This window comes from Musa acuminata, chromosome BXJ3-9 (genome assembly GCF_036884655.1).
Source record: "Musa acuminata AAA Group cultivar baxijiao chromosome BXJ3-9, Cavendish_Baxijiao_AAA, whole genome shotgun sequence".
Lineage (NCBI taxonomy): Eukaryota > Viridiplantae > Streptophyta > Magnoliopsida > Zingiberales > Musaceae > Musa > Musa acuminata.
This window is the reverse complement of record NC_088357.1, coordinates 10,545,636-10,606,583: the sequence shown is the minus strand read 5'-3', so window position 1 is coordinate 10,606,583 and position 60,948 is coordinate 10,545,636. Positions and strand designations below refer to the sequence as shown.

At 37.4% G+C, this 60,948-nt stretch overlaps 3 protein-coding genes across 8 annotated transcripts; 2 read left to right on the top strand and 1 right to left on the bottom strand.

The window, feature by feature from the left end:
* Positions 1-328: 328 nt before the first annotated feature.
* Positions 329-23,555, bottom strand: LOC135649866 (tRNA threonylcarbamoyladenosine dehydratase 2-like). 4 transcript variants are annotated; one of them, XM_065168778.1, is made up of 12 exons: positions 23,398-23,555; positions 23,183-23,247; positions 21,329-21,434; positions 18,658-18,805; positions 11,393-11,605; positions 9,112-9,246; positions 6,335-6,469; positions 5,812-6,027; positions 5,100-5,221; positions 2,056-2,113; positions 831-946; positions 329-731 (listed from the first exon to the last, which is right to left on the bottom strand). In XM_065168778.1, the coding sequence occupies exons 1-11, from the start codon at positions 23,487-23,489 to the stop codon at positions 836-838; spliced, it is 1,401 nt and encodes a 466-aa protein (XP_065024850.1). In that variant the 5' UTR covers positions 23,490-23,555; the 3' UTR covers positions 329-731; positions 831-835. The 4 variants fall into 4 exon arrangements, 2 of the variants coding, with proteins under 2 accessions (XP_065024850.1, XP_065024851.1); XM_065168779.1 differs by having other exon boundaries at positions 835-946; XR_010501411.1 differs by lacking the exon at positions 2,056-2,113.
* Positions 23,556-28,805: 5,250 nt separating this feature from the next.
* Positions 28,806-42,910, top strand: LOC103998034 (potassium channel KOR1-like). 3 transcript variants are annotated; one of them, XM_065168319.1, is made up of 14 exons: positions 28,814-29,280; positions 30,471-30,695; positions 30,797-30,860; positions 31,964-32,303; positions 33,432-33,727; positions 34,029-34,109; positions 36,634-36,732; positions 37,090-37,311; positions 37,431-37,619; positions 38,375-38,450; positions 38,542-38,836; positions 39,203-39,324; positions 39,805-40,072; positions 42,776-42,910. In XM_065168319.1, exons 1-13 carry the CDS (start codon positions 29,015-29,017, stop codon positions 40,065-40,067), a joined length of 2,538 nt encoding a protein of 845 aa, XP_065024391.1. In that variant the 5' UTR covers positions 28,814-29,014; the 3' UTR covers positions 40,068-40,072; positions 42,776-42,910. The 3 variants fall into 3 exon arrangements, with proteins under 3 accessions (XP_009417677.2, XP_018686582.2, XP_065024391.1); XM_009419402.3 differs by lacking the exon at positions 42,776-42,910 and having other exon boundaries at positions 28,806-29,280; positions 39,805-40,252; XM_018831037.2 differs by lacking the exons at positions 39,805-40,072; positions 42,776-42,910 and adding an exon at positions 38,995-39,079 and having other exon boundaries at positions 28,810-29,280.
* Positions 42,911-43,063: 153 nt separating this feature from the next.
* Positions 43,064-45,772, top strand: LOC103998033 (probable xyloglucan endotransglucosylase/hydrolase protein 28). Its single transcript, XM_009419401.3, has 4 exons — positions 43,064-43,512; positions 43,606-43,706; positions 44,283-44,491; positions 45,071-45,772. Exons 1-4 carry the CDS (start codon positions 43,299-43,301, stop codon positions 45,570-45,572), a joined length of 1,026 nt encoding a protein of 341 aa, XP_009417676.1. The 5' UTR covers positions 43,064-43,298; the 3' UTR covers positions 45,573-45,772.
* The last annotated feature ends 15,176 nt before the right edge of the window (positions 45,773-60,948 follow it).

The following is a 60,948-nucleotide window of genomic DNA, read 5'->3' as shown; positions in this document are numbered from 1 at the left end:
TTTGTGAACTTTTATGTATAAATTAGATAAAGATCGAAGGAGGTCTTACCTATTAACATTCCCAACTAAAACCCCCTCGGCATGGCAGAGTGTTCGGTTAGCAAGTTGACAATGTTCCTAAACAAAAACGGTCTCTTATTTGGGGCCTCCTTCCTCACAAGAGAGGATTAATGCCACTAACCTGGCAAAAAAAAGGAATTTAAGGCTGCAATTGTTGGCAAATACAGTACTTAATTAGGTGCCAGTTTGACAAAATAAATGAAGAAAATAAAAGTTTCCCATCAATAAAAAGAAAAAGTACTGTGATTCTTTGAGAAAAGTAACTCTGTGACAAGAAAACGATCTATAGCTCATCTAAATTTAAGCAGAACTAAAGATGGTCATGGTCTTGCACATATGCACCCCCAAAATAAAAAAAATATTGAAGCACATAGGCAAGTAAATGACATCGACAGGAACCCATCTGAATCTTCCCTTCTAACATTACATTCACTTAAATTGGACTGTTAGTTTTGGCAAGATCCAATGGATCATGATATTGTGCAGGTGGATCACTGTAGCTGACTGCTGATTTGCTACATGCCAAAATTTGCAATGCTCGTTTAGGACCTCGATATCTCAAGCTTCTGACTAGATTCTTGACTGACCAAACAGGATAGACTTGCATCTAGGATAAGGTGCACCAAGTTGCAGTTCGGTCTCTTTTGTTGGCACTGTCACCGCATGTGTTTCTATGAGCAGAACCAATAGTATCATAACCAATTTATTCCTAGCTATAAATATATGGAAAACAAAGCACTAAAAGCGCTATTTTGCTTGCAAAAATATACCAACATCATAGACCAAAATCCATTGCAGTCCGATTCAGCACGCTGGTCACCATGGAATAGAATTCAGGTTCTTCCCCCTTTATATGGTCTATAGTTGTAGATTCATGTGCATCTACCTGCGCAAACCAGAAAGCTGCTTATTGGTCTGAATGGTTGGGAAACATGGGAAGCAAATACATCTTAAAGAAAACAAAATTGAACACTAGCCAAAGGTGGATAAGAATGAAAGTTCTCTAATAGGTTACTTGCTTTACCATAGCAGCAGAGCAGCACATCAAAATTATTAAGTATTGGCCGGTTTACCAGCTAGATCTGTACCAACTTTTGTGCATATAGTAACCCAAAGGATAATCCCATAATCAAGTAGAGAGGAGATATATTTTGAACAAAATTAACATAAATAAAGAACCATTTTGGCATGCCTCACCACAAACAATAGATGGAAATAGGGCCATGTTGCTTTACCCAAAAAAAATGGCCTCTAAATAATGCACTTATACATTCTGCTTTCTTCATGAACATATTTGTGACAAAAAGACATGGTTGTATATGCCCGGTCATCAACTACTGCAGTATTAATTAGCAAAAAATAATTACCTTCAATAAGCAAATCTGCATCTAGATTTCTACTTGATATCTTATCAATTTCGGTCCAAGTATCCTGTGGATCTTCATGAAGTTATAGTCCATGCATCTTACTTATATTATTTTCCTTAGCATGAAGCCCTACTTATTCATGTACATTTTTCATTGGTCTGTAACAAATTATCACAGCAGCATCATCAATTTGACCTTTCTTCGAATCTTCAAAACTAATAAAGAATTTATTTTTTCATGTCCTCCAAAGTATAGTTTAGAGCAGATCAAAAGCAACATATCCATCCATTGCCATCAAATTTCTTAACATAGCAATTATCCGTTATAATATATGGAAGCAATTATTCACATAATTGTGATTTAAATTGTACTTGAGCAAAATTGCATAAATTTTTTAATCTAAAAATTGGTGTTTAAGGATTTTCCAAGCTTGTTCAGTGAATCTATTTTTATATTATTGGGATATATCAGGTACCTCCATGTTATTACCATAGCTCCTTATGCACATTAATGAGAATAAAACATCAAAAAGATGCATAAAGCTTCAAGTTCTATTGGATGTGGAGATTGCACCTTAAAGAAAACCACTTGGATTTTACATCTCACATATATCATACAAAAATATTACCTCGTTAAGTTTCAGAAGTATCAAGTTTGAAATTGTAGCTGGTTTTGATTTGTCCCACCTGGAAAATTTACTTATTTACTACATGATCATCAATAAAAATCAAATTTCCAACAGCTTACATGTCAAAAATTGAGATTTGGAGGAGCCTTGTATTAAATTTGCAGTCCAAGATGCAATTTCTATTTACTAGGAAACAGCTGTGCAGTCAAAAATGAAAGCAGAATAGCGAAACATTTGTTTAACTATTGTTATCGAAAGCAACAAAATGTCATGCTATGGCTGAAAATATAGATGCCAAGAACAGTAACATGCAACAAAGATATGTCAGGCTCCATCGAGAATTCTAACTACTGTAGTTTCAGAAAGAGAGAATCCTCATGAAAATCACTAAAATTTTTAAAAATGTTGCTTATAGATTTTCTGTGAATTTATTGAAAAATCTACCTCATTTTCCATTTTATGCAAGCACATTCATACAAAAGGTATATACAACATTTAGGAATATTTTCAGCATAATTTCAAAGACCATTATCTGTATCAACATCAACTAGGGACTATACATATGGGATAGACAGGACCAATTGGATTTGAATCAATGGATGAGAATCAGCCAAGAAAATAATTTAGCATTGATCATATTGTACGAACATATTAACGTAGTAAAGAATTTTTAGATAGATATCATACACAACTCAAGATTTATCCACTTGATGAACCTCATTGTAGCCAGAAACTTCTCTAATCATGAAGTCCATGAATTGTTAGAAATATATTTCGGATAAAGAAAAACCATATTTGAAAAAGAGTATTATAAAATTCCAGATTCATTGTGAGATCTAATTCTGTTATCATGGATCTGTTTCCAAAGATAAGGGTTGCACTTTGCCCTCCTCTTTTTTCTCTGGACATCATTCTCTCTTTTTTACTGGCTACGGATGAGAATTGCAACAATGGTGATTGATAACGATCAAAATGGTTCCAGAAATTATTGTGGCAAATATCAAATAATACAATAGCAGTGTCAGCTTCATCTCACAGACAAAGTCATAGATTTCTTTTTTGCCTTTCTTCCACTTCAGCTCTTATACGCTTTACTTTTCTTCTATTGTATTATTATTTTGAGGGTGTCAAAATTGTTAAACAATCAGCCAACTCTGGTCAATTTTAATGGATTCTGGTCAATTCTGATCAAACTTATTCCTATAAAACCAAAAAATGACCCAATATCATATCAGTCCTAGATAATACCATAAAGGCAGGGAATATCATATTAAAACCAGACAATAATGTGAACTATGCTTTTCAACAAAGCCTTTATGCCTGGCCAAGAACCTGATTCTAAGAGTTATAAAAGTCCAAAATGTAACACTAAAAGTCACATACCTTAAACATTTGATAAATTTCCAACTTAGTAACACAAATACAGCAGTCAGGTGGAGAAAACAAATTGAGAAACTAAATGAGTGGAGTTTACCGATCAAGTTGCTAAATAGTAAATACAGTTTCTTCAAAAAGTCAGTTAAGTTTTTGTTTGACTTCAGTCTACATACAGTAGAAACAGAAGACAACCAAACCAAATTGAATTGGACAAACTATGTCATATAACTTAAGTAACAGGTGTCAATTGCCTTAGGAGGAAGATTTTACCAATGGATCAATGGGATCCTACAACTTTGTATGCACCTGTTATCCTAATACCTAGAAATTACAACTTGATTATGTCATGGTCTCCCGACCTCAAAGTCTTTATCTTTCAGTGGCCACCACTTGCAAATCTCTCTGACCGCTGCTGGACCCAGTAGCCACAACTCCATAATTATTCAACTTCCTTGGTAGGTGGTTGTACAATTTGCTCCAATAGCAGCAATGTGGATAATACACGAATAATGCCAACAAGCTAGATATGCTCCCTCTACCTCCCTCCCTACACAAGGCCTTCCTATGAAATGTCATATATCTAGAGATGCTCCAGACACTCTACATAAGGATGAATCCAACAAATTGAGAAAATGAATCACTCCAAACCAAAATTTCTATATGTCCCATTCAACCCTTTTCTTTCATGAATTGGTTACCAAAACTGTGCAGTGAGGTGTACTGTCAACAAAAAAAGGTAAAGCCTTTTTTCATCAAGTGGGATTATAATTATGTCCACGGAGATTACATGTCATATATCACATGTGCTAAAAGAACAATGGTCGAGCTTTGTGGTTAAGGAAATACTCAATGGTATTTCAAGCATCACTTCCAGTTGGCTATACTTGGTGATTATAAATTTATAAGTACAAAGTACAAACATTATGTAAAGAACAGCTTAAGTGTGTTTTTGTTCTTCCACTTCTTTCTTAAGCAATAATGAAGACTTGATAAATGCTCCTTAACTATATTACGCCTCCATCCACACAATTTGGTGCTCTTGAGAGAAAAAGATATGGACTGCTCCCAACACTTATGCATTTCAGATAAACTATGTTCGGATGATGCAAGTTGCACACATATTTGAAGGATTAGCTCACAATCCACATTTCCAGAAATGAAAATTTACCTATGTGGGTTGGATCTTGTACTAGGAGAATCTCCAAGAATCAGTTTCAAACTAAAAGACGTTAATATCTACGTCATACACATTATAATTTGTTTGAAATAATTTTAATGATCCAATTGATTGAAGAAATTGTATGAGTAACTCCAGCAACATATCCATCAAAATAACTAAAAAGTTTGCTTTCCGCAAAGTTGGCATATATTTTTTACAATGAGTGGTGACAACAGCACAACAAACAGTATCGTTGACTGACATATGAAACAACTTTTGATCTTTAACAAAAATAGTGATAAATTTATCATAAAGTTTCTTAATTAAAGCATTATTCATAACATTGAAAAATCAATTGGTAAAAGAAAATTAACTCATGTAAAATAAATTAATATGACAGAGTCTAGCTTACTCAAATATTTGGAGATCAAAGACAAAGCAAAGAAACACAAGTTGAATCTCAAATACTTAGAACTCAAGTAAAAAGATATCAAGCAATCATACATACCTTACAAGCATTAACTCATTAACAGACCGCCACATTTTGCGACCAACATCTTTAGATTGATCTCTTGCACTTCTTCCATGCCACAACTCTTTGACGACATACATTACTTCTTCAACATCAACCTTAAATGTCATTAATAAAAATTGAGGTATGCTAGAAGGACTCAGGATAATTCATAGACTATTTAGAGAAAAGATGGGATATTTAACCTTACATCCTAAGAGAAAGAAGAAAGACTGGAGCTTTCTATAGTTTGCAGCCATGTTTAAACAAAAGAAAACCCAAGTATTTAGGGAACGAGTGATCATTGTAGGCCTTACTCATAAAACCCAAGTATTTAAGGAACGAGTTCATAAAGACTGTCTAGAGAGATGGCCACTCATACTAAATTTAGCAGAGAATAATGAATTGTAAACAAGGGACGAGTACACAAGGGAATATCACTGTGTCCTTTTTCATCACCATTCCAACGTGATCGACACCTCTTTGTGTCCCCTCTTCCATTTTTTCCTCTCTAATATATTCATATTTAATTCTTTATATACTTGATTGATACGAATCAAAAGTTTCTGGATTGTTCCAAATAGCAAGCAGAGATTGCACCAAATCCTAGATTTTGAATAATCTACCATATATTACCACATTTATGAAAATTGGATTACTAACTACAGAACAGATAAAATATAAAAACATTTCCTCATGGCTATCATACCATAACTTGAGTGGCTGAGCCATAAATTATCTCCTCATGCTCAAGAAGGCGGTTATGAAGAATCCGATAATGATCTATATCCAAATTAACCACTGGTTCAGTTTGAACATACAATCCTGAGAGCTGAGTCACAACATACGACGCCATCACTTGCCCAAAAATTGCAGGAATTGTACCCAGAACAGGAATGATACGGACCCTGAAACCTGGAACTATCTGGAATCAAAGTTCAATTGAAGTTAGAGAATCAAGAGTGTAAACTTTGCCTACAACAATAAACTGCAGCTACCGTAACTGCCTAGGAGAAATATTCAAATCATTTATAACTGATAAAAGTGAGCATCTATTGTTGGCTATGAGCTGAATAGTGTGATATTATACATTATCACATCTTCCAACTTCTAAGTTCTAAATAAATGATTTCCTTTGTAGTTCTTGGTAAACATAACAACATGTATCATGCACTATCAGAATCAAATATACAATCAAAAAAAGAAATAAAGACATATATGAATTTCCTAACCTGATAATCTGATGGGTTTTCTTCTTCTCCACTTACACTTTTAAAAGGAAGCAGCTTCACTTTTGGCTTCTCCAAAGAAAATACTACAGGTATTCCACCCTCTATCCCATGGTCTTTTCTCAAACGGTATCTCACCTTTAAACAACAATGGATAAAATTATTTCAGAATGGTCAAATCCTGGCAGGATTTTCTGCCTGTCTCAAGAAATATAGAAAAAAGAATGGGGAGAACTGGTTAACTACAAAAGTATGATAAAAACTTCTATTGTCAAACTAGTTGTGGATAATATAAGCTGTCTATCATAAACAAAATATAAAATATGGTCAAAACAAGGAATAAGTACTTAAGATCTCTTAGGTTAATGCATCAAAATCATTATCCTAGTAGCAAACATTAGTGGAGATAGTTAAAATTTGCATTTCACAAAAACAAACATTGGTTAGAATATTCCAATATACTTGTTGATGCCGTCCTAATGCTAGAACCATCGCAGTTCATCTAAAATAGATTCCCTTATTACAAGCAATGTTACCAGAATGGAACCAAGCTAGTTTAGACATACATCAATGTGAAAAGCACTTAATTGATGCATGTCGTATAAAGCACAAATCATATATATTGTTCCATACCAGGAAATGGTCTCGAACACAAGGAAAAGAATAACTTCCATTACTTCATAGTTTCTGAAAAAAGAGAAAAAACATAGATCAGCACTAGGGGTCAACTGTGACTGCCCCCTCCCTCCCTCCCTCCCACGCTCCTTCATTCCCTTCCCTCATCTAGTTTCTCTCCAAACTTCCCAAATCTCTTCCAAATTCAAGATTTAGTTGAAGGAGAAACTCATCTTAAGGAGAACGTTGGAATTGAAGTTCTGAATCTTCTGATAGAATCTTTCCTCAAAATTAGGAAAATCTGAACCTCACATTTAGCTCAATAATCCCAACCCACCCACCATAGAATCATGCCGATAGTTTAGGTGAAAAGGAAGAGGTACATGATATTATTATAACTTATTTGTGTATTACAGTATATGATTGTGCTCTTTACTTCCCCTACCTATATTTCTTTTTTGTTACATGCTTCAATTTAATATATGTTATTTTGAGCAAGGTTTGAAATTTTGTACCGTACCGGTGTATTGAGCTTTGCTTGGTACAGTACGTTGTACCGAGCAGTACAACTATATATATATATATATATATATATAGAAAAACGGCGTATGCAGCCTCGACGATGTCGCCTCCTCCTCTTCTCCTCGTCACGTCATCTGCGGCATTCGGAGAAGAAGACATCGAAGGCCGTAGAGGTCTCCGGCCTTCAGCGAAGAGCGCAGCGAAGAAGAAGGTCGTAGAGTTGTAGACGAGGCGATGAAGACCGCCTCTTCCGCTGCTCTAGTCGTCGCCTCCCCTGATCCCTATGCCTCCAGATCCTCCTCTTTACTACTCTCCTCGTCGTTACCTCATGGATCGGGATCATCAAGGGAGGACGGCGCCGGGTCGGGATCAAGAACAGGCGTGGAAACAAGTTCGCGCCAAGGTTCTCCCGATTCTCCCTCTTCTTTAAACGCCCTCTCCTTCTTCTTCCTTCTTCGATGCTTCTCCCTCAACCTCACCATAGCTAAGCCGCTCTATCGAGTGGACCGCCCAGTACAAGCAGTACGATTCGAAATCGCAAACCTTGATTTTGATACTTCAACCACTTGAATTATATGAATCATCTATATTAATCTCTAATAAGGCAGGAAACACCTTCAAATTTGAGGTTTTCTAGGGTTTCAGACATGCCACAGCGTGTGTCAGCATACTATCTCAGTTCTTTTACTAGAGATATGCCAGTCTGGTCGAGGACCAACATAAGTCTGATATAAAACTAAAATAAAATAAATGTACAATGAGATAAATGTCAACATGTATTAGATAAATATATAAGAATAAATTAATAATTTTCAAGTTATATAACATCAACAGTAGTAAAATAAAAAAGTTGTACCAAAAAAAAATATTATCAAAATATAAATAAACTACAATATAATATAACAAGAAAAAGAGTACAATGTAATTGTAAAAAGAATATTATGAAAAAAGGGAAAGGAGTAAAAGTTCATCAACCAAGGAGAGCCCCACTAACATGATCTTCCAAAATACGGATCTCTTTTAGTGCAGTTTGACTTATACCATTGTGTATTAAAACTAAGCATACATTGCTAACAAGCAGGACCATTCTGTGAATCATATTAGAGACCAATAAATATAACATGATACAAAACATACAAAATCAAAAAAATAATAAAAATTATATTAAAATATAACATAATAATATATATATTATATATTGATTTTTATATACTTAACAATATAAACTCATAATATATAAACCAAACATGATGAAAGGATTCAAATACCAGCCCTTGTGTTTATGAATGTTGCCAGATTTGATCACTCCCATTCCAAGTCCAGCTGAATCTGAGTCCAATCCCAAGCACAACCAAATGCTACCTAAAGTATTCCGAGGTGGGAAATTATTCGGATTTAAAATCTCGTTCACCAGCCAAACACTAGGATGTGAATAATGTGAAATTTTGGAAAAAATATCTGAGTACTGCCTAACAAAGGTTCATGAAACACAAAGAACTCCAAAAAACAGCTCAACAAGATACAATGTGCTTCGCCATCCAACTTGCATTTATAATTTTATATAATGCCAGTTGAACTGGTAGACAAAGAAAAGAGAAAAAAATTCAACAGAGAAAATTAAAGAGAACACAGAAGACTATTACCGCTCGAGACAGTGGGTCATTGGTTGACTCCCTTAAATCTGCAACACGAATTCGTGTTGGATCAGCTCTAGCACCGGCACCCATTGCAGAAAGAACCTTCAGACCTCTACGTACACAAGCAGCAAGAAGAGCAACCTGTTAGATAAAAGTAATCAGCCTAGAGGAAAAAAGAATTTCCAATTTATAACCTTATATTACAGTGACTGTCACCCAAGTAGTATGCCCATTAGATCAATACTTTGTGACTGAAATTTTATCATCATCTTCCAAATTCAATAGCAGTTTCTCATTTTAATTGTTTTCTAAAGACTATTGTATGTGGATAATGAATCTAATCAGGAACTAATCAGTTCAGCTCTGTAGATCTGAAAACTGAATATGTAATAGTAGCATCTCAAACTAGCATTTCAATTTTTTCCCTTAACCAAGATAGAATCATATGTCAAGTTCCAACAACGAGAGAATTTTGACATTTGATTTTATGGAGCAATATAATATAATCAGATAAGGTGAACCAAATGAAGTGCATATATGAAAATTTATGATCAACTTATTAGAAACAAAATACTAAAGACGAACCCAAAATGAAGCCCGTAATAAAAGGTGACTCAAGGAGCTAAAAGAATTAACATGTAATCTGCTAACTTAATTGTTTGCAAAGAAACCAAAAAATACAAAGTTACAACATTTCATAGACTGACTTGAAATACCAACTCATATGCCAACAATATAGACATGAATGAGCTCAACATATTTTTGACCATCTTTGAAGTACAATCATTAATTCAAAAATTAATATGACTATGTATACTTTGGTAATTGCAACTGACTAGAGAAAATATTAGCATGTGGGCACAGCAGTACCAGAGAATGCCATTATCAAGTATTTTATTCTCTCTTCTCATTCATGACCTCTTAATAAGGAGAGATATACTTCTCAGATGTCAATAGCAATGTAGTTGACTTGTGCACATTCATAACAAACTTAAGTTACAGCATTAGGTGAAAAACATCTTCAGGTATATATACAGATTCCAGAACGGCTCTGATGTACAAGAACCAATCTAGATTAACTGCAGACTTAAGGCATGGAAGTTAACCAAGCATAGAATCCATGGTTGCTTAATCTCTTCCCTTGTCAAGTATTCTCCATCGTTTGATCTTGAAAATAAAATGAACAAGTGGCAACTTTTCCAAAAACTTCCCAAGTTCATTTCAGAAGTATCTGCATGAACCATAGAGTGGTGGCATTGGTAGAGAATCCAGTGCCTTCCTTGATTATTTTCCCTATCAAACTTTCAGAACTCCTCTCTTGGTGCATGGACAACAAAGAACAATGTGTTAGGCTGTTAGCAAAGGATCGTCTTCCTTTCTCCTCCCATTCTAAAACCAAATTTTTCTATAAGCCACTTTTGTTATGTAAGACCTATTCAAATATCACCTTGACAGACTTCAGAAGAAAAGATGTGTGTTGGCAAACAGCCCTGATAAAGTAAAGTCTATGTATCCCACCTTAAGTTTCAATTTAGTTACCATTTTAGAACTTGCAGATAATTTACTCTCTCTAGGATGATCATTAGCTAGGAATATATTGCAAATTACCTAGTTTGACTACCAAAGAATATGAAACTGATGCACTAAACCAACTTTTGCACATTGGAAATGTATAAATAACATGAAGAATGTAACCATGCTTCAAATTTATGTGAAAATGAGCTTCCAAAAGGCAATTTGCATGTTAAACCAAAAAACAATCATAAAATTAATTCAAAAATTATAGAAACCACTCATAGCACACAAAGAAAAAATATAACATCAAAAACTAAAATACCAGAAAAAGTTCACAAAATCAAACGATAACAAGAGATGCAAAACAAAATGGCATTATTCAAGCATCATGAGCCGAAATATAAGATGACCGTAGATAAGTATATCTATACACCCTTCATGCCAGTAAAATAAAAACTCCACAAGGAAATATAAAATCTGTTCTTAGATAAATTTATCGCACATGGCATGTCAAAACAAAAATTATGTGCAAATAAATGATCAAACCAAAGAAAAATTGAAAAGCATTGTCTGCATGTTTAAGTGTATTACCTACAGAAGAAACAAAGCATCCATAGTACATACTGTGGAGGTTTTCTTAAAGAAGCCCATCAATGGATGATGATAGCATACATCATCTGATAATGCATATATTATGAGAAAAGTGGGACCAAAATGCAATTATAGAATCCATGTATTGGCCCAAAAATTGCCACTTCTTACAAAAGATTACCTTGGTGTCAATATTGTCAATGCAATCAAGAACAAAATCAGGGTGGCCAGAGAGAATTTCCTCCTCAGATGATGGATCATATAGCTGAACTCTTGCTTCCACAATGCACTCTGGAAATATTGCTGCAAAATGCTTTTGCAAGCAAATGGCTTTTGGGGTTCCAACATCATCTCTATTGGCCACAGCATGGCGATTTAATGATGACAGTGATACCTTTTGACATGAAGACGAGATTTCTTTTATTTTCCAGATACACAGAGAAAGGTCATCTTATCTAGATTGAAAGAAACAAAACATTCGAGTAATCGTTGCTATGCTATAAAAGTAAGGCAGTTACATCATCAGTATCAAAGTGGAAGTAAATTGGTTTAAGAGACAATTACAAAAGGGAGAGAATCAGCCTTGGCAAAGTGGTAACTTTTCCTCCATGCAACCTTGGTTTTCATAGATCTGATTTGACAAAACAATCTCTTGATATGTCAATCGGAAGAATGCTTCTATCATTTTCTTCTAAACCATTATCATTTTCCTTTATGTTTCCCCTTATTTGCTTGTAAGAAATATTAAATAGATACATGAAGAACAAGAGACGTCAGCAACTACCCTATTATTCAAAATCCCACAAAACCAAATCAATAATTCATGCAAAAGGAGAGGCCGAAACTAAAAATACAAGGAAATAGTTTAGAATGAAAAAGTACATGAGAACAATTTTTAAATACTGGTTGCACTGCACCAGCCTAACTGGGTTTTTTACAGCCCAGTCAAGAACCAGAAGCAGTAACCGACAGCTGCTTACTGAAAACTCATATGGAGATTGGACAATTTAAGTTGTGTCGCTTAGACCATCCTAAAAGGGACCAGACCAGTTAGAAGGCATTCAATTTAGAGATTTAGGACTGAGGACCGTCATACCGTGCCAACAGATGGTATCAGTCCATGGGCGGCCCGGTACATACCGGTACCATATATATTGGTACACTAGTGCATAACGGTCTTCTGAAAAAAGGCTGGAAAATGGTCGAAAATTCACAAAAAAAAATCTTTTTAAAAGTTTTTTATCCTAATTCACTGGTAATTTTATTGTATTTAATTAAGAATCGAGTGTATATGAGGCTTAAGTAAATGCATAAGGCTATGATTAACCCTACATACCCTCAACTTGGACCTAAATGGAAGACAATAGACCTAACCAGGACTAGCACAAGAAAATGATGTTAATCATGTTTAATCCTTGTAAATATGCATTAATAGTTTAATACACTTCTAATTATATGAAATGATATATGAAACATGGAAAGAAGCTAAATACCTTCAAATTGGAGAGAACATTCACTAGATCCCAAGTTCAAATCCCACTTTATCCAAATCAATAGCTTGATTATCACTAATCGCCAATTAAAAACTCTCACAAACAAGAGTGTGAGATAGTGCAAGTGAGGGAGTGAATGAGATTGAGAGTGAATGAAAAAGGGAGAAGGGAGAGGATAAACCTCCAAAAGAGGCCCCCAATGGTCAATTTGATCATTGGGGTCAAGCTTGACCCGATTTGAGTCGGCATCAATCAAATTCCAACCAGTTCCGACGTGTATCACAGCATGAGTTTTGACCATATCGGCCATATCAACTGATATATCACTTGTACCAGCTTGTCCTACGTACCGTCCAAAACAAGTTGGTCCGTGTTGACACGGACTTAGCTGGTTTTGCCTAAGTCGTGCGGCACCCTTGCGCGTCCGTCCGCAAAGGTCAGCCTCCCCGAAGCCTCCCATTGTCCCTTAGGACCAACAAAAGAGAGAACGGGTTAAAGAGAACGCCTCAAACGGGATCCACAAGCAAACATGTCCGAAAAACACTTCATAGACAAAGCAAATTACAAACAGACTTTACAAGCTCTGAACAGTGGCACAACAAAGGGTAAAATGGTCCATTACAGACCGAAAAGCTCTCGAGCGTGTCCACATGACACAACCTTTATTTACAAGCCTAAAGAGGCCACCAACCCAACTAAAATGGGACTATTAAGCCTTCGGCCGCCCCTTTACATTCTGTACAAGGCATGAACATGCCAAAAGACACGGACATACATAAGCATTACATCAAACACCTTGTTTAGAAGTTTGTCCGTGACATTCTCCCCCACTTATCCCTTCGACGTCCTCGTCGAAGCCTTTGTGAACACTGCAACTCTTCGCCTTTGCTGAGTCTTCAATCTTCTGCTCCAGCTGCAATGCGCCTCCTGGCTCCCAGCTGCTCTCCGCTGCTGTTTTTGAGTAGTCGAACCTTTGATCCGCCATGCTGCTTCAACTCGCCAATGACTCTGACTCTGGTGTGGGGTTGGCTGAGTTGTGTTGATCCTCGTTGATTCCTGCGGATCCACCAAATGAAGGAAAAGACCATTCTTACTGCGCCAGTTTCTCAAAATTTCCACATGCTGCTTGAACTGGGTGGATGCTTGTTGGAGCTTTAACGAGCATCGCCTCGCAAACTTCTGAAGTTTTGGGTCCTTCCTCCACAAAATCTGCTCATTGACTCTTCTTTCAGTTAGTTGTCACATCCAAGTAGGTTCGCATCACTTCCGCTTTCGATTGGCATTTCGTTGGGAAATGAAGCGGACAATCTACTCTCAGTAGCACTGATCACCGTTGGTGAGGATTTGACAACTATTGTCTTCCATTATCTTCGAAGGGTCTTTGAACTTGTGCAGAGCTCCTCTGCTAGATAGATAAGAGAACTGGGGTACTCGGTTTCGCCCATTCTCTTAAGAGTTGAGAAGGCAAAGGTTACTTGACTTCGCCCGCCTCCTCGAAGTTGTACTTCTTGCATCGAGCTGGTTACTGGCCTTCGCCTGCTCTTTGCTCACACTTCTGAAGCACTTGAAGTGTTTGCACTCCTTGCGTTGAGTTAGCTACTGTGATTCACCTTCTCAATGCCATTGAACTTCTGGAATGCAGGAAGTTTTCACCCCAACTTGGAGTAATTCTCTGATAGATGAGGTCGCCTCTGGGATTGTACCGTCTTCTCCATCAACCCTGCCGCCTACTCCACTGAGTAGCAAAGGTACAGCACCACGTACTGCCTGCTTCGTTCCTTGGTCGTGCACTCTTGCATGACCCGAAGTCCTTCACTTACGGCTATCTTGATGAGAAACTTGTTGACACCGGTCTTACGAAGTTTCTTGGCCTCTGCCCTTCAGCCTTGTCTCGGTACTTGGAGATTGCCTCTCCATGCTCCACCTCCTCGGCCCCTTTCACGACCAAGCGCTCTCCCTCCGTGAGAGCAAGGGATCAATGACTTTGACGGAAGTCCCGCCTCTGCGGTACCATGGCGCTGCCATGCCCATGGCCCTACTATCCGTCGCCTCGCATCTACATCCCTTTTCTTCACAATCAGTAGATATGCCTTCGTGACACTCCTCTGAGTCCACCTCCATTCTCACTGATTGCTTGATTTTGGGTAGTTAAGTCCCTCTGGACTTGTCGTCGCTTCCTCGCCCCTTTCGACCTCCTGCTTCAACACCTCTGTGTTCTCCAAGCAATCTGTTTGGTCGATGGAAATACAGACTACAACTCCCATGTATGGCCTCTGCCATCACATTGTAGGGTTTGCACCGATTCTGTTCTCCTTAGCTTCCTTGGTAGCAACGTTCGCTTACTCGACCTTGTCCTCTGACTTGTCGGGCTCCCTTAAGCGAATATGAGCTCTGGAGCAGTCCAACTCTCCAGCTGCTTCGATCATACCTCTGCATGATCAAGTCCCTCTCATGGGACTCACTGGTACTTGCATTCGAACTTTTCCCTTGGTGGAACCCAGCCCCCATATGCTGATGACCAAGGTTTTCATCCGATGCAAAATTCGGTGCACGCCCGGAAGACCCACCTCTGCGGTACCATGGCCTTCACTCCTTGAATCCATAGCCCTTCTTGCCGTCGTGTTGTTCACCAAAGCGGAGCTCCCAGTAGCTCTCGATCATACCTCCATATGATCTAGTCCCTCCCGGGACTCTGTCGTGTGTATCGCATTGCCACGAACTGTCCCACCACGATCCGCTGCACCATGTCGCCTCCTGGTGACATCTCCATTGCATTCTGATCCTTGTGGAATAAACTCGAATTGTGAACCCTCCATGTGTGGCCTCTGCCAATACATCGCAGGGTCTCCTCCACCTTCGATTTTGTTCGCTCCTTTGGCAATCGACCTTCATCCACCCACTCTTGGGTCACACCTAGATGAAGCACCGCTCTAGGACAGTCCGTCGCCTAGAAGCTCCCGAAGTCCACCGACTTCGCTGTAAATTGTGCACCATTGCCTGGATCCTGGGCCTCTGCCCCTACCAGCACAATCTCCGCTGCGCACCGCTTCCTTCATAGCAACTCGAATGGCAACACTATGGCATATTCTTCAAAAGTACCCGCCTCTGCATCCTCTTGCCCCGTGCTAAGGCCTTCTGAACTCAATTTCACCTCCGCAAATTGAGTCGCCTTAGTTCCTCCATCAAATGCTCCTCCGAGATAAGGTGCATGTGCCCCGAAGCTCCCTTCGTCTTTGGCACCATGCAAGATGAGTCTGCTCCGTCAGAATGAAGGACCCATGGAACAACATGATCTTACTCTTGCCTCTGCAAGAGTTCATGTCCATGACCTCTGTCTAAGGAAAGCACTGTGCCTCTGCTCCATGTTCCAACTTCTATGCTGGCTCCCTTCAAGCGGCTTGAGTACTTCGCCAAGTTACCCCCAAGTTGCTCCGCTCCTCGTTTTTTTTTTTTTTTTTTTTTTTTGCATTGAGTTGATGGTGGCCCTCACGCCCACCATTCCACGGGTCAGCCCTCCCTTGAGTCCGATCTCCATATCGACTCTAAGTGTGCCTTCATTTAAGTTGCTTCAGGTCGCTCCCCCACTTGATCTCGCAATGCATCCACCCATGCATTCTCTCGAGCGAGATCATGTGACAACTCCTCGCTGCTTGCTCGGTCCATTGAGCTTCGTGGAGTTGTTGTTTGTGAGGTACTCCTCCTCAACATGTGAAGTCCGTCTCACATGATTCTCCCTCTGGAGAGCCGAGACTTATCCCTCCTGGATAACTGTCCCGTTGGAGCAACATCTCTCTTCGTTTCGGAGACCACCATCCCCTTGGACTACTCTGATCTGCTGAACAAACTGTGCATTGTTCTGCCTCTTGCAAACGCACTTGCTAGATTGCGCCTCCACGTCAATACAGCCACCGCTGCACCCCTCCAGGCCTAGCAACATGCTGAACTCGTTGCACACTTCAGCCTCCTCCGGACGTATCCTTCGCATGCCGAAGAGAAAGTTTCAATGCTCCATGGCGCCGAGTCTCGGTCGCCTTGGGATGGCCACGAACAATCCATCGTCCGCATACAAGCCCATGCATGAGTACCGAATTCTTCGAGTTAGCAATTCCCCTCACCTCTGTGAGCTTTGCACAACTCTTTCGGTCGCTGAGCAACTCATTCCACTTTGCATGGTCTCGTCCTTTTGCCAAGCGCCTCGCTTGCCTTGAGCACCATCAAGTAAAGTTGTCAACGTTGAGCCGTAGCTCAAACTCAGCCATCCCAACCTTTGTGCGCTCCAGATTCTTCCAAGCTTGCCTGTTCTCGTGGTGCCTCTTGCGCGAAGGGTTGGTCATTCCTCTGAATGCCAATCTCAGATGCCCGCTCCTCTGAGCGACTCTTTTCCCTACATCTCCATGCCCGTTTTCCCTCAAACGGTCGCGCATGTGCTGACTGCCCTCAACGCAGCCACGCTAGGTCCCCCACGTTTGCATGTCAAGTGTTTCTATGAGTGCTTGTCCCGCTCTGATACCATATGACACGGACTTAGCTGGTTTTGCCTAAGTCGTGCGGCACCCTTGCGCGTCCGTCCGCAAAGGTCAGCCTCCCCGAAGCCTCCCATTGTCCCTTAGGACCAACAAAAGAGAGAACGGGTTAAAGAGAACGCCTCAAACGGGATCCACAAGCAAACATGTCCGAAAAACACTTCATAGACAAAGCAAATTACAAACAGACTTTACAAGCTCTGAACAGTGGCACAACAAAGGGTAAAATGGTCCATTACAGACCGAAAAGCTCTCGAGCGTGTCCACATGACACAACCTTTATTTACAAGCCTAAAGAGGCCACCAACCCAACTAAAATGGGACTATTAAGCCTTCGGCCGCCCCTTTACATTCTGTACAAGGCATGAACATGCCAAAAGACACGGACATACATAAGCATTACATCAAACACCTTGTTTAGAAGTTTGTCCGTGACAGTGTACCAATCATTTGGGGAGACCAATACATATCACCCGTTTCGTACCGTTTCGTGTGGTAGATCAAACATTGCTTAGGACATGAAAAGATCAAGCTAAATAATAGTATCCTTTCATGTGAGGCTTTGAGCAACATTGAGGCCCCATCTCCATCCAACCTTAAGCAAAGAACGGAAAGGTTTCTAACTTGTAAATCTCATATCCTGTCATTTTTCTTTTCTACTATTATTCTAGTGGTATCAGGATTATGGACCAAGATTTTAAAAGTTATTTGTATAATTTGACAACGTATAGGACAAATATATCAATTTGTATTGTTGCTCAGTGTCAGTGAAAAATAATAACAATAAAGTGTATACCAACCGATATCGAGCTATATAATCCAGGTTGTCAGATTGCTGTTCTAATGGTATGTCAGGCAGAATATGGATCCATATTGCCTAATCTCATTGAAAAATAATAATATAATGAATATCAACCTATACTAAGTGATTCATATCGGCCCTTGGTCGGACTATTAAATACTGAATGGTATATATAAAATTAACAGGTGTTTGAAACCATGGTATAGGCAATAAACCACTTGGTATCTTATTATACTGCTTTAATGGGTCACCAAATCCAGTATTCCACTCCGTACATACAAATCTCACCGGCATTTGAGACCACGGAATAGGCAATATGCCACTTGGTGTCTTGGTGTCATACAAGTTTGATATGTAACCAAATTTGGTATTAGAATGGTTTTTGAAACCTCAGATATACTGACGAATAGTTAGCAGTTCAACCAAGGATCGATACCAAACAATGTAGGCTGGTACCTGTTGGTGTCTAACTTTTTTTTTTTTTCTGATGACACCAGATGGTAACAAATTGGTATACTGACTGACATAATGGTACCATGCCAGTCCAACCGATCACAGAAACCATACCAAACAAAAATTTAAATCCTTATTTGAAACCTTGCTTGAACTTTCAGATAACTTACGGTACCTGATCAAAATCCACAAGTAGGAGCCTACCAACACCAGATCTTAAAAGCATACCAGCAGCATGACTACCAACTCCACCAAGGCCAATAACCACAACATATGACTGCGATACTTTTTGTTGGAATTCAATGCCAAAGAATTGGATATTCCTGAAAATTGAGAAACGAAATAATGAAACTGGCCTCATTAAATTTTACAAAAGTAATCAATTAATGGAATAAAATGGACTGTTCAAGATGAAGAGAAAGGATGTCAATATAAACAAAACGTAATTTAGTCATGTATCCTAAAAAATTATTGAAAAAATGCTGATCTTATTCCTAATTTATTCATCACGGTTAAGTGATGAGGTCAGGTAGCGTACCAACACGTGGTATGCACATGCCATGGTACCAAGAGGGGCAGGAGGAGGAGCACCAGGTGGTTGGTCTGGCGGCAGCATTCACAGCAGTCAAACAAGCTAGCGACTGGCAGAAGCCACTATGATGGAGATGACGCAAAAGATATCAAGAGAGAAGGCGAGGGGATAAACCCTAAATAAGAAAAAATAAAGAGCCCAGATCAAACCAGGTTGTCTGAAAAGGACTGGTCCACATGCCAGTTCAGCGTCAGACCAGTAAATATGGCCCGGTAAGGACAAATCTTGGCGGTTTTGAGAATGTTGGTTCAATTATTCAATATCTTAAAAGGCTATGAGACTTCAAGTGGCACTTGCAAGGTAAACAGAGAAATGAGAAAAGCTGGAAAAAACATTCTATAAAAAAAGAGAACATCAGCATACAGACAATTCTACTCTTTTTGTCACCACTTAAAACCATCCAAGCAGTGAATAAATGTTGTAATCTTTAAGGGTTTGAAAAGAGTGTAGATATTCATATTATAGAAATTTTAAGTGGAACACTAAAATACACAGATGATGACAGGAAGAAAATTATCTAATATTTTCAAATAAAAAACTATTTGAAGAGAGGTGAGCTTATTTATATGACGCTGGAGAAAGATAAGCAGAAAATGCTATCCGCTAGTATTAAACTTTCAGTGCCAGCAGCAAACATATGATAAGATCAGTGATTTTAAAAACGCTAAGCGCCAAAGTCCAAAAACGCCTGAGGCGCTAAGCACTCGCCCGAGCGAAGCGAGACGCTAAAATATAAAAATATATAATATAATTAATAAATATAATTATTTAAATAAAAATATGATATTAAATTAAGAAAATCTTGTAAAATTACAATATCACATTAACAAAAAAATCTAAAAATTCAAAACAATAACAATAATTTCAAATAAATAAAAATTAACAGTATTAAAATTAAAATAATATATTATTAATCTAATAAATAAAAATATTGTTACTAGTATACAGTTAGTAGTATACTGTTAATATACTATTAACAGTATACGAAGTGAAAAAAGTGTGAGTAAGAGGAAGATCGAGGTTGCTGACTGAGAGCAGTGATAGCAACAATGGTAGTAGTGAGCAGCATGAGCGCGAGCGACGAGCGACAACAGTAGCAGCGGTGAACGACGACAGTGGCAGCGACAACTGTAGCAGCGAGCAGCAGGAGTGGGAGCAGCGAGCGACGACAATGGCAGTGGCAGGGGTAGCAGCGAGTAGCAACAGCGGGAGCGGCGAGCGACAACAGTAGCAGCGACAGCGGTAGCAACAAGCAGTGGCAGCGGGAGCAGGAACGAGAGCGGCGAGCGACGATAGTGGCAGCGGCAACGGTAGCGATAACGGTGAACAACGGCAGCGGCAACAGGAGCAGCGAGCGGCGATAGTGGCAACGGCAACGACAGCGGGAGCGAGAGTGGGAGCGGGAGCGACGAGCGACGACAATGGCAGCGGCAGCGAGAGCGAGAGCAACGAGCAGGGTTAGGGTTGGGAAGTCGCGAGCAAAAGGCTGATATTGATTGTTTAGTTAGTTCAATTGAACCAACTAAAGCACCAGAGACTGAACCAGACCTAAAACGTTGGTTCGGTCGCCTGGTTTAACCCGGGAGCTCGCCCGAAGCGCCCGGCGCCTGGGCTCGGGCGAGCACCCAAGTGGCGCCTCTTTGAAGCGCGCCGCCCGGAAATGAAGCGAGGCGCTCAGGCCTCACCTCACCTCACCTCGCCCGAGCGCCTAGGCAAGCGCCCGAGCGCCTATTAAAATCACTCATAAGATTCTAGTAATATTCTTGCATTTTAGCCTTATGAAGGAATGATCACCTTGTAAATAATCAATAATCAGTTATGCAACAAACTCAAGAATAACAGACTCCAGACTGAAAATGATAAAATGGCAAGCAACACAACATTTATGTACAATAGGCACTCTATAGTATCCAATACTTGCTGGATCCTAAATGACGAAAATATTTCTACTGGGTGGCATACCAAGTATTTCATGTATATAAACCACAATGGACTACTGAAATTTTCAAAGAACTTAGATATATTTAACATAAGAAAGCATGACCCACTAATCAGTTTATTTCTGAACCAACATTTTTAATACAAGTTGTTCATTCTCTACCAATTGTTTAGAACAACTAGAATTAACATATATGTTAGGAAATACAGCTACTCATACATCTGGTAGTATATGGGTAAGTGCAACTCTATTGCAGCAACAAATATAAATCCTATTACTTTAGCTTTGAAATAAGAAAATGTACTCAAGTCCCACCTTGTGAGTTGCTCACATACCACCTCATCTTCTAAATCAAAACCCAATAAACCATTATGAATATCCTGGCAACCAGTTCTGCCTTCTCCAGCTGGATTTTCTTTCCCTATACAACGTTACGCAAAAAAAATATGGGTTACCAGACAATTCAAATTGCACATATGATCAAGCAAGGTTCGCAATACCGTACCGTACCGGAGTTTCGACCTGGGCTCGGTACCGGTACGGTACGGTATACCGCTCGGTACACCCAGATGTACCGAGCGGTATATTCAGGCGTGCTTAGCACTGTAGCAGTGCTACAGTAGTACAGTACTGCTACAGTACCGGACCGGTAACAGGCGGTCCGCGTACCGGAAGCCTGTCGGACCGGTACTGCAAACCATGTGATCAAGTGTCTACGATAATTAAAACAACATACAATAGGGAACACAAATGAGAAATGGCTTCTCTGTAAAAAAATCCATAAGAACCATACTGTTTAAGCAGTCCTATTAAACTACACAGAATAAAGAATGATTGAAGACTACTGAAAAAATACACAAACTAATATAGATTGAATAGTCGGGTGTTAGTTGTTGGAAATTTCTTGAAGAACTAATTTTAGGTTCTCTCTTTCTGAATACTAACTCGACCAGCACATGCATACTGTTAAATATTGTACTCAGTCAGTGTCAAAGTCTGCTGAAGGGGGTTTGCATCAGGTTGGCAACAAACACACTACGTTATTATCAAATCTCATGTGAACATGGATCTCTACCAAAACTAGGAGTGTTTTTTGGTTCAGTTTGGCACAGTTAGAGCCATATATCTCGTACCAGTATCCTTGAGTTTCAGTGTTAACACGAATAAACTATGGCAAATTTGAGTCTGATCAACACTAATGCTGAGTAATAAATATAAGAGCAAACAACTAAAGAGAGGGGAATGAAGTTGGGATATTTTGCGGTCCATTTTAACCAAGCAAATAGAAAAGGGCAAGAATTTGGGTGGACATGCATGCTTCATATTATCAATAAGGCTAGTCAACTCCCACAATGAATGTTGCTTGACAAAAGGAGACAAAAGGCTTTATGGCCAGAGGAACATCAAGAAACTATGGTTTCTTGGAGCATTAAAGCTAGCAGTATTGATCAAGGAAGAAGTTAAACTAAGAACTGGCAGAAATGATTTCTTGATCATCTTGATAACCTGGAGAAGAAGCTTATAAATTCCCTTTGGGCAATTTGGCATGGAAGGAATAGCCATATGAGTGGGGTAAAAACAAAGACATAGCTTAGAAATCGTCAAAACCATTAAAAGCTTCCTGGAGGACTTGAAAGCTTTTGCTACTCAAAAAGATTAATTCAATTTGACAAGCAGCATAGCTGATAAACAATAACAACCAAGCATGCGCCCTGTTTAGGTGAAAGCACACGTGCAAAAAAAAAAGTGAACTATTGAAATATAATCATGAATAATAAAGAAGGTAGGAAGCAATAAAGAGGAAGAAGCAATAACGAAAAAAAAGAAAAGGTAGCTCTAGTAGCAGCAACAAGACAAACAATAAGAAAAATGAAACAAAGTATAGTCAAAGTCAATAGCAAACTAAGCAGTAAGATATGGATTGGTCAGTGTATAAGGATCAATAAGGGGTTCCGCCTATAAATATCCATTGGCACAGTCTTGAGGCCCGGTATTGAATCTTGCCAAACACGTTGTCGAACATCCCATACGACAGTTTTTAATTATGAGATGTGCTACTTAGATGATCCACCATATATGGTAAAACATTTGAATAATTTCAATGATGATATGAATCCAAATAGCAAACGAGCATATGAATCCGTAAACCACAAACCGAAAGAAACGCACCGTTCATGCCATTATGCATCAAAAAGTCAGTGGAGTGTCTTTCGATTTGCTGCTTCCCAACCTTTCTGTAATACACAAGCACCAAATCATTAGGGAAAAAACTGAGGTGGGCAGTGAGGTGAAAAGACGAAATCGTAACGCGTTTCACATGGACAGAAGGCACGATCAAATTGGTGCAAATCGAGATCAATCGAGGAAAGAAAAGCCAAAGAAACCTGGAAAGGATCTTGAGGAGAGCAGCAGTCGAGAGGGAGCCGAAGATAGCGCCCGCCCCGATCAAGAGCCACTGCTTCGATCTCCCCGCCATATCCCCCCACTCCGTCGTCGGACGCGGTCGGGGTTTCGGGGGCCAGAGAAACCCTAGGAAAGGATTAGGGGTGAGATGTCGGGCCCGCGGCTTCTTTCAAGTGCTGAAGTGGACTGCGTCTGCCACGTCGATAGTGGATCCCAAACGTATGGCCAACTGGTCTCTTATTATTATTATTATTCAGAACAAAATTAAAGAGGAAAGTGTTATTATTATACAAAATTTTCTATGTTGTACTCATGCATGAGGTTATCAAACATTTACCTTATGGCCCAGCCCATGTACTCCACTAATATATATATATATATATATAGTTTCATGTAGCAAGAGTTGAATTATATTAGGTAATGGTGAGGGGTTGATAAACTAAAAAAGGAGCAAGGTTAATTAAGGATCTAAAGGGTCCATGAACACCTCCATCATTAATTGTATAATCAAAGCTTCTTAAGTTTTTTTAGAGGGATATGAGTTCGAACGTAAAGATTAAAGATTATGAATACCTTATTATCATATGAATAATATATTTTTATTATATAATTTATATATAATCATCATGTGATCAATACCTCGTAATCATGTGTTTGATATTTTTTTCATTAGTTGGATGATACCTCGTGTAGCTAATATCTCACTACCACATAGTCTATACCTCTTTACCGAGTGATTGACACATATGTGTTTTATCATTTGAATTTGATACAACACAATTACATCCAACATCATAGAACATAACGTAATAATTTTCGATATTCAACCACAACTTTCGGTATAATAATCCTAAACCTTATTATAAAAATCTCTCATGTATATGTTCTTTAAGTTTTTTTATTTTTTTATTTTTGTGCATTCTACGCTCATAGATTTAATATATAGTTAAAATTATTGATTTGAGAGCTAATTTAAGTTTTTGTTGGCCTTGCCCTAATATAGGTTTAGGTTTATAGGATCATATGATTCTAAATTGAAAGATCTTAGAATCTTATGATCCAACATCACTATATGCTGAGACAGTTATAAAATAGGATCTTAGATGACTTCGAATCAATATCTTAATCGAACAATTAGAATGTGCTAAGTAAATCTTTTGCCTAACCACATATTAACATAGTAGTAAGACCACCGTAATAACCAAAAGCCTCTCATAAAATTTTAATCTCTCTCATGATATATTCGCTTCATTTGATAATATAGAAATATATGTTCAAGTTGCATACTTTAAACATGCAACTATAATAGCATGCATGAACAGAGAGCAAATATAATAGCCAGAATAATATGTTCAAAAATCTACTGCCCTGCTTAGCTTGTCTCTACTTAAAATTAGTCCAATTGATTTCTTGAAGTCATCCATGCATGAACATGTACTACGTTCCATTTCTAAGCCATGGTTTGTTTGATTTTTAATGACAAATGTAATTGTCAAAAAAAAAAAAAAAACTTTTGATTACCACTCTATTGCAGAAATAAAGTCAGCTTGAGGATATCTTTTATTCGGAAGAATATCATTACTATTCAATTAGTTTAGTGGACATTTATCAAAGATATAATGATCGATTTAATCGAATTAAACAAAGTTTATATTATAATAGTCCACACAATTCCAATCAATTAGTTTAGTGGCAATCTATCAAAGGTATAAGGGTCGATTTAATCAAATCAAACAAAGTTTATATTATAATAGTTTACATAATTCCATTCTAGTGTTAATAAGATTAGGAATAGGATAACTTTACTCAATAAGGGTATTCATAAAAATTATGGATGACGCCAATTCTTAATAATGATAAGAGTTTCTATACAATAGTCTTGAGTAAGATTGAAACTTGAGAAACCTCACACCTGTAAAATAAGGGGTGTACCCTCATATGAAGATATCTATAATTTCACTACCAATAACAAAGAGCTTAGTCGACCCAGACTATTCAAATAATAAGAAAGAGAGAGAAAGAGAGAAAATGAGCTCTATGAGGTATAATAAGCCCTTTCAACTGTAACCTTCTTTCTTAAGTTTCAATAGTCAAAACTCCACGTCAAGCTCCATTCAACGTATATTGTATATTATCCAAACTTTAAAAGAAGATTTCAATAACGAGAGAGAATGAGAAGATCGCAATTGACATCGATATATAATTTGTCGAGAGTACCCGTATATTATTTAAAGATACTCTATGCTTTACGTATTTATTAGTCTTTTTACACCTTTTAAATTTCATTTTCATATGCTATATGGTTGGCACACAAGCAATTCAATTTTTACACTTGATCTTTTAACGATGATTATCCTTTTATCAAAATTTTCATTTGAGATGTGGTATTGGATCTACGGATTGTCAAATCCGAATCTCATAGGATCAATCCTTAAATCAAATATTGATACTCAATCAAAATTATCCTCATTATCATAAGATAATCTTGAATGCAAAATTAAAATTGCAATTATCATCCCAAATCTTGCAAATTTAGATGATCTTCCATAAAATGATAATGCATTTCATTTTTATTTTCTTCGAGTTAAAATTCAACAGTTCATGGCTCAAAGTTACGTTCATGGCTCAACAGGGCTTCTAAATATAAATATATAAATATAATTATAATTATATAAATATATATATATATATATATATATATATATATATATATATATAATTTTACGTCTCAATTAGGATCATATTAGTAATGAATATTAGTAATATGATGATATTACTAATAATATTAGTAATGAATATTGATAAGTCAATATAATTCATTTTGAACAATAAATGTATCCATATAATTTTATCCTTCAAAGTTTATTTACTTCAAAAGACACATGTAAGAGTAAATGTGATCCACAAACTTATGAGTTTTTTTTAATTAATATGAAACTAGATATCATTATCAAATATATACTAATATGAATGTAAGTTTCAGCTTACCTCATCAAAATTGAAATTGATATGGGGCATAGGATAAATAGTTTCTTGAATGCATGAGATGATGACAGCGTGAAGTGGCATTATTAGATTATTGTAGAGAGAGAGTGTGTGTGTGTGCGCGCGCGCGCGCGCTTTTACTCGAGTAAATTAATATGAGATGTTTGGAAAATAATGATAGTTTGAGATGAGATGCATTATTGTATGATGCCATACCTTTAGCCCCAACTATGATATTAGAACCCTGTTTGAAGTGAAATCTCATACTACACGAAAGAATGAATGAAAATGTGATTTTATTATTGTGGAATAATAATCATATGTATCTTTTAATGTATGTATTTAATTTATTTAAAGTTTTTTTGAACGAGATCTGTGTTTTGAGGAAAACAAATCAATACATACTAATAAGAATACAAAGTTTCCAAATCTCCCGAGATAGATTTCTGATAGGCCAAGGAATGAGTAATTCAATTTCTTCATATACAGATCATCAACATTCATAACCTATATTATGTAAGAATATTAGTACGAATTGAAGGATCATATCAAATCGGGTTGGGTTGGGTTGACTACTCCAATATATCACTAGATTTGTTTTTGTTGTTTTTAGTAGTTTGAATATGGATGATAAATGAGTAGGTATCCACTAATTTTACTCAAATTCAAATTCAAATCCACTATTATGAACAATATTTAGATTATAACTGGGTAACTATGTTTCAATATGAATCATTCTAAATATTTTACTCATTCTTTTTAGACCTACCAAAGAATATTCTAGAAACACTTAATATGATTCTTTTTATCCTTTCATATCATAAAATCATAAGATATATAGAACATTTATATTAATATAAGGATTCACAAACACTAATAGAAGACAACTCAAAAGAATTATTTAGTTGAGCCCAAATGTTTCAACAAAGAATGGTATAATCTAATTTAGTTTTTGATAAAAAAATCAATTATGTTTTCTAATATGAAAACGTTCAGAGACTCGTGTACCATCGAGATGAGACATAAGAAAAAAAATAATTTTTTTAAAAATATCACCCAATTTATAATTTCTCATTTTCTACTTCCTACTAAGCGAGAAAGATAGGAGGCTAATTATATATTACCCTTTTATTTTGATCTTATCAGTATCACGGTCCTTATATTTAAAAAATTTATATTGAGATCTCTATAATTTTAAAAATAAAATAAATAATCTTATAGAAAATAACATCATGTGTTGGATTGCACGAGAAAATGATAGGTAGAAAAGTAATTTCAACATTCCTTCAGTTTATATCGATTTTATTAACTAAAAGATAATTTTAATATTTCATATGTTTAAAATAAAAAAAATATATATTAAATTATTTTTTATTATTTTTACGTCGAGCCAACACATAATGTCACGTTTGTGTTTTTCGTCAATACAGCTGATGACATTAGAATAAATAGATGATCAAAATTTCAAAATCATTGATTCTAGTTTTACTAAATTTGGATCCATAAGTTCAAACCCATAATCATTAAATTTAGAGTACTCAATTCAAACCCAGATCATTAAATTTTAAGTCTAAAATATTATTTATTAATTATATCATATAATCTATTTATTTTATTATTCTATTTAGCTGTATGGAATCGTCGGTTTCGATTCCAATTTCTAAGAATCGAAATCAAAATATATGACATTTTTTATTTAATTCGGAATCCTTAAACCGTTGACATGATTTAATTTAAATTCTGATTAGAAGTAAAGCATGATCGGGGGGAGACAAACCGAATTGACAGCCCATGATGGAATAGACTCGTAGAATCGATGCACATCCCAACGAAAACAGCGGCGGAATCCTCCCAAGAACTGATGCACATGCAGCTAAAGACGGACAAATTCTTGGGGAATCGAACGAGGCATCAATTCCTGACGTGGAAACAATACTTCTTCGTCTTCTTCTTCATTCCTCCCTGCACCAAAGTCGAATCGACGTTGAGCTCTCAACCCCACCATGGCCACAGGAGCTCCTCACAGTGAAACAAAATTTAAAGGATGTTTTTAGATTCACAGAAAAAGCAAAAGAGGTTTTATCGACATGCAATAATTGATGTATAATAAATATCTCACGAGATTTCAAGAATCAGACTATATGTAAATATTTCATTTTCAAAAAATCTAATAAAAATTAGAGATCAGAGAATGAGATTAATATGATCGATTTTAATATAAGATTAGTTTGTGGCATGCATGTAATCTATTTTAGATGGACTTGATTAAGATGATCCAACAAAATTAAAGAAATATAATTAGATACTCACAACTAACCAGTGAATTGGACTCTACCAACTAAGAACTATGAATAGGGATCCCTACAGGCGAGTCAGATGAGTCGCCGGTACATTACAAATCTTATCCTCGTCAGCCGTACGAACACCTTTCTCCGCTGGTCGAACAGCCTCCTCTCCTTTCGCGATCTCGCGCCTATAAATTTACCCCCATCTTCTTACTCCGACTTCTATATCCCCCCTCCCTCCCTCGCTCCCTCTTCCAAAGCATTACGGCGGACTCCTTCCCGTGAATACTCTGGTGCTCCTCTCGTGGCTCTCGTGGCAGACCCGACCATGGCGGCGGATACCGCCCGCGTCCGCTGGAGGCGGGCGATGACGTTGGCGATCGCGCCCCGGGAGGCGGATGATGCAGCGGCGACCGACGACGAGATCGAGTACGAGATGGAGTTGGAGGAGCGGATGGGGTCGTCGCACGCGACTAGCCGCTTTCCGCTCTTGCGGTCCGGCCTCGGGCTCTGGCTCCTCGGCCTCGGGCTCGGCCGGAGCGCCAGCAGCGGCGAGACGCTTCTCAAGGGTTTCCTCATCCACCCCGATAACCGGTAACCAATCACCCCTCTCCGTTTGTTTTTTCTCCCCTTTTCTCTAAATTTCCTTATTTTTTTTTCGATTAAAATGTTAATCGGGCCGTTATTAACTACGTAACAACCACAAGATAATGGTCATAATATTCGAAGTCGGTGAGTGTACTGAGCAAGTCAAACTCGCACGATCTTCAAGTGATGCTCTTTTTTCTCCTGAACCCTTATATACGTGTATCCCCCCTTATCGATATGACAAATACGGAAGAGATGGATACAAGGTTTAATCTATCCCATTTTATGATTGTGATATTTCTTGACTGCACCAACTAACTCAGTAAATTGTCGTGATTGAGTCTAATGTTCATTGTAGATTTAAAAGCATTCGGATGTCTAAAACTATTTTTTCTGATTCTAAATTTCTTCACCAAGAGTTCGATCTTGAAGTAAAACTCTTTTTCTACTTGACTCTTATCGATGTGTGAAATTTACACCCTCGTAGAGCTTTTGAGACTCTCCAACTCGAAGGGGGCACTTTCTAGCAAATCACGGGTGTATTTGCTTTCAGGATTAGTTGTCTTTCCCCCCACATGTACACACGGAAAAAAAAGCAAAAAAAGAAAGCTATCACTTTCAAGTGGCAAAACCAAGAGGGCCCAGAACGTACAAATGAACGGCTTTCCTGCCAGGAAGTGTCATGCGAGAAAGAGAGCAAAAGGGTAGACGTCAATTAGTCTCTTCAATCGGGATGGCAAAATTCAAACGAACAAAAGTTGGGAATAATTTGTTGCTCTACACCACCTTCCATGGGACCAGATGTGAAGGGCTCAGTGGCACGTCTCCTCATCTTTGCCCATCTGCACCTTACTGTTTGTTCCCTGCCGATCACAAACAAGATTATCTACCTGCAGTACGTGTACAGCTCCTGCCCGCCGCCTACGCGACCAGCCCAAAGCTGTTGACGCCAAATCCGTGCCGGGTGCCATAAGTTTCTTGGGTGAGGCAATTACGGCTTTCACCTGACTTGGCCGCGACAGGGTGCAGCGAACAGCATCATGGTCGGGTCTCTACCGCGCGTCCAGTGCTCCCCACCGACACAAACGCTTCATGTCCGTGTTACGACTTAAGATACCGACACGTGCTTAAGCCGTTAAGCCCGTGATGGTGTTACGGTAACTCGCGGTGAGGGACTGACGGACGATGTGATGCAGGTGGTACCAGTTATGGACCCAGTTCATACTGCTCTGGGCGGTGTACTCGTCCTTCTTCACGCCCATGGAATTCGCCTTCTTCAGGGGGCTCCCGAAGAAACTCTTTCTCCTCGACATCGCTGGACAGTTTGCCTTCTTCATCGATATCTTCGTGCAGTTCCGCGTCGCCTACCGCGATTCCCACACGTACCGCATCGTTCAATCTCCAACCGACATCGCTTTCCGGTTCGCCTATAATCCGTTCTTGCCCTTACGCCTTACAATTGTAGTTTACTTTGGAATTGCTTTTCATCTGAGATTCCATTTTCACTCAATATATGCTTCAGGTACGTGAAGTCGAGATTTGTTTTTGACTTGCTCGGTTGCTTCCCGTGGGATTATATCCACAAGGTATGCTCCTAATTACTCATCCCTGTATTTTTGGTCTAAGAAAATACTGAATGATTTTAATTCAAAATTTCCAACACAATCTCTTGTATGAGGATGTGTTAGGTTATATTCTTGTATGAAGATATTTGAGGAATTTCCTTAAGAAAATATGCGTCCGGATAATTAATTTTTGTTGTAGCTTTAATAAGAGTATCTTTGGACCCCTACAGGTGTCCATCAGTTTTGGAGTTTCTAGTTGTTTTATTCTCGATATGGAACACAATCACATGATCATCATTCAGGAATATTTCAGCCACGTGAAACTTATAATTTCAGGAAGAGCTTTGACATTCGGCAAAGATGAACAAAGAATTAATTTACGTGTATATACATAAATTCAATTATAGGAGTTAGGAACTTCAAAGTTCCATAATTTCACACATTTTCATATGGAGAATGAGGTTTGGACCAAGGTATGCAAAACCGTATCGTACCGGTGTTTCGAGGTTGGCTCGGTACGGTATGGTACCGGTGTACCGAATAATGTTATATTTTTTTTTTCTATTACTATATCACTGTAGCACTGCTACCGTATATGGTAGAACTGTAGCATTGCTACAGTGTAATACTATAGCACTGTAGCGGTATCGAGCGGTACCATTCGGTACTGCATACTAAGGTTTCGACCATTGAAAACAAAACAGCCACTAAACAAATAAATACAGTGTCATTTTTTAAAATTCATTTTGAATGATTTAGGATTTAATCATTAATTTTATGAATTATTTAAATTATTTTTTTTATCAAATTATAGTGAATAAAATCTGGTTAGCTTGAGTTGGATCAGATTAAAATTATTTAGATAAAGTCAATGGATCTAATTGTCCAGATCCCAATCATCAAGCTACTAAATATGAGTGTCATCAAGAACAAAATAAAAAGTGAACAAATTTCATTACTGTACAAGACATTGACCCAATGAAAGAAGATTTCACATGAAACAATTCCTAATTGTATTAACTCTACTTTTATTTGTTTTAACTCCTATTTTTTATTTGTTATCTAGCATATATACTGAAAAAGGTCACTCAATTTTTTGACATATTTTTTATTTTCTCATACAGGCTTCTGGAAATAAAGAAATAATAAGATATCTACTGTGGATCCGATTAACCCGGGCATGCAGAGTCACGGATTTTTTTCAGAAGATGGAGAAGGACATTCGCATCAATTACTTGTTCACAAGAATTGTCAAACTTCTAGTTGTTGAGCTCTATTGTACGCATACAGCTGCCTGTATTTTCTATTACTTGGCAACAACTCTGCCTGAGTCGATGGAAGGGTATACATGGATAGGAAGCTTACAACTGGGTGATTTCAACTACTCACATTTCAGAGAGATTGATCTTTGGAGGCGCTACGTAACATCATTATATTTTGCCATTGTAACTATGGCAACTGTTGGTAAATTTTCTTTGAGATTTTGAAATATAATTAGGAAAGTAAGTGTTCCACTAATACTAAAAGTGGCACTCTTCTATGGTCTTAGTCCTTTCTATTATGCCTTTCACGTTAAAATATAGAGCAGCAAGTGTTGAACAGACATCAGGCTTTTCTCGCTTATTTGAATTTAGATGTTAAATCTAATTGAACTTAGAAAATTGTTGGTTGCAATTTATACAACTTATGACAAAATAAGAAAGGACTTCATTGCAGGCTGATTCTTGAGCTTCACATAAAACACAAGTTTTTACAATTCATTCAGTAGATGGTTGCAGGACTTACTTTAGACTTCAAAGCCTAACATGTTCTTTACAGCTGAACACATATCAAAAGATGATTCAGTTCAGTTTATGCATATGACAAAAATATAGAGAGCCAGACAGCAAAAAATCATTCTTTTGAAACTGAAATGAGTAAGTTAGAAAAGGCTTAGTGATGGTTGCTTCAAATAATTGGCATTGTTCTAAAAACTGGAATCTAGTAACTGGAAAGATCCACGAGCCCAAATAAAAAAGGACGAACTGATTAGTCAAGAAGGTAATAAATCTTTAATAAAAAAAAAGATGGAAACTTGTTAGGTTGATGCTACTAAGGACATTCAGGACATTTTTTTGAAAGAGAAGTTAGTGAAAACTTCAAATGACTAGGATAGCAAATTTATTCTGCTATGACTACACTGGACTTTAGTAGGCAAACCTGTCTGGATTAAAAAAAAAAGAATATCAGATTATCCTTACATTGTTCTAGGCTAATTTCTAAACGTACTCTGCCATTCTGGATATTTTTACTTGAGAAGAAAAAAAGCAAAGTTTTAATGCCATTTGGAATCTGCATGAGAAATGTCAGATAAGTGTTACATATAAGACATTCAAATATATGTGATAGTTGTGTTGACCATCATATTTCTTTTAAGTTTTAACCATATATGTTTTCCCGGTACAATTTCCAACTTTCTTGAAGGATCATCTACATTTAATGTCATTATTACATAGTGATCTATCTCACAAACTCTTCATCGTTTTCATGTTTTATTATTATTTTTCTTCTTTCTTTTGTGAATCAGTCATTTCGGTATTTTGGTGGCAACAGGTTATGGAGATGTACATGCAGTCAATCCCAGAGAAATGGTATTTATCATGATCTATGTCTCATTCGATATGATTCTGGGAGCATACCTTCTTGGTAATATGACTGCGCTGATTGTGAAAGGATCAAAGACAGAAAGATACAGAGACAAAATGAAAGATCTGATTAAATACATGAATAAAAACAGATTAGGAAAGGACATACGTGACCAGATTAAAAGACATGTACGATTGCAGTATGAGAACATCTACAATGAAGCTTCAGTTCTCCAAGATATTCCAGCCTCAATTCGTGCTAAGGTGTGTATAACAAGGGTCCCAGGACCATACTGGATACTAAATAGAACAGTTATGCAAGACACTTCATATGGTTTCCATTTTGTCTTGTTTCAGTTTTTTACTTTATTGAGTGCTACTTGTAGTTTCAGACTTTCAGTTCTACAGATGATGCACAGAGCTATTGAGTGTAGGAAAAGTTTCTAGCATACTAACTTTTGTTGAGTTGCATGGTCACAGTACTGTGTTCATATTATCATGTGCATTGTTGACAATGTTTTCTATAATCTGATCTTTGGTAACAACTTTGGACTTTATTTTGCAGATTTTTCAAGCTTTATATAAACCTTATATCGAAAAACTTCCGCTGTTCAAGGGATGCTCAGCCGAGTTCAAAAATCAGATTGTAAGCCTCCCCTACTTATTTGTTAAATAATTTATATAAATAAGCTAAGTTTATCTACATTATGTTGGACTTTATGTTAAGCAAGGCTTTCAAGAGATGAAATTCTACTCTTTGAATGCTTCATTCATGCAAATACCGAGTGCTCTCTTATCATCCAAAATGTTCATGTTGCCTTCATGATCCCAGGATATTTTAGTTCGGCCTTTCTGAAAAATTAGTTATAAACGAAACTTAAAGTTAGATTATAATTTATGATTGATTTATAGGTTGATTTATTTATGATTTCATGAACTGTTGGAGAATAACATGGTATTAAGAAATTACCTGTAAGGCTGCTTACATGTACAGGGTGGGCCACAATACAGGGTTTTCCCACTGTAAACTAGGCATTATGGATCTAAATCTTGAAATTCATCTCCTCATGTGCAGGGGTAAGACTTAAAACTCACCCTTCCAAAACCAGCTTCAATGAGAACCTCAGTGCATTTAGCTGCTATTCAAGGTGGCCAACATAGAGAAATAAAAATAGAGCAATAAAGTGATCTTAACGATTTCCGTCAAGGCAGATACATTCTTAAAAGCCTTGACATTTTGGGAACTCCTCTACAGCAACCTCAATCATGCAGCTGTATCTTACTTGAAACCATGTTGACAGTTATGTTATTAATTTAGCTTGTATGATGTTTGTGAAAAGAGCTTCTATAAACCTACTGTACCATCACAGGCTTAACAAGGGTGCACCATCTCAAAAATCTAAGCATGCTCTAGCTGATAGATTGTGAAATAGTATTTTGTGAAGGAAGAAGATGCTTAGAAGCTCATTTTATATCACTTTCTGAAGATTTATGAAGGCTCAAATTTCCTTATGAAATGATTAATACTCTCTACTAGATCAAGGATAAGGTAACCAGTGTTATGATAGATCCCTTGCCAAATGAGATTCATAATAAACTTGATTTATTGTTTTCATGATAGTTTGTCATTTTATTACATCTTTACTACCTTACAGAGCTAGTGCTACAACTCAAGTAAAATTCTCATGTGTATTTGTAACTTATTAGTACATCTGACATCTGAGCTTCCTTTTTTTCTTTGTTATCATTATATTAACATGGCTCCATTATTACAGTTGGATGATTTTTGTTATCTAGTACATTCATTTTGTGATAAAATTGAGGAAGACTATGTTATTTGTTAAGTTCGCCATTACTTGTTTCAACTTAGCCTTTGCAGTTTTAGTTTTATTTTCTAGTTTCTTTCAATTACTTGCATTAGCATTCAAAATTTCTAGGCACTATCATGGTTGAAGTAGTTCTAAACTAATGTCCGACAGACAGCTGCACTAGATTGATTGACAGATTTTAAACTAATTAATGCTTATATATATATATATATATATATATATATATATATATACACACACACACATATGTATTTGCATTACTATGTTACTTTGTCTGTTATGTTAATATCCTGTGATATAGCTGCATTCGAAATTATGATAATTTTCTTGGTGCTTCAAGTTATATGTTTGCTGTATTTGTTATCAGGTGGTATTCTGGTTTTATGCTTGCAACAACAGTTAACAGCTGGACCACCTCACCTAGGCATGCGTATTTCTTGTGCTTTCATACTCATGAAAATAGATAAATGGCCATGCAACATCGAAAAATCATTGAATTAAAGCAAATGTTTAAACTGAAGCAAATTGATGAAATCTGATAACTTTATAAGGTGTCCTATAAATTATTGCTTAAATCAAATTTGCCAATCACCTTTGCTCATCAAGAAATTTGGATATAAAGAGCTTTTTTTTTCTTGTTGAACTCCTGCATCACATGCATAACAAACTTAAGCTCTAGTCATTTTTTATCTATATAGATTCATACATTTTAGGCCTGGATGTAAAGAGCCTTTTGTTTCCAGTTTTTTGTTTTAAACTCCTCCAAGATATAAACAAAAACCTAAATCTCTCATTGAATTTGTCCCAAATTTCATTATCTGTTCTTGTAGGCATCAGGTTGTATTACTCGATATGGGCTTAAATTACTATTAGCTTAATATATACCATAGTTATACTTATAATGAAGCTGGACCATAGATCTTTATAGGAGTGTCATGAACATTTTGAAGCTTTCTTAATTATCTCCTGTATTTTGTCATGCCTGTGCATGGTCAGCTATCAGCAAAGATTCCATTGATATTGAAGGTGAACCATAAATTAAATTAGTGTTATGAAACATTCTGGAGTTTTCTCAATTATCCTCTGTATTTTCTTGTGCCTATGCATGCACATCTGAACTAATATTTCGTGCATCTTATTGCCAAAAATTTAAGGAGATTTTGCTTCTTGTTCTGAGAAATCTTCTTCTGAGCTGAAATGCCTTTTTTGCCTATAATGTTATGGGCTTGTGATTTTTACACCATGGAGCTTGTTGAGCCTAGTTCTTATCTTGTCCAAGATGATGATTTCTATAGTTCACTGAAATATAAAAACAGCTTATAATGTGATATGATGTGGCAGGTAATCAGGCTACAGGAGGAGTCATTCCTTCCAGGTGAAGTGATATTGGAACAGGGCAACACAGTAGATCAACTGTATTTTGTCTTGCATGGTGTTCTGGTAATGATCATAATCTAGTTAGCATGCATCTCTTTTATGATTTTAGCTGTCAGAATCCAATCTATGGACGTAATAAGGGACTATGAATCTCAAATGATATAATAGTGGCATAACCAGCATTTGCTAAAATGAGCACTTTGTTGTTCTAGCCTGTGTTCATAACTTGGATGATATGACACCCAGGATAATCTGACACATAGATGTTTTGCATATATGCATTTTCCACCTCGGATGTCTGGTATACTATGGTCTCTTACCGTGACCTATTATATTTTAGTTAGGTACTGAAGTCCAAATGAGATGATAGCATAATGGCTGACATTGCTCCATCTATTTCTCACACTTTTCAAACTCCAGGATGGAATTAAGCTTGTTGAAAATGGATTAGAAGAGGCGATTCTACAATTGGAGTCTGACAGCTCATTTGGAGAACTTGCCACTCTTTGCAACATTCCTCAGCCTTACACAGTTCGTGTCCGTGAATTTTGTACAGTCTTGCGTATTGATAAACAACTTTTCACAAATATTCTGGAAATATATTTTGTGGATGCTAGGACAATCTTGAATAACCTTCTTGAGGTAAATTTTCATTCATCATTGTGCTAGAATCTCTTTGTTATGCTGACAACACAATTGTTTTTGAGAACCTTCATATGTTATCTAACTGTTCATTAACATGGTAATTTTCATTGTGGAAGGGCAATGAGTCAAATAGCCATATCAAGCAACTGGAATCTGATATCACATTTCATATTGGAAAACAAGAAGCTGAGCATGCTTTAAGGGTTAATAATGCTGCTTATGGTGGAGATCTGAATTACCTAAAAGGTCTAATCAGTGCGGGAGCTGATCCCAAGAAGACAGATTATGATGGGCGTTCACCTTTGGTATGGAATTAGCGGACAATATTTGAAATCTGATTCTTACTTTTGTATTACATACAGAATATTCTCTTTTGGATTCTGATCAAGTTCTACATTCATGTTCTCTTTCATTGTTGGTCAAAAGATCTGGCATGATTCTCTAGATGTTCGGTTTACCATGGTCCTTAATAAGAAGGTTTGATTGAATAAAATGTTAGTTACATTGGAAAAAGGACATCATAAACTTAAAATTCTGCCAAAGTATAATCTTCTAGTTCTTTGATTAGTTTATAATAATTTAGAAGTGCTCTTTCAGCTGAGTTATAAATTATAAATCCATAATGCTTGGCTGCATTCATGATGCTTCATGTCATTAATTACTTCTATGCTCTATGTTTGATCACCTTGAAATACACATATACACATACAAATATTCTTTAGATAATTCTTCTTCGATTGTGCTAAACTTGCTCATGCAAGTTGAAAGTAGGTTGCTTTCATGATATACATTAGGTTTGTATCATGGTCTATAAAATAAGTGCATGCCTTTACCAACTGGAACATGCATCACTAGCGTTATAATCAGGAACCTTTTAGAGAAACAGAAGCATCTATCATATGTTTCAACTATCAGACATATGACTCCTTTTACACATAACACTTACTAATTATTCCTTATGATTGGCTGCTTCTAAGATGTCAAAAGTACCAAATTCATTGCTTCCTATTTTTATTCAGCTTTCAAGATGAACGACCTAACTCAAACTATTTCCTGTCAGCATCTTGCGGCTTCAAGAGGGCACGAGGATATCACTTTGTTCCTCCTTCAAGAAGGCGTAGATGTCAATCTTTCAGGTACCTTTTTTGAGCTTTTGTACAAGTCAATTTGCTTCATGCTATAATATCTTCATGTTTCTATAACTTATATCACGTTCATGTCAATCAGATAAATTTGGAAACACACCATTGTTAGAAGCCGTTAAGCAGGGACATGATCGTGTGGCTTCTTTACTCTTCAGCAAAGGGGCCAGGCTAAATATTGGGGAACCTGGTTGCCATCTTTGTACAGCTGTTGCAAGGGGGGACTCAGATTTTATAAGAAGGGTATTAAAGTACGGAATAGATCCAAACTCAAAAGATTATGATCAACGTACACCTCTCCATATAGCTGCTGCCGAGGGATTGTATTCAATTGCAAAAATGCTCATAGAGGCTGGGGCAAGTGTCTTTGCTATTGACAGGTACTGGCTTGATATTCTACTTATTCTGAATCTGTTTGATCTGTGCCCATTTTTATAGTTGATGTTCAACTAGGAACTTAGACTTCTTAACATTCAACGGATTATCATGTTTTGTGGAACTCTCTTAGTATGCCATGATATTGCTGATTCATTCCCAGGATAATTACCATATTTATGCTTCAAGAATGGAGAATGTCTGAAATTTGTATTGTTTGCCATGATAAAACACAAAGTCATACACAGGTCAGGAGACATTGCACATTCATTCCGGAACTTTCTTCTGTCTCTTTTTTTCCTCTTTTAAAAATCTAATGGCAGTAATTGTTATACATGCTACTATTCCTTAAAAGAATTGCTAAATTACAGGTGGGGAACTACTCCATTAGATGAAGCAGTAAAGAGTGGAAACAGATCCATGACGGTGCTGCTGGAAAAAGCAAAATCTGATGAGCTATCCATGGTTCCTGAGTGTGATCAAGAAATTAAAGGTATATGCATCCTAGCTTTTATATTCCAAAGACTTCCCATAGATCTTATTCTCAAAGTTAGGAATGTTTTTAAGGATAAATTACTCTGTCACAAACTTTTTGTTCGAGGCAAAATACATAATTAACGCCAAAATTATGCTTTTTATTACTGTTTGTTCATCTTGCAACAGCATCTTAATTGCTCATACCCCATAAACCTATCATTTTAAACCTGTTGAACCAATATGTGTTTATCGGTTGTTTATCAGTTTAAATAAGCATTAATAGCGGATCATATTGCTCGGTACCACTTGCTGAATAGTTTATTTTCATCATGTACAAATCAATATATTGGTCAATATTTTGGTATGTCAATATTGATGTCGGGCTGACGATTAAAACCATGCTCAACCACTGTCGTCCTGACCGAAGTATAATGTTACATTTCTACTATTTATAATCTGTGAATAACCGTTTGACATTCTTTTCTTTCCCCCTCAGACAAAACACAGCCTCGGAGGAGATGCACAGTGTTTCCTTTTCACCCATGGGACCCTGAAGAAAAGAGAAGAGAGGGCGTAGTGCTGTGGATCCCTCACACCGTAGAAGAGCTCATCAAATCCTCAAATGAGCTATTGAATTGCTCAGGCTCACGCATACTATCAGAAGATGGAGGCAGCATATCTGATGCAGCCATGATCTCCGACAACCAGAAGTTGTACCTGGTTGCAGATCACAATACTACCGACATGAACAATTCCTAGATCGGGTAGGCATCCAATATTCGCTCACCTCAGATATCAGTTATATTTATCTGTATAATAATTCATATAATTCATTTCCTAGTATTCTTTTGTCAAAACCAACACTCCAAATCCAAGCATATCACCGAATACATTTTTGTTGTTGCAATCTTACAGCTTTGTAAGTATGCAATGTATTACAGGCATGAATCAAGTTACATTTACTCCCACAAAGGGATGTAAAATAATTAGGTGATGTAAAATAAATAAGGCATTAATTTTAATATGATGTAAAATAGATGTTTTTCCCAATCAAAGGGATGCATCATGGAATATTTTACCAATTTTTGATATGTTGAGGTCCCCAACGCCTAACAAAAAAGAAGCAAAGGATTGGACTCGAGATCAACAAATTGCCGGCCTCCATAAATATTTTACCAATTTTTTTTTACTGCAGATGATCTTACATTTTTCCTTCTTATTAATAATGATACTGTTGAATTTTGTCTTTATGTTTTTTTTTTCTTGGAATTAACTATTTATCAAAATACTTGACGAAGTTGAAATTCTAACTCAGATATTTATTTATTTTCACTTGTATCAATCCATACTTAATAAATATCTTATTCCGGCTTAAGCGGATTGGATACATATTGATATTAAAAAAACATTTGTCTAGGAACACTAATGGATAAGTAGCGAAGATGTCATCTGATGTAATAAGATAGACCTTATTTGTTGATAGATCCCGTATTCACCACATAAATTGTTTGATTCTATTTATATTCTCATCTCAAAACAGTAGTTTGCTTTTGAGGTGGATACTTGATTGAATTGGATGGGCTTGCTTAAGTAGTTTGCTATCTTGATTCATCCCCAATTCGGCCTTATCTCAGCCAAGGATGCTTCCAACGTGATCCGAGTTGCATCAATCTCACATACATATAGGGTTTAGGGTTAGAGATGGATCATATTAATCGAACTGTACAAGATTTAAATACATGAGAGATGCACAGGCACGTAGATAAGGGGGTACTTTTGTTCATATGTACATGAGAAATGTCATGTGCAGAGGATCTTTAATATCTGAAGACTAATAATAATGATAACCATACAAAATGCAAACTTTTTATCAACAGGCTTCTTCTCAAGTGCATGTATGTGCATGCTCATATAGTTTGTACTGGGGGGAAATCCTTGTCATTATTTATGTGATCTAAAGTACCAGTATCACACACAATGAAAGAAAGGTTATATATATATATATATATATATATATATATATATATATATATATATATATATTTCTCTCTACTCAATTGATGCCCCTAATAAGAAACTGGTTGTATCTTCATCATCATACTCACTCATTTGATGCCTCAAGGAGATACTACCAACCCATTTAATAGACATCATGAGCTTGGCTTCACTATATTTCCTTCTTTTCCTTTCTCTTCCAACTGTGTATCTTTACATCGTTCTCGCCCCTTGGACGTGAGCTATCATTTCGTTCAAGCCAAACCGATGACCTAGGAACCGGCGAAGTGCTTGCAAGCTCATCACCCTCTCGGTGACAAAGGGATCTGTCCCGCTTTGGCTCGATTGTTTGACCCTCCCTAATAATTCACAGGACATGATGCCAGCCTTGTCTCTTTTTCTTTTGTTTGTTTTCTGCGCTCGGTCACTGAAAAAATTGGACCAAAGCACCTTTACTTTTGCTGCATCATGGCCATGTGTTCCATGGCATTGTACAGTTCTCACGACTTGAGAGGGGCATCTCAGCTTTCATACCTCATTTGTTCAACCTGACCACTCACTACCTGTTCCTTTTGTCTTTCTGTTCTTCTCTGTTGCTTTTTCTCCGATGCAACCTGACCACTCACTACCTGTTCCTTTTGTCTTTCTGTTCTTCTCTGTTGCTTTTTCTCCTCAGATGCATCGGTTAAAAAATTGCTTGCGCTTCAATTTGTTGCATCTACTTAGGTGCATTAGGATTTAGCATCTGCTAGCAGAAAAGATTGAGAGAGAGAGAGAGACAGACAGAGAGAGAGAGAGAGAGAGAACAGACTTGGTCAAATGTAGATGTTAGATGTTGTATCATTAGGCCATTAAATGTTATCGTTAACATTTTAGCAAGTGATATAAATAGCTAAATTAGAACAGACTTATTCTCTTCTCTTTTGTTCTTTTACACGTTCTCAACGTCTATTCATCATTTTCACGGATCTTCATTGACAGGGACCACTTGGTCTATCTCGATGCACCTTGAGGGTACGAGGAATTGTCTATTTATTTTGCCTTTTCGGAGTCACAGAACTCCAAAAAACACCTTTAAGGATAAGGGAGGCACGATTGCCTTATGAGCCCTCGACTCTCCTACTCCTTAATCGATGTGGGACTAAGTTGATCATATCAGGTGACCATCCCTCGTTGGGAGCCAAGGGCTCAAGGGGGGTTTAGGCCGCTCGGGCCTTGCGGTAGGTGCCAATCTAATAGGGGATCACTTGGTCTATCTCGATGCACCTTGGGGGCGCAAAGGATTATCCGCTTTGGGTGAGTAAGATCGAACCCGTATTATTTTATCATTTTGAAATCACATAGCTTCAAAAGATGTCTACGAGGGTAAGGAGGTACGAGCCTTTGGCTTGGATAGTAAAACACATGAGCTTAATTAGGTTGATCTAATCTTACCATGCTACTGCCAAGAAAGTAAAAGAGAAAACTTGCAGGAAATGATTGCTTCAGCTGCAGCCACTTATCACAGCTCATCTGTGAGGGAGACAGGGCCCCATATATTCTTGGGAGTTGCATGATATCCCATGTGGGGATGGAATGAGCTATGCAGAACTGGAATCAGATATCCACATTGCTGTGTTTGCTGTTCGGTGACATCAAGGTAGAAGAACATCAAAGAAATGAAAAAGGACAAACTGAGAGGGTGTGTGTTTGTTTGTCAAACAAGGAGTGAATCTCAATGGTTCCACTAAATAAAGATCATGTTTTTCACCAAATATTTCATTTATTTGTTATGATTATTGATTCTCCGAAACCTTCTTGCAAGCATCCGAAGAGCAGCACTGAGAAGTCGTGAACGGGTTGCTCCCTGCGCTATTAAAAGCCAATCTTTGCTTCCCCTTTCCACTCCCATCCCTTTCTTCCTCTCTTCTTCTCTTTAGAGAACAGAGAGGGCAAAGAAAGGAGGCTCTTTTCCTCTTTTTATTTGAACTAACCCACAGGGGAGTAAGCAGAGAGATGTTGAGCTCTTTGTTTCCTTCAGCTTTCTTCTTCCTCTGCTTCTTTGCCTGCTCTCCCCTGTCCTTGTTCTTGTCCGATGCGTCTGCTGGTGTTACGCATAGCCTTCCGACTCTGTCGTTCGAACAGGGGTACACCCAACTCTTCGGCGATGGCAATCTGATGTTGCTCCGCGACGGGAAGCGGGTTCACATCTCCCTCGACGAGCGAACAGGTCTTCCTACCTCTCCGTTTCTTCAAAATCGCACCTTTTGATCTTTTCCTCATGTTACATGATGAAAATGTGGCCGCTTTGTGAACGCCTCAGGTGCTGGATTCGCGTCCCAGGACCTATATCTCCATGGCTTCTTCAGCGCCTCCATCAAGCTTCCTTCCGATTACGCCGCCGGCGTCGTTGTCGCCTTCTATGTATGCTTCTCCACATAGGCTTCTCATCAGTATAATCTTTGTTTGGCTCATTTGTGCATATGTAGTCTTCTATGATATCCTGTGTTATGCCACGATATGTATTTGTCACCAAAGATGCAAATGTTTTTTGTTTGATCCATCACACTAATCTGAATAGCCTATGTGATTTTTCTTCCCTTGGTTTTGGTCAGCTTTCGGTAATCTTCAATTGGTCATAGGCATACGTTTTTGCATTGGACTTCCAATTAGACTATTATGTTGCACTACAAATTCTGCTATCTTTTGCTCTTAACCCCTCATTTGGGGTTCTTATTTCAACGAGTATACATAAATTGTTTTTATTTCAGAACCTTGCAGTAGACGTTTGATTCTGCCATATATTATAATAAACATACAAACGACTTATTTACCTTCTGACGTGATAATTAGCATTTAGCCTTTGTCTTAGGTGCTGGAGGCTAAGGCTTCTACGATTATTTGGACTGTTTCTTCTTTCTTCTTGGTTTAATCTCTACGAATGGTCTTGATGATACAAAATTTGGTTAGCATTTCCCATTTTATTTTCTTGAGCTGCAGATGTCGAATGGGGATGTATATGCGAAGACCCATGATGAATTGGACTTTGAGTTCTTGGGAAACATAAGAGGGAGGGAGTGGAGAGTTCAGACCAATGTCTATGGAAATGGTAGCACAGCTGTCGGAAGGGAAGAGAGATATGATCTCTGGTTCGACCCAACTGAGGATTTCCATCAGTACTCCATCATATGGAACCACGAAAGGATCATGTAAGTCCTGATAGTTGGAAGATTACAAGTTTATACAAGAAGAGAAAGAAAAACTATAAATTGTTTGGTCATTTCGAATATGATTAATCTCTTTTCTCCTTGGTGATTCAGTGTATTGTTTGTTTCCTGATATTCAAAGAAAACATTGTTTTTGAAAGTTTTGATGTTGAAAATGTTGGTGAAATTGTCCACTTGGTAATATTTATCATTTTATATGCTTAAGTGTAGTCTTTTCATTTTTCTTTGGACTAAATGTTTAGTAGAAAGGTATTAAATTTTAAAGGAAGTTCCAATGACCATTTTGCTACTATTCCTTGAATTTGATATTCTCCCTATCATTTTTGTGTTAGGTTTCTTGCTCATTTTATAATCTTATTCTTCCTTGACATGAATAGTGCTTGAAGTTCCGAAAGCATCGACCAGCGTTCATTTCCTTTGGCTCTCTTTTGATAAAGTTCAACTATCGCAAAGCACTATAACGAAACAAAAGCCACATAACAAATGATGCATACATGGTTTGCTAGATTTAGTGCTGCCAGGCTTATGTATCATTTTACTTAACTTCATCTTATTGTGCAGATTCTCCATTGATAACATTCCAATCAGGGAAATAGTGAGGACTGGGGCCATTGGTGGGTGCTTCCCATCCAAGCCAATGACCCTCTATGCCACCATTTGGGATGGTTCTACCTGGGCTACTTCGGGCGGCCGCTACAAAGTCAATTATAAGTATGCACCGTATGTTGCTGAATTCGAAGATCTTATCATCGGTGGTTGTGCAGTGAACCCCATGGATCATTCTTCAGATTGTGAGAAGCCTGACACTGCCATCTCCGATTCATTGACAATGTCACTGGAGCAACAAGCTCTTATGGATCGATTTCGTAGGAGACATATGACCTATTATTATTGCTATGACCGTGACCGGTACCCGATCCCTCCACCCGAGTGCAATGCCGATCAGATCGAAGCAAGATTATTCTACGGACGGGACGGTGTGAAACTTGGAGACCACAGGGGTCGCCGCAGGAGAGGCCAAAACAAGCACAGCAGAGTGACCCAAGCTGATGCTGCATTTTAAGTCTAATTACTTCTCGTTGGAGTAGACCGAATTCGCGCTGTATAGTGCGAGGATCAATTGAGGTTTGTTTATCATGTAGAGATGTTTAGATCAGTTATATCCATTGGTATTTCGATGCTAGGTTTCAGTTGTTGCTGGCCAATACTGTTTTGATGCCACTGTCTTCATTTTATATGTATATTATCATACTTGATTGCTAATGATCCGTTCACCCGAAATAACAGGAAGAACACAATTCACAAAATCAGAAAGGTTAGCAAATTTTTATCTGCTAGTCAGGAAAGGAAAAATTAGTGTAGGTATCATTTTGTGAACTTTGGCAATGTCTCTGATACAACATTGCTATGATTTAAAATATGTGAGTAATGCTCTACAGATTTTTGTATTGGAAAGAGGAAACCTTACAAATATGTGAGTGATAAGGCACCTATCTATCAGAACCCTACCTTCTCTCCAAGTAATGCTCCATAGATTTTTGTATTGGAAAGAGGACACCCTACAAATATGAAAGTGATAAGGTACCTATCAGAAACCTTGGTTATTCTTGGAACCTTCATCTTAACCCATCTACTCATTTGAATCACTTGAAGTTTATCATATGCAAAATAAGTAGGTGGTTGAGACAAAAATAGAAGTGGAGTGGATGGATAGTGTTGGAGAGACTCCTTTGTAATTTTACCATGCATGCAGGTTATCCATCCTGTGTAGAATATGCCTTCCACTTGCATAGGAAAGAAGAACACATGAAAGAAGACATCTTGAGTAGGAAACTGATAAAGACCTTTCCAAATTTTGCTATCTCACTTTGGCTTTTCATCTTAATTATTGTTTGTTATTTTATTAATTTTATTGTATATATTTTTTATTCAAGGCAGGATGGATTTCTCAAACAAAAAAAGGATCAATGTATTAAGAATTGGTGCAATGAATTAAACCTAACCAAATTAACAAAAAAAGTTAAAACTATAATTATATGAAATGAAAAAAGCTTTTAAAATTTATAAAAATTGAAATAGATTTTGGAAGGCATTAAATTGATGTATCTATAAATGTATAAATATTTGAATAGTTTTGGTTATATTAAAATATATAATAAAATATAGCTATGTATTTATAGTCTAAACATTATTTTAAATTATAAAAATAATTTATTTTATGGTCCCTTTGATATTTTAAATATTCCATGTTTATATATTGCACAAATAATATTGTAATTGATTTTTTTAAACTAAAAATATATGAATTTTATGTTGATATGTATTTTGGATTTTTATAAAATTATAATATTCTTATATTAAAATATAAAATTTATTTCTCAGACTTTTAAGTTATCCAACTGAAAAGTTTTGAAGATGGATTGATTTCAAACCGGTTAAAATTTGATCGAACCAAATCAAACCAAGCCTAGCAAATAAAATAATCTAAACAGTCTATTTTAGAACTTGTAAAAAACATTCAAAATGTTGATTTTATTATGGATTTTATAGTGATTATCTTATGGAAATCATAAGCTATGCATTTAGACTTTCTCTTGTTTTAACACTATGTTTGAAAAATCAAAATAAAAAATAATAATTACACAAAAAAAATCTATTCTAGCTAATTTGAAAACATAACATTCAAGAATTTTTGTATGATGATAGACGAATCGTGTTTACACCTCATAAACATCAAGAAAATATACATTAAAATGCGTCCATTTGCTTTATTGATATCACCGCTGCGTGCTAGAAAATTAACAAAAATAATTGAGGACTATTATGCACATCAAATTTCTATTATCATTATTGAAGTAATATGCATATATTCTTTCTTTCTTGTAGTTGCCTAATCTATACCATAATTGGTTATAGAATATAATCTTAAATAGAATACATAACTAAAATAGATAGATCCACTCAACTTGCATAAAAAGATTGACTATTTTTGTCATTTTATATTTGAATTAAATCCAAAAAATTGTGGTATCTTCTTCATGATTTCAAGCATAGAGATTTTATGGTCCATAAGAAAAGTTATCCTCTTAAATTGGCAGATAACTGAGTACATTATTACTAAGTGCATTTCCCTTCCATTTCCCCCCCTTCTCCAACTCCTTTATATACCCTCCTTAGTCTCCTCTCCAAGGCCAACGCAAGCATCGGAAGCTCGAGAGGATCAAAGAGAAGGTGTTCTTCCTTGATTTGTCTAAGGTCACCATTGTTGTTCCTTGGGTGATAAAAGCTTTTCTTCTTTTCTTTCTGAATTGTATTTAGTCTTTTCATGGTCAATGAGGTTTGTTCGGCCTTCGGGGTTTCACAATGCAGGGATTTGCTTTCCTTTCTCGTTCTCTAGCTTGTGTTTGCGATGGATCCAAGACGTGCATCTGTCAGCAACCTCACCTGTTGGCATGGGAAGCCCGACGAGCAGAGTTGCGTCAACTATTTAAAGAGCGGGTTGCCCCGCCGCATCCTGTACTACAAGCGTGGCGAGTGGACGGATTTTCCCGAGTCGGAGAGGAAGGTGATCATCAACGGATGCCGCCACCAGATGCCCTGTATGTACGCCTTGTTTGGTTACGAGCTAGTGCTTGTTGACCTATTATGCATGGTCATGTCGAACTCGACGACAAAGAAACGTAACTCCGTGGCATGGATCGACGAGGCCGATCGATGCTTCTTCCCTAGCCAATCATTCGACGAGGGAGCCGATGAACCCAGCGAGCAGGTTTCTGGTGCGGTCAGGCCACAGACGTCTTCTGTTCCGCCCCCTCCTGCCCCGGAGGCTAACGTACACAATCTGCAGAGGGACAGTTCAACCTTCGTCCTCATACGGAAAATTTTCCTTTCGGGGATGCCATCCTTTGTTAAACCCGAGAATGTACTGTGCATACTCGAGTATGTTCCAAAAGATACTTCCGCTCTAGTGCAACACCATGCATTTGAGAGTCAGCTGAGATCCAGGATAGAGAAGCGTGGGGATGCAAATGTCAGGGACGCATGGTTTGGATCAACGACGCAGGAAATCTTCAGAATTCTGGCCCATGGATTTGGGTCGGCGGTCGCACCCACCGCAGGAGCAGCTTTCGGCAGCGGCATCTACCTTACGCCATGCGGGCGTTCCTTCTCCAGGTTCTTTGTTTTGGGTGATAGCAACTACTGCTGCTTCTTGCTTCGATACAACTGTGTGATTTGGCTCTTTCGCAGCGTCAATCTTTGCGGTGCAGACCAGAACGGAGTACAGTGCATGCTGCTATGCCAAGTCATCTTGGGAAACGAGGAACTAGTCCGGCCTGGTTCCAAGCAAAACTCACCCAGCAGCGATAAGTATGATTCTGGGGTGGACAACCATGCTGAACCCAGGTGTTACGTGGTATGGGCCAGACATGCAAACAGTCGTACTCTTATTCTTCCTAAATATGTTGTCGCTTTCAAGTTGCCACCGAATCTCCAAGGTATGTGATGATCAGAACCCAAGACATTAGATCATCTTCTTTGAATGAGATCTTCGTTCTTGCTTGTGGCAGCGTACTTCTTTGATCTAAGGGATGTCCGCTGTGACAAGTATCCGATAAGAAACATTCCAGATTTCAATCGGCTCACTGGTCCTGTGAGCGTCCCGACCTTCTCTCCTCTGCTGGTACTGTCGATATGAATGCTTCGGTCGGTGAGGTTTAAGCCGCCCTAATTATTACATCATTGACCGTCTATTTCAGAGAGAAATGTACGTGGCACTTCCAGATGTGGCACACCCGTTGCTGTATACTGTGGTGTACGCTATGGTGCAAAACCACATTTCTCCGATAGACAAGGAGTTGCTCTACCGCCATCATCTTGAGTTCCAGGTACGTCCGTAGCAGAACATTTGTGTTTGATGTAGCTTCTTTGGATCATCCATTGAGCTTGTTCCATTGATTTTTCTGGTTCCATGGCTGTTTCACAGGCCTTTGCGTCAACTGATGATGAGTTCTTTAGGAAGATAACGGTGATTTTAGGGGATCGGCTTCCTGTATCTGAACTAAACAGAACCAGAGATCATGTAAGTTGGCTTTCTCTTTGTTTATGCTGCAGTCACATTATATGCATGTCATGACACTCCTTGGGAAATGTTAATGGTTTTACAATCTCACGTAAAGAACAGATCTGATGAGAGAGTCCAGCGTGGATGATGCCATGTCGAGGAGGAAGCCAAATAGCATTGCTGCAAAGAAGGCTAATGACTGAAGCGGCCACCGAGGGAGCTTAACTATCAGTTCATTGCTGCACATAAGATTTCCGAGCCCTTTGGCTTTGTCATTGGCTCTTTCGACCTATGTTTACAAAACCTATAGTAATAATTCCTTTCACCGATGTATGTTCCGTGGCCATCATTTGGCTTATATATATGTAAGCATGTAATCTGGAATCGCAGATTTCTGAAGGGCATTGGTTGCTTACCGCATGCTTGCTTTGACATTGACTTCTTTTGAGCAGCGTTTAGTTGCTTTCATGTACAGATTTGTAGACTAATTGCCGCAGAATCATCAACACTGACCAAAGACTATTGATTGTTTTACTGAATATTCCCAAGACTCCATTTAAAATAACATAAAATTTGTCAAGCACTTATACTCAAAAAAATTAAAGGATGTACCAAATCTCACTGGCAGTGAGTTCTAGAAAACAAAAAAAAATTAATGAATACTCGGAAGACATGTTTTTAGGGAATTCAAGATTAAGATCAGAATCTGTTAAAGATATTCTTTCAATCAAGTCAAATTTGATCTTCGTTCTAGTTAATAAACTAGAAATTTTTCTTTAAGATGATGGGAAAATGAATAAAGAGAATTTTTATATAAACTCGTGGGAGGAGATGCTCAAGATAAGCATAATAGTGAAGAGGGTTATCTTGAAGTAGGCAACTCTCCTTAAATGGAGGAAGAGTGTTGATTGGACTAGAGTTATAAGAAATGCTCTGCCAAGGATGGAAGCATACAAGCATGGAAGTGTTGACGTGAGAGGCTTACAAATGTTGAAGTGTGCTTCGATCTCATTTAAGCAAACATGAAAGAGCACTACCAAAGTTGGCCACTCAAAATGAGAAGTAATGCATTGCAAGTATAAGATTGTTGTTCTTAGTTTGAGTAATTTTGAATCTAGTACTGAAGATGAGGCATAGCAAGAACTCTAGATGGGAGCAATGCACTTATTGAATGCATTCTAGGGTTGAGTCAGTAAAATAAAAGCAACTTAAAATAGAAAGTAATTGGCTAATGGAAGTAGATATCAAGCTTAATGGTTGAACGATTTATGCAATAGTGGACATAGCACGATTCATAATTTCATTATTGATCATAAAGCTAGAGAAAAGTCCAAACCAAATGAAAGTGTTGGAGGCAAAAGAGATCTTCAAGTCCAATCAAGATAAAGATACGGAGAAGTACTAATATGATAATAGTGATATTAGATGATTTTAAATGAAAGTGTTCAAGACAAAAGAGTATTAATGATGAAAGTGTTCAAGGCAAATAATATAGATGTCATTCAACAATTCCTTCATGTATTCCCATGGGCAATGATGACCCTTATGTGGTCCTGAGGAGTGACAATAGACCCTTAAGAACTATTGATGATGATGTAATTAAAAAAAAAATCAACATAAATATCATAATGTTATAATCATCAATATTCAAGTTACTAGATATTGTATCTACACAATTGCTTCGAGTTTGAGCCGAAGCGAAGCCTCTAATGATACATTATAGCATGTCTTAATTGCTCGTATTTTGACACGTCATTTTTTTCTAGAAAAAATAAGATTATTAAAAACACACTATACTTTGAGGAAGAATGAAGTAAACGAGTATAATTAAGTCTACTCCACACACTCTATCCTCTATCATGAGAGATTGTTCAAGATATTAATGATGATTTAGGATGCTATGTATTTTTAAAAGGTTTGCTTATGAGGCTTACCTAGATGAAGGATAGAGTAGAAGGACATAATTGAGTCCACGTGATACTCTTGATAATTTAGGTTGTTGTGCTTCCTAGAATATGTTTTCCTAAGGAGCTTGCCTTAGAAGAATGGAGTAAAAGGTCACAGTTAAATCAACTTGACAAACTCCATCCTCAGTGATTATTAAAAATATTGATGATGATTTAGGTTATTTTATATTCTAAAAAGGATTTGCTTAGAAAGCTTATGAGGAAGAAAGAAAGAAGAATAGATTGAGTTTGTAATATGCACTTTTTATAGATTCTTCGAAATGCTAATGATAATTTAGGTTGGTGTTAATTACATCTAGGTTGCTCTATATCCTACAAAGAGTTAGTTTAGGAGAAGGCTTACCTAGAGGAAGAATGGTGTAGAAGGATATAGTTAAGTTTAATGTATATCCTCGTGGATTCTTAGAGATGTCCATAATAATTTATGTTATTCTTGTTAGGATCAAGAGCACTAAGAGGAGGGGGGGGGGGGGGGGGGGGGAGTGGGTGAATTAGTGCAGCGGAAAATTTTCGACGATTAAAACTGCGTTCGTACGATAAAAGCGATTTTGGTAAGAAAGACGATTCGTAAATCACTTTAACTTGTGATCAAGCGAGATGCAGTTAAAGCAAATATATAGAGGCAGTTTGCAGTTAAGATAGACAACAGAATGTAATAGCAAACTGGAATATGACGTTCGTCCGATAAAAGTTATTTCCGTCTTAACGCCGATTCGGAAAATACTTAACTATGAAACACGTTCGTAAATAAGCAGAGGGCAGTAAGCTACTGAGGAGATTTGCAGTAAAGATAAGATGCTCAAAGTAAATGCAAACCGAGATTTAGAGTGGTTCGATCAATCTTGACCTACATCCACTTTTGGCTTCCTCCACCAACGAGGTCATCGACATCCACTAGAGGCCTTCCTTCAATAGGCGAAGGCCAACCACCCTTTTACAGTTTCACTCATTTTGACGGGCTTAGGAGACAACCATTACAGAAATTTCTCTCCTCTATTGAAAGATCAAAACTTGGAAGAAAAAAGGGAGGAGAACTTCTAGCCTTTACAACACTTTTGAGCTCTAAAAATCACAGAGTAAGATTGGATTTTCGATGCCCTTTCATGCAGGAAAGGGTGGGGTATATATAGGCCCCAAACTAGTTTGAATTTGGAGCTCAAAAATATCTTTTTTTGGATTTTCGGGGTCCTGGCGGTACTACCTCCTGATTGGGGCGGTACAACCGCCTGGCAGCTCGGAGACTGAGCCTCTGGGCAATGCCACCGCCTAACAGGGGCGGTTGCACCGCCCAATCTCGCTCGAAGACTGAGCCCAGGCGATGCCACCACCTAACTGGGGCGGTTGTACCGCCTAGCTTTCCTGGGAGACCATCTCCTGAGTGGTGCCACCGCCGACCCTAGCAATTCTGGTCCAAATGGGTTGATCCATTCGACCCAATTTGGGTCTATCAATAGCCCAATTGCCCCCAGATTAAGTTAATGGGATCATCTCCCATTCCTAACTTAATCTACATTCTAACTACGATATTTCTTAAGACATTTACTACAACTTGCTCCGGTGCGTCAATCGCTTCTTCTAGCGAGCTTCCGGTGAACTTCCAGCGAACATCCGACGAACCTTCGGTGATGCTCCGGCGGACTTTCGGCAAACTCCTGGACTTGCGATGATCCACTTTGCAAGTTTCGACGAGCTTCTTTAGCAAGCTCCTGGACTTCTCGGATTTGTTCCCGCAGAACCTCCGACGACTGTCCGGACTTCCGTCGAACTCTTGAACTTCCAACGTGATCGTAGTCTTGACTCCGGCGCAACTCCTGCTGCATGTCTTTCTTCCATCGTAGTTAATCCTGCACACTTATCTCAATATATGGATTAGATAACAAATGACAATTGACTTCATCATCAAAATCTGAGATTCAACAATTCTATATTTTGAAGTGTTTTCTTAGAAAGTCTTTCCCGAAGAAGAATTAAATAAAAAGGCACAAATGAGTCTATAATATCTCGAGACATTCTTGAAGATGTTAATAACATTTTAGGCTATTTTACATCTTGAAAAGTATTTATTCAGAGAGCTTACCTAAATAATAATAGAGTAGAAAGTTATAGTTGAGTTAGCAAAATCCTCCATCCTAAGAAATTTTTCAAGATATTAATGTAATTTAGGTTATTTTGTATCATGAAAGGGTTTGTTTAGGAAGTATACCCAGAGAAAGAATAGAGTGAAAGGGCACAATTGAGTTTAAGTGATACACTCAATTTTAAGAGATTTTTTAAAATGTTGATGGGGATTTAAGTTGCTATGTGTCTAAAAGGGTTTGCTTGGAAAGCGAGGAAAAATGGAGTGAAAGGGCATATTTGAGTCTACAAGATATACTCTATCTTGAAGGATTATTTAAGATACTGATAAGATTTAGATTGCTTTATGTCTTATATAAGGTTTGCTTAGAAAGCTTCTCTAAAGCAAGAATGAAGTGGAAGGGTATAGTTGAGCCTTCGAAATATACTCCATTTTAATAAATTCTTCATGATGCTAATAATGATTTATATACGAAGCTTACATAGAGGAAGAATTAAATAGAATGATACAATTGAGTTTGTGAGATGTACTCCATCCTAAGAAATTCTTCAAGATATTGATGACAATTTAGGCTGCTTTATGTCCTAAAATAGTTTGCTAAGAGATTCTTCAAGATATTGATGGCAATTTAAGTTATTTTGTATTCTAAAAATGTTTGCTTAGGAAGCATACCCAGAGGAAGAATAGAGTGGAAGGGCATAATTGAGTTTTAGAGATGTATTTTATTTTAAGAGATTCTTCAAGATATTGATAGAGATTTATGCTATTTTATGTCTTGAAAAGGGTTTGCTTAAGAAGCTTACCTCAAGGAAGAATGGAGTAAAAGGATACATTTGAGTATACAAGATGTATTCTATCTTGAAGGATTATTTAAGATGCTGATAAGATTTAGATTATTTTGTGTCTTACATGAGGTTTGCTTAAGGAGCTTATCTGAAAAAAGAATAGAGTGAAAGAGTATAGTTGAGTCTACGAGACTTTATTTTAAGAAATTATTCAAGATATTGATAATGATTTATATAGGAAGGAGGAAGAATTGAATAGAATGAGATAATTGAGTTTATGAGATATTAATAACGATTTAGGCTGTTTCGTGTCTTACAAAGGATTTGCTTAACAAACTTACCTAGAAGAAAACTTGAGAATAACATTGTTGAGCCAACAAAAAATACTCAATTCTAAGAGATTATTCAAGATGTTGATGGTAATATAGGTTGTATTGTATCCTGAAAGGATTTTACTTAGGAGGAATAATACAATGTAAGGTACATTAGAGTCTAAGAGATGCACTTCATCATGAGAGAATCTTTGAGATGCCGATGAGGATTTAACTTACTTTGTGTTTTGAAAATAATTTATTTAGAAAGCTTACATAGATAAAGGATGAAGTGAAAAGATAAAATTGAGCTTACGCGATACACTCTATCTTTGGAGATTCTTCAAGATGCTGATAATAATTTAGGTAGCTTTGTATCCTATATAAGATTTGATGAAGATGCTTGCATTAAGAAAGAATAGAGTGAAAGAGTATAGATGAGTCTATAAGATATACTTCTTCCTAAGAAATTCTTAGGCTAGACGTCGAAGGTGATTTAGGTTGTCATACATCGTGAAAATGGTTTTGTCTTACTTAAAGTAAAGTGATAAAGAATATTACAAAATTTGTTTATCCCACTTTAGTTTTTCATCTTAATTACTAATTATTATTTTATTAATTTTGATTTATATTTTTATTTAAAAATAGGATGAATTTATTAAAAAATCATTGGTTTTGGCTCTTTGTCAAATATCACAATCATTTAATTTTTCTGTCCCTTTCTTTATACTTAGTACTTGGTTAATGTATTAAGAATTGGTGCGATGAATTAAACCTAAACAAATTTTAAAAAATAAATTAAAAATATAATAATAGAAAATAGAAAAATATTTTAAAATTTATATAAAATTTGAAATATAAAATAAAAGGCATAAAAATGCGTCAACCATATTATTATTTTCTAAAATAATATATATTAAAATAGTTTTATTCATATTAAAAATATATTATTAGAAATATATTTAAATATCATTTCATAAAAATGTGTCAATTTTTTTGTTTATTTATTGATCCTTTTGATATTTGAAAATGTTATATGTCTATATATTATACAAATAATGTTGTATTAATTTTTAAAAAATAATCTGAATTTTATGTTGATATGTATTTTAGATTGTTCACTAAAATTTTAATATTGTTATATTAAAATATAAGTTTTATTTCTCAAAAAATATCTTTATAATGACTTTTAGGTTATCTAGTTAAAAAGTTTGAAGATGATTTGACTTAGAACCGGTATAAAATTTTATTGATTCAAATCAAACCAATCTTGAAAAATAAAATAATATAAAAGGTATGAAAAAAAATATCTTTTTAAAACTTGTGAACATTTAAAATGTTCTTTTTATTATAGATTTATATAATAATTTTCTTATGAAAATCATAAGCTATGCATCTTGTCATCACATGTCACTATTCTTAACACCATGTTTAAGAACTAAAATAAAAAATAAATATACAAGAAATTCTGTTATAGCTAATTTGAAAACTAAACATTTCAGAATTTTATAAAATCATAGATGAATCATGTTTCCATCTCATAAACATCAAGAAAATATACATTAATGCGCCCCTTTTTTACTTTCGTGATATCATCACTGCATGGTAAAAAATTCAGTAGGACCAAAATTGAGGATTCTTATGCACATTAAATTTCTGTTACCATTATTGAAGTGGCTTGACAATTTTGTATGTAATCCACATATGTTCATACTGACTTGTCCTTGATTAATCTATACCTCAATTGACTATAGAATATAATGTTAAGTAGAATATAATACTAAGATGGTTCCACTCGATGAAATAAATACAAAGACTTGCAGTAACATTTTTCAAAATTTCAAGCATCGATATTTTATAGTCCATAAGAAATATTATTCTTGTTTTATGGCAATCAAGTCGATTGGAGAACAATAATGTACATTTATAAAAAGTATTGTACATTATTGCGAAGTGCATTTCCTTTCCATTTGGGTGTTACAATTTTCCAAATCCTACCCTTAGTCTCCTCTCTAAGGCCAACGCAAGCATCGGAAGGCTAAGAGGATCAAAGAGAAGGGTGTTCTTTCTTGAGTTGTCTGAGGCCACCAACATTGCTTGCTGTTCCTTCGGTGATTACCAAGGTGACAAAAGCTTTTCTCCTTTTCTTCTTTTCTTTCTGAATTGGATTCCTAGTCTTTTCATGATCGATGAGGTTTGTCGGCCTTCGGGGTTTCATTAGGTGATTCGATTAGTATGAGTGCTTTAATGATACTAATTGAATTCTTGAATTCAGGCAGCACAGGGGTGTTGTCTTGGCTCCATACTGATTTGATTCTTGAATCCACCTAATCCTTGAATACATGCAGAGTATAACTTGTGTTTTTGTTTCTTGAAGCCCGTTTGCAATGGATCCGAGAGGCTCGAAGCGCACGGTTGAGGAAGACGGCACTGCTCAAAGTTCCTCTGAGTTACCTCTGGTCGGAACAAGACGTACATCTGTCAGGAATCTCACTTGCTGGCATCGGAAGCCCGATCAGGGGACTTACAGGAACTATTTAAACAGCGGGTTGCCCCGCCGCATCCTGTACTACAAGCGTGGCGAGTGGACCGATTTTCCCGAGTCGGCGAGGGAGGCGATCATCGACGGATTCCGCCACCAGATGCCCTGTATGGTCGTCTTCTTTGGTTGCGAGCTAATGCTTGTCGACCTATTATGCATGGTCATGTCGAACTCGAAGACAAAGAAACATGCCTACGTGGCATGGATCGACGAGGCCGATCGATGCTTCTTCCCTTGCCTATCATTCGACGGGGGAGTCGATGAACCCAGTGAAGAGGTTTCTGGTGTGGTCAGCCCACTGGCATATTCGGTTCCGGCCCCTCAAATGGTGACAGAATTTATCGCCGGCGACGGAAATGGGCCTCCCGCCCCAGAGGCTAAAATACTCAATCTGCAAAGGGACAGCCGAAGCTTCGCCTTCATGGAGAAGCTTTTCCTTTCGGGGATGCCATCCTTTGTCAAGCCCGAGAACGTACTGTGCATATACGAGTATGTTCCAAAAGATACTAACGCTCAAGTGCAATTCCAAGCATTTGAGAGTCAGCTGAGATCCACGAGAGAGAAGCGTGGCAATGCAAATGGCAAGTACGCATGGTTTGGATCAACGACGCAGGAAATCCTCAGAATTCTGACCTATGGATTTGGATCCGCGGTCGCACCCACCGTAGGAGCAGCTTTCGGCAGCGGCATCTACCTTACGCCATATCACCGTTCCTTCTCCAGGTTCTTTGTGTTAGGTTATAGCGACGGCTGATTCTTGCTTCGATGCAACTGTGTGAGTTGATTTGGCTCTTCCGAAAATTTCTGCAGCGTCAATCTTTGCAGTGTTGACGGAAACGGAGTGCAGTGCATGCTGTGTTGGGCTGATGGCCCATATTCAGCCCATGTGGGCTTTATCAGCCCATAGCTCACACCCCCTCTTAACCTAACCCTAATTAAGATTAGGGGGGTGTGATGGCTGCGTTTTAGAGGCAGATTAAAGCTATAAAAAGGCAGCAACGAGGCAGATCTTTGCAGCGACGAGATTCCAAAGAGAAGAAGGAGAACAAGGCAGAAGAGGAAGAGAAAGAAAGGGAAGAAGATAAGGACAACGCAGAGAGACTGTTCACAATCATCTAGCAGTGTTCTCATCTCAGGTTAGATCAAATCTACAGTAGGCTCTTGCTGTGATTACTTGGGAGGTTTTAGATATTGTGGGCAGTAACGTGATCCTTGTATCCCAGTTATTCTCTTGTGGTTGTTGCTTGGATTTTGGGCAAGAGATTGAGATTTGTATATTCATTATTCTCATAGTGGATTATCTCTAGTTTGCCCCGTGGTTTTTACCCTTCACATTGAAGGGGTTTTCCACGTATATCTTGGTGTTCTGTTTGATTGTGTTTCCATTTTATTCCGCTGCGTATTTTGGTCTTCTAGTATTTGTTCCTATACAAAGGTTATTCCTGTTTATATCCCCATCATGCTGCTATGCCAAGTCATCTTGGGAAACTTGGAACAAGTCCGGCCTGGTTCTCTGCAAAATTCACCCAGCAGCGATGACTATGATTCTGGGGTGGACGACCGTAAGGATCCCAGGTGTTTCGTGGTATGGGCCACCCACGCAAATACTCGTGTTCATCCAAGATCTGTCGTCATTTTCAAGTTGCCCCCAAATCTCCAAGGTATGCAATGATCGTAACTCAAGACATTAGATCATCTTCTTTGAATGATATCTTTATTCTTGCATGTGGCAGAGTACTTCTTTGATCTAAGCGATTTCCGCTTTGACAAGAATCCGATAAGAAATATTCCACGTTTCAATCGGCTCTCCGCCCCTGTGAGCACACCCACCTTTTCTTTGAATGCGTCGGTCACAGAGGTGAAGCTGTCCTAATTATTATATCATTGATCGTCTCTTGCAGAAACATACGTTCGTATCACTTCCAGGACATGCGATAAATCAGCAAATGCCATATACTATCTTGTACTATAAGGTGCAACACCACATTTCTCCAATAGAGAAGGAGTTGCTGTTCCGCCATCATGTTGATTTCCAGGTTCCTACGTGACAGAACACTTGTGTTTGATGTTCCTTCTTTGGATCATTCGTCGAGCAATTGATTTTTCTGGTTTGATGAATGTCTGGCAGAAGGGTGCGCTAACCAGTGAAAAGTTACTTGGGAAGATAAGTGTGGTTTTAGGGGATCATCTTCTTGTATCTACCTTAAAGAGATCCATAGATCGTGTAAGTTGGCATTCTCTTTATTTTTTGTTGCATTCACGTTAAATTTATGGATGACAAGGTCGTACACTACAAGTCAATTTTGATTTGTATGTATATATCACTCTATACTTGTAGGGTTAAAGAATCTTTCCTAAATGTTAATACTAACTATAACTATACTTGCTTGCATACTATCTTTATCTCTGTAAAAGCAAACATCAAATAGTGACATGACGGAATGTGAACGTTTTTACAATCTCACGTCAAGAACTAAGTTGTGTTACACATATTTACTGTAAGGCAGTCGATGTTTCCATCTTAATATAGGGTATATTTGAGGCGGCACCAAATGCTGATGACATGAAAGACACTGCCACGTCGAGGATGAAGCCAAATAGCATTCCTTCAAAGAAGGCTAATGACTCAACCGGCCGCTAAGGGAGCTTAACTATCAGTTCATTGCTGCACAAAAGATTTCTGAGCCCTTTGGCTTTGTTATTGGCTCTTTTCGACCTTTGTTTACTAAACCTGCAGTGATAATTCCTTTCATCTACATCTGTTCTGTGGTTATCATTTAGCTCATTACAATGACTTCTTTTGAGTTCTGTGGTTATTATTATTATTATCATATAGCTCATTACAATTATGAGCTTTTCTTTTTTGACTTTTTGGTTACTCACAATAGAAAGAGATTTATTATTATTATTATTATTATTATTATTATTATTATTATAATAATATAAGGGAGTACAAAACAAGGGAGTACAGTACAACCAAGCCTCTGGGATCAACAAAAGGTAGCGAAAAGTTGAGTTAGGTGCCGCTCCAAATGGTGCATAGAGCCCCGTTCTATCTCTTTCTCTATGTACATATAATATACGTGTACCTTAGAATTTGGTGGTTGATTAATGTCTACATGTGAATGTCTGCAGTCCATTTCCTACGCCAAAGCCAATAAATCTCGTCTCAGAGTACTCCGAGCAATAGATGGGTTTCTGCTCACTGATAATATCGTATATGGCTACACTGTTGTAAAGAATTCGACATAAAAGGCTTCATTTAAAGGAGAAAATGGCAGACACTAAAACGATGTTGTATTCCTCAGAAAGGCTGAACAATGGCAAAGCAAGTTGTCAATGGATTGCTCCATCTAGAAAGCTATGGGGATCTCGTAATGTTGACAACGAGACAACTGTTACTGCACCTACTGCTCAAAGGTACTGTGATGAGATCTATAGTTCCAACCTATAAAAGATACCCTATCTATTTATGCAGAAACGATGGACTCTCTCCCACCACTGTTGCTGAAACATATATATGAATGAAAGCTTCCCAGTCTTCCATGCAAGTCTACCTGCAGAATTCTCACTCCTCGCTTCTTCTCTCTCTAGCACGATGTGTGGTTTCAGCAAACCATGGATGCTTTCACTAGAGGACAAGACTTTCAATCAATCTATCAAATTTGCTGATCTTTTGGGTTTCCTGACGTATC

Bases quoted from the DNA above. Each gene is read 5' to 3' on its own strand.
- LOC135649866 (XM_065168778.1), bottom strand. From the start codon at position 23,489: ATGGCGGGGAGATCGAAGCAGTGGCTCTTGATCGGGGCGGGCGCTATC. The intron at 18,806-21,328 runs GTGGGACTTGAG...CTCAATTTTCAG, and splicing joins GTATGTGAGCAACTCACAAG to GAATATCCAATTCTTTGGCA. The intron at 9,247-11,392 runs GTAATCTTTTGT...TTTATCTAACAG, and splicing joins TTGACAATATTGACACCAAG to GTTGCTCTTCTTGCTGCTTG.
- LOC103998034 (XM_065168319.1), top strand. From the start codon at position 29,015: ATGGCGGCGGATACCGCCCGCGTCCGCTGGAGGCGGGCGATGACGTTG. The intron at 34,110-36,633 runs GTAAGCCTCCCC...ATGATGTGGCAG, and splicing joins CCGAGTTCAAAAATCAGATT to GTAATCAGGCTACAGGAGGA. The intron at 38,837-39,202 runs GTACTGGCTTGA...GCTAAATTACAG, and splicing joins AGTGTCTTTGCTATTGACAG to GTGGGGAACTACTCCATTAG.
- LOC103998033 (XM_009419401.3), top strand. From the start codon at position 43,299: ATGTTGAGCTCTTTGTTTCCTTCAGCTTTCTTCTTCCTCTGCTTCTTT. The intron at 43,707-44,282 runs GTATGCTTCTCC...CTTGAGCTGCAG, and splicing joins GCGTCGTTGTCGCCTTCTAT to ATGTCGAATGGGGATGTATA. The intron at 44,492-45,070 runs GTAAGTCCTGAT...CTTATTGTGCAG, and splicing joins TGGAACCACGAAAGGATCAT to ATTCTCCATTGATAACATTC.